The following is a 72,089-nucleotide window of genomic DNA, read 5'->3' as shown; positions in this document are numbered from 1 at the left end:
GCCACACGGCACATCCTCCACAGTGCTAGCGTCCGACAGTGCGCCCCTTTTGGGCACTGTCGCATTGCGGCTGGGTCAGTCGCCGTGCTGTTGCAGCACTAGTTGGCGTCCGCTGTAGCGATGCCGCACACACGGTAGGTCTAGACGGACATCGCCCTCAGCCTTGGGTCAGTCCTGTGACCACATACCGTGCGTGTTCTTCGCTGAGTCCTGTGAGTTCAATAGGCTCGGTATTTATGTTCATGCCTTAAGGCGACTCTGTGAATCAACAGAGTACGCGCAGCAAACATCGGGTGACGTTTAACCCGCGTGTGCTATACCGCCATATAGAGTGTCTGCGATTGTCTAGCAGCGCTTTTTACACCTACTGCACGGTGGACCCCGAGCGGCGAACGCACTTCCTATTATTTAATAGTTAGTGCGTTCCGCCGTCCCTAACACTTGGGAGTCCCTGGGAGTAGGGACGGACGTCCTGAATAGCACACGGACGGGCCACGTGTGTTTTTGTGTTGTGTTTTTTTTCTCTCCCTCTCAAGTCAGCTTGTGGTGGCTCAGTGGGGTCACAAAGGTGACAAGCAGCTGGCTGTAACTCGGCGGGGTTACAAAGGTGACAAGCGGCTGGCTGTAACTCGGCGGGGTTACGAAGGTTGCTGTGGATTGGTGGGTCCACGAATACAGTGCAGCAGGAGCTGCAGTGATGCCAGCAGCTGTTTGTGAGCTGCAGCCGGAGGTGCCGGTGCTTTGCGGCTACAGCAGGAGCTGTGGCAGTGCCAGCAGGAGCTGGTGGGGTATTTTAAGAGGACATCAGAGAATTTGTCTTCTTAAAGGGCCAGTATTAAGCCCAAAAGACAAACGGTATCGTGTGAACTCTGGTCTAAGAAGGCCTGTAGAGGGGACATGGGGAAATGCCGAAAGGGGGCGGTGGCCCAAATCGGGGTGGTGACCGAAAAGGGGGTGGAGCCCCAAAGGGAGGCAGTGGCCCAAATCGGGGTGGAGCCCCAAGAAGGGGTGGAGTCCCAAAAGGGGACAGTGGCCCAAAAGGGGAGGAGCATCCCGACGTAAAAGGGGTGGTGTAGATGAACTGTTGCAAATGTACTATAGGTGTCCAGTATGCCTGGTGAACTACCCACCTGGCAAGAGGCTACGGGGGTGTGCCCTGCAGGTGAACGAGGAGGAAATGTATGTATTGGTCGATTAGGGGACCCCGGTGACTCTAGTGAGGGTGGCGCCCCAGGGATTTGTAATACCCAATAAGAAGGTCGGGGTCACTTGCGTTCATGGGAGCACTAGGGACTATCCAGTGGCCAGGGTGATCCTTGAGACCATCTGGGACAGTACCGGACAGGATGTCGCTATAGTCCCGAATTTATGTTGTCCGGTAGTCATAGGCTAGGACTCTGGGCTGTTCTCTAACTTGTGGGAGAGGGGAGCGGATCTACAGCAGGAGGATGGAAGGCTCTTGGCTGCTGGGGATGCATACATAAAGGCAGTAACATCTTTCAACCGTGATGGGTCAGACATTGGGGTGACCAGAGGAAAGGATACCTTTGCCCCACTTATGGACATGATGACACCTGACGGGTACCACAGTGTGAATGGTAATGACAGAGCTCCACAAGGTGAAGGCAGGTTGACGCTGGTAGGCAAAACAAGAATGTGTGACTGTTGATGGCAACATCATTAGAAAGGGGGACTGCTGCGTACTGGATTACCAATCAGGTGGTGGTGACTCCCGTTCAGACGCTGACGACAGTGACAAGGAGTGAAGTAAGACTGACTAAGTGGCCAGACTTCCTCCCGTCACAAGTGGTGTAAAAGCCAGAAAGGGGCTGAACAAACAGCATTCTCGGAGAAGTTGGAGCAAGAGGAGAAGATCTCCAATTTGGCCGCCGTCACCCGACGACTAGAGGGTCAAGTTCACAAACTGACCCAGGAAATGGACACTTTGGAAGAGCGAGTTGACAGTTTTCGCCAGGTAGAGGCGCACTGCTATGAATGGGTCACGGAGGAGGAAAACAAGACCACATCAAGTCACAGAAAACCAGAGAGGTTGGTAACTACGCAGATTGCAGACCCCTGATCCTAACCACACAACTAACAGCAGCCGTGGAGCGTACTTACGATGATTCTAGACGCCTCGTCACAGCCGGAGGACTAAATAAGCCTAAAGCAAGAAGGGGAAATCTAAAACTGCCCCAGAGCAGACCCCAAAGGAATAGACAGCCCCCACAAATGTATTGATGGTGAGACAAGATGAAAACACGAACACAGGTAGGAAAATAGGCTGAGCAAACGATGGGGCCCACACTAGCTAGAAAGGACAGGAAAGGAAAGATACTGTCTGCAATCGCGCCAAAAAACCCTGCTAAAATGTCCAACACTTCTGATAGCAAAAAACACCCTGAAGTCACTAGACTTCTCCCACTATATCAGCACTCTGGCATATTCTGAGAACAGAGCAAAAAGAGGCCAACCTAATAAGGGACAAAAAGCAAACGGGCACATACAGTGACATAAGAGTGGAAATTCAGCACAGCCCCAGCTGCGGCTGGCTGACCACACAAAAAACTGAATAGACCAAACAAAATCAAATGTGAACATTAACAAAGACAAATTAGCTTGAGAAGGCAGGAACTGAGCTGGAAACTAAGACCTCAGAAGGCAGGAAAAAAATCACCAGCATGGGAATAGGGAGTCGGCTGTCTTAAATCCAGTCTGAGACTCCAGATGTCCAATCCACTTCCTCATTATCAGGTGGCAGGTCTCTGTTAATTAGATCAGCTTCACTACCTCCTGCCACCACCAGAGGGAGCCCGGAAAGAGAACCCACAACACCTCTGTCAGCACAACCAGCTACCTCACCAGAAACCAGAGGCAGACCAGAAAATGAGCTCACAACAGAGCACCTACGAAACTTGGGCTGCCCATGACAGGGATTTGATGTGGGGGGTCTCTTAATTTTTGCCTGAGCTGTATAAATTTATGTTTATATTTGGCGGAGTCATATCTCCCTACTCTGCAGATCACATATTGCCGTTGTACTTGGCAGGCCCGGACCAGATGGTATGGAGATGAATGAGGGAGGCCAAAAGTTCAAAAATAAACTTTCCTTTACTTAACAAGAACTTGATGAGAAGTACATACATCAGATAGCAGCACATCACTGTATGAATGCGTCTTCTGCATTATGCAGAGTCAGGAACTTTCCGGTTTCATGTGGCGGTACATAACTTTTGTTATAAGCCACAATAGTCCAGTAAACCTCAGCTAAGAACCTAGCCCTGCTTTTTGTTTCCTCTAATCTCTCTGTCTGCAATCCAGATTCTCACTGCCATTATATCTTTGCTTTCCTTCAGAACATACCATCTGATGTTTCTTTTCTGGTACACAACACCATATCAATTCAGGACTGCAACCAGATAGACCAAAGGTCTGTATTTCTCACTTATTTATCCCTTTCTGACTCATCAGAAGGAATTTGTTCTCCTGTGTGCCCATGTAGCACAAAATGAGGGCTCCCATACAGTATGATGGCCCTCACAGCACCTCACACAGTATTATGGCCACCACAACCTGCTACACAAAATATTGACCCGCAGTCAGCATGGAGGCAATTACAGTCCACCACAACCCCTTACTCAGTATAATGGCCCCTACCAGCCATACACTCAGTAAGAGAGTCCCGACAACCCTTCTCTTAATATTAAGCCCCCACAATTCCTAATATTTTAAAAAAAAGCACACACACTACTCACCCAACCCTGTTCCAGAGGTGCACTGCTCCAGTCTGTGCCGTGTGAGTACTGAGGCTCCGTACTACAGGTGTGATGTGGTGACGTCATTGTACCTGCAGTGCACGGAGTCTCAGACTCACAGGTGAAGGCTGAATGGTGGATCAGGAGCTTCCGATTCCCTGATTCACTAGTCTATTCAATGGTATCACCGTCATGGGAATGTGGATATCACTGAAATTGTGACAATGGGAAGCAGCAGGTGACTAATACCAAACCCCACAAGCCCTCTCAATTCATGGGCATCATAGCAATCAAGTGGGCTGCCTTTAAGGATGCTACTCCCCTGCCTATTCAACTATTGTATGGTAAATATCTCATAGATCCTGGGTTCATTAGTATCTGCACCAAGAATGGGGCAAAGTGAGTATTTCTTGATTAGCTGTGTACTGCGGGAACATTATACTGTGTGTGATGGGGATGTCAGTCCCGTGGAAACAGCGTGTATGGCAAGCTGCTATTGTGGGAACATTATATTATGTAGGGGGATGGTGGTACTGTGGGAACATTACACTGTGTGTAGTGAGATGGTGGTACTATGGAAACATTATACTGTGTGTTGAGGGAACTTCGGTACTGTGAGAAGTTTATACTATGTGTGGGGGTATGGCGATACTGTGGAAATATCTTGTGTGTGAGAGATGCCAGGACTGTGGAAACTTTACACCATGTGGGGGGCATCATATCTACTGAAAAGTGTGTGTGAAAACAACAAATCCTCAGGGCTGTGTGGCATTTGTACAAAAATACTGCAATCTACCGTCCAGATGGGACCCTACGGAATCAATGGGAAGAGGGAGAGTTTCAGGAAGGAAACATCTAGATGGTACACCAGGTCAGGTGACCTTGATGACGCAATTTTCCATTATTATAAAGGCCATGGCTCCAAAGCCAGAACAGATTAGGCGCCAAGCAAAAAAACGGGGTGCCAGTGAAGAATCTGAGGTACCAGGCCATGGTAAAGTGCCCAAAGCTGGTTTTGGTGGCAGAAACCAGGCGGCACTAGATGAGTCCCAGAGTTCAGCCAAGCTGTCAGTGGAGAATAGTCTTCCAATTAGAAATCGTCCAGACCTGAATAAGTAAGATCTTTCTTTATTTGGTCATGCCGGCACAGAGAGAGAATGACAGCCACACCAGGTGTGGGCAGTCCTCTGTCTGATCAATACATATTCTTAAGAGTTTAAATAATACAAGAGGAGGGCGTTGAAACATACTATGTTTGCAAAAATAGTACATGCATTGAAATAGGCTTAGCTGTTAGCAATCCTTATCTACGTTACCAGAGAAGTAAAGGTAAGACTTTTATTTCGTACGTTAGATAAGGTTTGCAAACCAAGCACTACACCCATGTCTTCATATTACATCAGCTGAAAAGAGTGACTAGGCATAATAATGGCATATATACAATCATGTATATACTGTATATATATATATATATATACTCACACACATACACATATGCATATATATATATATATATATACACATGCACCTAAAAGAAATAACTTTATTACAATTATTATAACACAAGCCCTGAGAACCAGATTTGCGCCAGTCAATACCCAGAGTCCTGATTATGCCTATCAAGGCCCGATAACCTGACCTACACGGTCAAGACTCAGAGTCCAGACTATGACAGGCAAGAGCCGAGTCCCAGCTCTTATTACTTCTGGTACAAGAGCTATACACCTTTGATCAAGCACCAAAGATATGTGAGGAGATTCTGCTCAGCAGTATACACCTGCAATGAAGAGCAGGAGGCGCGAGTGACTCGGGCCATTGCTTCCAGCACTGATGTCAGTACAGGTGTTGGTGCAGGGTAGTACAACAGACAGGGTGAAAGCTGGTTGAAGTGAAGGATAGACTTTGTTAGGAGGACTTATGGCCTAATGGGAAAAGGTGGAGACCCCCACTATGGCCTGTGTTCACAAAAAAGACAGTGTATAGTGTCGACTATATGTGTCAGGAAAATCAACCTTGTCAGTAGCTAAAGTAAAATGTGGTTAGAGGCTGCTATTACAGTGAGAGTGAGAATTTAATGTACTCGTATGATATTGTATATTTCACCTCGTAATCACCCTGTTTTGTATTATTCACTGTTGCCATAGTGATCACAATTCCAGCTATTATCAGGGAAATAAATAACGATATTTGTTACTCCCGGTTTGTCTGTGTGTTGTTTCCGGTCACCTGCTTACAGGGGCATTATACTTTGTGGGGGGCATCATATATACTGCATAAGGGGCATAATGGGGGCATTATACTGTGTGGGGGGCATCATATATACTGCATAAGGGGCATAATGGGGGCATTATACTGTGTGGGGGGCATCATATATACTGCATAAGGGGCATAATGGGGGCATTATACTGTGTGGGGGCATCATATATACTGCATAAGGGGCATAATGGGGGAATTATACTGTGTGGGCGCATCATATATACTGAATAAGGGGCATAATATACTGCATAAGGGGCATAATGGGGGCATTATACTGTGTGGGCGCATCATATATACTGCATAAGGGGCATAATGGGGGCATTATACTGTGTGGGGGGCATCATATATACTGCATAAGGGGCATAATGGGGGCATTATACTGTGTGGGGGCATCATATATACTGCATAAGGGGCATAATGGGGGAATTATACTGTGTGGGCGCATCATATATACTGCAGAAGGGGCATAATGGGGGCATTATACTGTGTGGGGGGCATCATATATACTGCATAAGGGGCATAATGGGGGCATTATACTGTGTGGGGGCATCATATATACTGCATAAGGGGCATAATGGGGGAATTATACTGTGTGGGCGCATCATATATACTGAATAAGGGGCATAATGGGGGCATTATACTGTGTGGGCGCATCATATATACTGCATAAGGGGCATAATGGGGGCATTATACTGTGTGGGCGCATCATATATACTGCATAAGGGGCATAATGGGGGCATTATACTGTGTGGGGGGCATCATATATACTGCATAAGGGGCATAATGGGGGCATTATACTGTGTGGGGGGCATCATATATACTGCATAAGGGGCATAATGGGGGAATTATACTGTGTGGGCGCATCATATATACTGCAGAAGGGGCATAATGGGGGCATTATACTGTGTGGGGGGCATCATATATACTGCATAAGGGGCATAATGGGGGCATTATACTGTGTGGGCGCATCATATACTGCATAAGGGGCATAATGGGGGCATTATACTTTGTGTGGGGCATCATATATACTGCATAAGGGGCATAATGGGGGCATTATACTGTGTGGGCGCATCATATATACTACATAAGGGGCATAATGGGGGCATTATACTGTGTGGGGGGCATCATATATACTGCATAAGGGGCATAATGGGGGCATTATACTGTGTGGGCGCATCATATATACTGCATAAGGGGCATAATGGGGGGAATTATACTGTGTGGGGGGCATCATATATACTGCATAAGGGGCATAATGGGGGCATTATACTGTGTGGGGGCATCATATATACTGCATAAGGGGCATAATGGGGGAATTATACTGTGTGGGCGCATCATATATACTGCAGAAGGGGCATAATGGGGGCATTATACTGTGTGGGGGGCATCATATATACTGCATAAGGGGCATAATGGGGGCATTATACTGTGTGGGGGCATCATATATACTGCATAAGGGGCATAATGGGGGAATTATACTGTGTGGGCGCATCATATATACTGAATAAGGGGCATAATGGGGGCATTATACTGTGTGGGCGCATCATATATACTGCATAAGGGGCATAATGGGGGCATTATACTGTGTGGGCGCATCATATATACTGCATAAGGGGCATAATGGGGGCATTATACTGTGTGGGGGGCATCATATATACTGCATAAGGGGCATAATGGGGGCATTATACTGTGTGGGGGGCATCATATATACTGCATAAGGGGCATAATGGGGGAATTATACTGTGTGGGCGCATCATATATACTGCAGAAGGGGCATAATGGGGGCATTATACTGTGTGGGGGGCATCATATATACTGCATAAGGGGCATAATGGGGGCATTATACTGTGTGGGCGCATCATATACTGCATAAGGGGCATAATGGGGGCATTATACTTTGTGTGGGGCATCATATATACTGCATAAGGGGCATAATGGGGGCATTATACTGTGTGGGCGCATCATATATACTACATAAGGGGCATAATGGGGGCATAATACTGTGTGGGGGGCATCATATATACTGCATAAGGGGCATAATGGGGGCATTATACTGTGTGGGCGCATCATATATACTACATAAGGGGCATAATGGGGGCATAATACTGTGTGGGGGGCATCATATATACTGCATAAGGGGCATAATGGGGGCATTATACTGTGTGGGGGGCATCATATATACTGCATAAGGGGCATAATGGGGGCATTATACTGTGTGGGGGGCATCATATATACTGCATAAGGGGCATAATGGGGGCATTATACTGTGTGGGGGCATCATATATACTGCATAAGGGGCATAATGGGGGAATTATACTGTGTGGGCGCATCATATATACTGAATAAGGGGCATAATATACTGCATAAGGGGCATAATGGGGGCATTATACTGTGTGGGCGCATCATATATACTGCATAAGGGGCATAATGGGGGCATTATACTGTGTGGGGGGCATCATATATACTGCATAAGGGGCATAATGGGGGCATTATACTGTGTGGGGGCATCATATATACTGCATAAGGGGCATAATGGGGGAATTATACTGTGTGGGCGCATCATATATACTGCAGAAGGGGCATAATGGGGGCATTATACTGTGTGGGGGGCATCATATATACTGCATAAGGGGCATAATGGGGGCATTATACTGTGTGGGGGCATCATATATACTGCATAAGGGGCATAATGGGGGAATTATACTGTGTGGGCGCATCATATATACTGAATAAGGGGCATAATGGGGGCATTATACTGTGTGGGCGCATCATATATACTGCATAAGGGGCATAATGGGGGAATTATACTGTGTGGACGCATCATATATACTGCATAAGGGGCATAATGGGGGCATTATACTGTGTGGGGGCATCATATATACTGCATAAGGGGCATAATGGGGGCATTATACTGTGTGGGGGCATCATATATACTGCATAAGGGGCATAATGGGGGAATTATACTGTGTGGGCGCATCATATATACTGCAGAAGGGGCATAATGGGGGCATTATACTGTGTGGGGGGCATCATATATACTGCATAAGGGGCATAATGGGGGCATTATACTGTGTGGGCGCATCATATACTGCATAAGGGGCATAATGGGGGCATTATACTTTGTGTGGGGCATCATATATACTGCATAAGGGGCATAATGGGGGCATTATACTGTGTGGGGGCATCATATATACTGCATAAGGGGCATAATGGGGGCATTATACTGTGTGGGGGGCATCATATATACTGCATAAGGGGCATAATGGGGGAATTATACTGTGTGGGGGCATCATATATACTGCATAAGGGGCATAATGGGGGAATTATACTGTGTGGGCGCATCATATATACTGCAGAAGGGGCATAATGGGGGCATTATACTGTGTGGGGGGCATCATATATACTGCATAAGGGGCATAATGGGGGCATTATACTGTGTGGGGGCATCATATATACTGCATAAGGGGCATAATGGGGGAATTATACTGTGTGGGCGCATCATATATACTGAATAAGGGGCATAATGGGGGCATTATACTGTGTGGGGGGCATCATATATACTGCATAAGGGGCATAATGGGGGAATTATACTGTGTGGGGGGCATCATAAATACTGCATAAGGGGCATAATGGGGGCATTATACTGTGTGGGCGCATCATATATACTGCATAAGGGGCATAATGGGGGCATTACACTGTGTGGGGGGCATCATATATACTGCATATGTGTGGGGCCAAGAATGGGTCCCTGTACTATGAGAACAATCCATTTGCTTATCTTTTTGTCTGGCGCAATCCCCATTAGGATGTGGTCCACTATTGCCAATGCCATCCAGTGCACATCTTGCCGCATGTATGAAATCCTTGAACAGCCGGTCGAGGGTGCATACTGCTGTGCGAGATGTGAGCACGTTGTGCATTTGGAAGCCCAGACACGGGATCTAAATGTGCAGCTGGCAACACTGAGATCCATAGACAATATGGAAATGAGTCTTCTGCTCACTGAGCAGACGCTCAATGGGATAGATGGAGGGGGGATGCTAGGTTGGAGCTGCAGGACAATGAAGCAGCTAGCTGGGTGACAGTTAGAAGGCGGGGTAGAGGGAAGAGCACCAGGGAGGCTAGTCCTGATCTGGCACACCCCAATAAGTTTGCTAAGTTGGCAGATGAGGGGAGTGTTAGTGCAGGAGTAGCACTGTTGCAGCAAGGCATGTCCTCTGAAAGCCGGAGGAGTGTCTGCTCCAGTAAGGGGGAAATAGGAGAGCGGGGCCGGCCAGACAGGTTCTGGTAGTGGGGGACTCAATTATTAGAGGAACAGATAGGGCAATCTGTCACAAAGACAGGGATCGTCAAACAGTGTGCTGCCTACCTGGCGCTCGAGTCCGACACATCGCTGATCGGGTTGACAGGTTATTTGGAGGGGCTGGTGAGGATCGAGCGGTCATGGTGCACATTGGCACAAATGACAGTTAGAGGTAGGTGGAAGGTCCTTAAAGATGATTTCAGGGAATTAGGCTGTAAGCTTAAAGCAAGGACCTCCAAGGTGGTATTTTCGGAAATACTTCCTGTACCACGTGCCACGCCAGAGAGGCAACGGGAGATTAGGGAGGTTAATAAGTGGCTCAGGAATTGGTGTAGGAAGGAGGGGTTTGGGTTCCTGCAGAACTGGGCCGACTTCTCAGTTGGCTACAGGTTCTATGCTAGGGACGGGCTGCACCTCAATGGGGAGGGTGCAGCTGTGCTGGGGAGAAAATGGCTAGAAGTTTGAAGGAGTGTTTAAACTAGGGACGGGGGGAAGGGTATTCATTTTATAGGCGGGGAAGATAGTGTAGACAGAGACCTGGGCACAAATAATGAAATTGGGGGTGGGGGTGGCATGGGGGGTGGGGTTAGAACAGTTAATAATTTTAGAAAGAATAGAGGTACAGAGAGATACATAAAGTGCATGTATACTAATGCCAGAAGCCTCGCCAACAAGATGGAGGAATTGGAGTTAATGTTGTTGGAACATAATTATGACATGGTGGGGATATCTGAGACATGGCTGGATGAGAGCCATGACTGGGCGGATAATTTACAGGGCTATAGTCTGTTCAGAAATGACTGTACAAATAAGCGAGGGGGAGGCGTGTGTTTATATGTAAAATCATCCTTAAAACCCATCCTTCGTGATAATATATATGAATCTAATGAAAATGTAGAGTCCCTGTGGGTAGAGATAAGGGGAGGGGGAAAAATAATAAATTACTGATAGGGGTTTGTTATAAGTCTCCAAAAATAATGGAAGCAACAGAGAATATCCTCATAAAGCAAATAGATGAAGCAGCGACTCAATGAGAAGTCATTATTATGGGGGACTTCAACTACCCTGAAATACATTGGGGAACAGAAACCTGCAGTTCCAGCAAAGGTAATAGGTTTTTGACAACTATGAGAGACAATTACCTTTCACAACTGGTTCAGGGCCCAACAAGAGGGGGGCACTGCTAGACCTAATATTAACCAACAGGCCAGACCGCATATCAAATGTAAGGGTTGAGGGTCACTTGGGTAATAGTGATCACAAAATAATAAGTTTTCATGTATCCTTTAATAAGATGTGTAGTAGAGGGGTTACAAGGACACTGAACTTCAGGAAAGCAAATTTCCAACGGATGAGAGATGATCTTGGTGCAATTAACTGGGACGATATCCTGAGACATAAAAATACACAAAGAAAATGGGAGACGTTTATTATCCTCCTGAGTAGGACCTGTGCACAATATATACCGTATGGGAATAAACATGCTAGAAATAGGAGGAAACCACTATGGCTAAATAGAGCTGTAAGGGGTGCAATAAGAGATAAAAATAAAGCATATAGAGAAATAAAGCAAGTAGGTAGTGATGAGGCATTAAATAAATACAGAAAATTAAATAAATTCTGTAAAAAGCAAATCAAAACAGCAAAGATTGAGACAGAGAGACTCATTGCCAGAGAAAGTAAAAATAATCCCAAAATATTCTTTAACTACATTAATAGTAAGAAACTATAAAATGATAGTGTTGCCCCCCCTAAAAATAGTCTGGGTTTAATGGTGGATGAGGATGAGGAAAAAGCCAATATGCTAAATGACTTTTTTCAACAGTATTTACACAAGAAAATCCCATGACGGATAACATGATCAGGGATAAAAATTCTCCATGAAATGTCACCTGCTTAACCCAGCAGGAAGTACGGCGGCGTCTACAAATCACTAAAATTGACAAATCCCCGGGCCCGGATGGGATACACCCCCGAGTACTGCAGGAATTAAGCACAGTCATAGATAGACCACTATTTTTAATCTTTAAAGATTCCATAATAACAGGGTCTGTACCACAGGACTGGCGTATAGCAAATGTGGGGCCAATATTCAAAAAGGGGACAAAAACTGAACTTGGAAATTATAGGCCAGTGAGTTTAACTTCAACTGTGGGTAAAATCCTGGAGGGTTTTCTAAGAGATACTATACTGGAGTATCTGGAGAATAACCTCATGACCCAATATCAACATGGGTTTACAAGGGACCGTTCCTGTCAGACTAATCTGATAAGTTTTTATGAAGAGGTAAGTTCAGGACTGGACCAAGGGAATGCAGTGGACGTGGTGTACATGGACTTTTCAAAAGCTTTTGATAGGGTGCCACACAAAAGGTTGATACCTAAAATGTGAACAATGGGGATAGGGGAAAATATGTGTAGGTGGGTTAAGAGCTGGCTCAGGGATAGGAAACAAAGGGTGGTTATTAATGGAGCACACTCGGACTGGGTCACGGTTAGCAGTGGGGTACCACAAGGGTCAGTTTTGGGCCCGCTTCTTTTTAACATATTTATTAATGACCTTGTAGGGGGCATAGAGAGCAGGATTTCAATATTTGCAGATGACACTAAACTCTGCAGGGTAATCAATACAGAGGAGGACAATTTTATATTGCAGGAGGATTTATGTAAACTAGAAGCTTGGGCTGATAAATGGCAAATGAGCTTTAATGGGGATAAATGTAAGGTCATGCACTTGGGTAGAACAAACAAGATGTATAATTATGTGCTTAATTGTAAAACACTGGGCAAAACTGTCACAGAAAAAGACCTGGGTGTATGGGTGGACGACAAACTCACATTTAGTGGCCAGTGTCAAGCAGCTGCAGCAAAGGCAAATAAAATAATGGGATGCATTAAAAGAGGCATAGATGCTCATGAGGAGAACATAATTTTACCTCTATATAAGTCACTAGTGCGACCACACTTAGAATACTGTGTACAGTTCTGGTCTCCGGTGTATAAGAAAGACATAGCTGAACTGGAGCGGGGGCAGAGAAGAGCGACCAAGGTTATTAGGGAACTGTGGGGGGTCTGCAATACCAAGACAGGTTATTACACTTGGGGTTATTTAGTTTGGAGAATCGAAGGATTAGGGGTGATCTTATTACAATGTATAAATATATGCAGGGACAGTACAAAGACCTTTCTAATGATCTTTTTACTCTTAGACCTGTGACGGGGACAAGGGGGCATCCTCTACGTCTGAAGGAAAGAAGGTTTAAGCATAATCACAGACGCGGATTCTTTACTGTAAGAGCAGTGAGACTATGGAACTCTCTGCCATATGATGTTGTAATGAGTGATTCTCTACTAACATTTAAGAAGGGACTGGATGCCTTTCTTGAAAAGTATAATATTACCGGGTATATACACTAGTTTCCTTAATATTGCGTTGATCCAGGGAGCTAGTCTGATTGCCGTATATGTAGAGTCGGGAAGGAACCTTTTTCCCCAATGTGAAGCTTACTGTTTGCCATGTGGGTTTTTTTTGCCTTCCTCTGGATCAACATGTTAGGGCAAGTTAGGATAGGATATGGGTTGAACTAGATGGACTTAAAGTCTCCCTTCAACCTTAATAACTATGTTACTATGTTTCCTCCCTTCCTGTCTCCCATAGTTGGGTCGTATGTATCTATTACAGGAAACAGAACAGAAACGTTATGATTCTTATAAAGTGGCAACAAAATCCCCAAAAGAGTCTCCTCAGTGCTGAACGGGTTAATGTCCCCCGCGCCCAGTAATGGGGAGTCTCCAGCACCTACCTCCACCCGCAGAGCCGCACTCCACATATATGGCTGCTCTGTGCGCACAGGACCTGTGATGAGGTCACAGGAGGGGAGGAGTCAGGGGTCACATGATCTCCGGAGTGCAGACGCTACATGGAGACTTCTCCTCAGTCAGTGACATTCCCGCCATTATTCCCCCTCACTATTATTTAATACTAGCTGAAGAGCCCGGCGTTGTCTGGGCATAGTAACCAACTGTGGTTAGTTATAACAAATTATAATAATTATATTGCACATAAAAACATTTCACATCATATATTCAACACGACAGATTTGCAACACAAAGTAACTAAACGATTACCCAAGTATTGATAGTACGGTATTTTATTTTCAACTCATTCAAGAGCCTTTTGATAAACAACATTTTTGTTTTTTCCTTTTGGTGCAAAGATGAACAGATTTTTGGCAATTCCAACTCTTGAACAGATCACGTAAAGTTGACCATGAGAAAATAATAATAATAATAATCTTTATATAGCGCCAACATATTCCGCAGCGCTTTACAGTTTAACAGTTTCAAAACACAACAGTCATAAGTAACAACGTTAACAATACAGTAATTAAAGCAAAATAAGCCGCCCCTGCTCATGAGAGCTTACAATCTACAATGAGGTTGGGAAGATACAAAGTACAGGTGTGTATTTACAATAGTGTATTTACAGTGATGGTCCAGCCATCTTGAGGGAGTGAGGGATAGATGGAGATAGTGAATGGGCTACACACGCACACTTACACATAGAATGACTTTGATTAGTGAACGTGATAGGCTGCTCTGAACAAATGTGTTTTGAGGGAGCGCCTGAAAGTATGCAAATTGTGGATAATCCTAATTTCTTGGGGTAGAGCATTCCAGAGGATAGGAGCAGCACGGGAGAAGTCTTGGAGTCAGGAGTGGGAGGTACGGTATAGTGCAGAGGTTAGTCGAAAGTCGTTTGCAGAGCGCAGCGGTTGGTTATGCCGATGGACAGAAAGTTTACAGGGTGGATGTAGCAGAGCCGTGTGTGTACGAGGTGTACGGAGCAGCCTGTGTACGAGGTGTACGGAGCTGAGCCGTGTGTGTACGAGGTGTACGGAGCGGAGCCGTGTGTGTACGAGGTGTACGGAGAGGAGCTGTGTGTGTACGAGGTGTACGGAGCAGAGCCGCGTGTGAACGAGGTGTACGGAGCGGAGCCGTGTGTGTACGAGGTGTACAGAGCGGAGCCGTGTGTGTACGAGGTGTACAGAGCAGAGCCACATGTGTACGAGGTGTACGGAGCGGAGCCGTGTGTGTACGAGGTGTACGGAGCGGAGCCGTGTGTGTACAAGGTGTACAGAGCGGAGCCGTGTGTGTACGAGGTATATGGAGTGGAGCCACATGTGTACAAACTGTACGGAGCGGAGCCGTGTGTGTACGAGTTGTACGGAGCGGAGCCGCGTGTGTACGAGGTGTACGGAGCGGAGCCACATGGGTACAAGGTGTGTAGCCACGTGTGTACAAAGTGTATGGAGCGGAGCCACGTGTGTACGAGGTGTACGGAGTGGAGACATGTGTGTACGAGGTGTACGGAGCGGAGCCGTGTGTGTACGAGGTGTACGGAGCGGAGCCGCGTGTGTAGGAGGTGTACGAAGCAGAGCTGCGTGTGTATGAGGTGTACGGAGCGGAGCCGTGTGTGTATGAGGTGTATGGAGCAGGGCCATGTGTGTACGAGGTGTACGGAGCGGAGCCACATGTGTAGGAGGTGTACGAAGCAGAGCTGCGTGTGTACGAGGTGTACGGAGCTTAGCCGTGTGTGTACGACGTGGACGGAACCGCGTGTGTAGGAGGTGTACGGAGGGGACCCGAGGGTGTATGAGGTGTATGGAGTGGAGTCACGTGTGTACGAGATGTAGGGAGTGGAACCATGTGTGTACAGAGTGGAGGCACATGTGTAGGTGTACGGAGCGGAGCCCCGTGTGTAGGAGGTGTACGGAGCGGAGCCGTGTGTGTATGTACAGAGCAATGTGTGTACGGGGTGTATGGATCGAAGCTGTGTGTGTATGGAGCCGTGTGTGTGTACGGAGCGTAGCCATGTGTATAGTGCAGAGCCGTATGTGTTTGGAGCGGAGCCGTGTGTGCGTAAGGAGCAGAGCAGTGTGTACGGACCCCTCAGATATCTTATCCATATTCATTAAGTACATACTATAGAGGAAAATATCTGCCTAATCTCCAAAGCGCAGGAGGATGATATATCCCTGTACATACACAGTATAATGCTCCCTGAACTGTCCGTAGATCCTAGTTTTCTCTTCACTCCCTGAACTGTCCGTAGATCCTAGTTTGCTCTTCGCTCCCTGAACTGTCCGTAGATCCTAGTTTGCTCTTCATTCCTTGAACTGTCCGTAGATCCTAGTTTGCGCTTCGCTCCCTGAACTGTTTGTAGATCCTAGTTTGCTCTTCGCTCCCTGAACTGTCCGTAGATCCTAGTTTGCGCTTCGCTCCTTGAACTCTCTGTAGATCCTAGTTTGCGCTTCGCTCCCTGAACTGTTTGTAGATCCTAGTTTGCTCTTCGCTCCCTGAACTGTCCATAGATCCTAGTTTGCTCTTCGCTCCCTGAAATGTCCATAGATCCTAGTTTGCTCTTCGCTCCCTGAACTGTCCGTAGATCCTAGTTTGCTCTTTGCTTCCTGAACTGTCCGTAGATCTTAGTTTGCTCTTCGACCGGTCATCAACAGTAGAGGAGTTGGAAGAGGCAGTGAGTAAACTCCAGAATGAAGAAGTCCCAGGGTCCGATGGTTTCTCAGGAGAATCCTATAAAGAATATGGGTGATCTTGTTACCAGAATTATTGGGGTCTTTGAGGAGCTGCATCAGTAGGAAGATCGCCCACATCTATGAATGAAGCAATTATTGTCCAGGAAAAACCCTTGAACCCCCAGACTCGTTTCGTTCAATATCCCGACTCCCTGCAGATAATGAAATATTGGCCAAAGTCCTCACCAATAGGGAAATAAAATGATAGCGGAAGTGATCCATGAGGACAAACAGGATTTCTGCCGAACAGCTCTACGGCACCAACATCAGACGGTGATATCTTACTATACAGATGAGTAATAACGAGGCTGGAAATAGAGCAATAATGTCTGTGACGCTATGAAAGCTTCTGACAGCATCCAGTGGAATTATTTATGGGCGGCACGGTGGCTCAGTGGTTCTGGGTTCAAATCCCACCAAGGACAACATCTGCAAGGAGTTTGTATGTTCTCCCCGTGTTTGCGTGGGTTTCCTCCGGGTACTCCGGTTTCCTCCCACATTCCAAAGACATACTGATAGGGAATTTAGATTGTGAGCCCCATTGGGGACAGTGATGATAATGTGTGCAAACTGTAAAGCACTGTGGAATATGTTAGCGCTATATAAAAATAAAGATTATTATTAATTATTTATGGACGTATTGGGCAAAATTTGGTCACAAGTTTATAAATTGGGTCAATATTCTCTATGGGTCACCGTCCACTAGATTAAGAGCAAATGGTCAATTGTCAGGGCCATCTGAGTTGGGCAGGGGTACACGACAGGGGCGCCCACTCTCACCTCTCCTAGTTTCATTAGCAAAGAGCCGCTGGCATGTAAACTGAGAGATTCCAAGGACTTCATTGGTTTTACGTGTAATAACATCATAGAGGAGTTGAGTCTGTGTGCCGATGACGCTACTGTATCTGTGGCCCAATAATGACAGATATAAAGGAGTTTGGTCTGAGATGAGGCCTAAACAGCAATTGGGATAAGTCATCTATATTACCACGGACCCTTTCCCACATATGGAAACAATTGCACCAGCTCAGACACAAGAGGTGGAACGGATTAAAATCTCGGTGTTGTGGTCAGTTCTAATATTACAGACTATATAGCGTTAAACATTAACCCCTTACTGGAGAGATATTTACATACAAAATAAATGTGTGGTGTAAATTTCCTCTGTCTGTAATGGGTTGGGGGAATCTCATTAAAGTGATTTTGATGCTACAATTTTTGTATTTTCTCTCCCAATTCCCCATGTTGGATCCCTCCTCCCATATTCCAAAAGGTGCAGTCATTGTTCAGAGAACTGATATGGTGCAAGCGAAATGCAAGGATAAAACTGGCGTCACTTCAAAGGGACAAAACTGAGGGAGGTTTGGAGATTCCAGATCCATGGATCTATTTTATAGCTTCACAGATGCAACATTTTTATGGGTGCGGAAAAAAGAGAGAGTCTGGGCAAGAATGGTAGTCGTGTCCTTCAAGACAAAAAATGTGTGTCACCCATATAATAACTGGAGGTGGGCACTAGGTACACAGATAGAGGCCGACCTTAACAATGATGTACAAGGTGTGGGATGGGGGAAGAGACTGTTCGGGAATTGGAAATATTCTAATTTTACCCCATCATGGCAAAATCAACGACTGGTGGAGGTTGGGTATCAAAGGGAATTCAGACTTTAGATCAGTTAGTAGGAAATGGAACACTTAAAAACTTTAACAAACTACAAGAGTTTGGATTTCCTCACGGCCTCTTCTTTCAATACCTACAACTTAGGCATGCATATCTGACTGAGGTTAGCGCTGCAGCGCCGGATATACGGAATAAATATTTACTAGTCGCTCTCATATACACCTTATACATAGAGTCTATAGAATGCTGAGCTTTCTTTGTAGAATTGGGGTAGGTCCAAATACAGATTATCCAAGATTTGGAACTGGAGAAGTGCATTTGTTACACATGTTCTGGAGAGCAGGAGATTGGGCTCCTACATGAAAAACACATTATCTTTAATAAAAAGGTTATTTGGTGTGCAAATCCAAGCAGACCCCAAAATCTGCATATTGGGACATTTGGGAGAATCGGTCGACTTTGAATCCCCGATGGCTGTAGGTCTTCACAAACTTTGTATCAAGCTCACAAACTCATCTGGAGTACTCCTGAGAGATAACATATGGCAATTTCTAGCTTCAGGAACACTTGTGGTATAAGTCCAGGTTAAATGATATAAGGGACCAGTATACATGCAAACTAATTATTATATCTGAATGGCAGATATTCTAATGTATACACATCATAAAAAATAATATGAGTACAGATTTCTCTGGAGTGTGGTGAGGGGGTATCATTAGGTTGCATCAATGAAAAAAATTGAATCCTTTGAAGAAGATGACAACTTTATTGTATTTTATGAATAACAATAATGTATAATGATACCATGCACAATATCTTTGTTCTACTGATGTCTCTTTGGAAAAATTTTGTGTAAATTTTCTTGATAAAATTGATCAAAGTAAAAAAAAGTGTGTCTTATAGTCCAAGAAATACAGTAAGTTCTAAAGTAATTTCCCTTTCTCATTTAATTATACGACTGTCTGATATATGTTTTGTACAATTTGGCAATAACATATATTGTTTCTCTGCGTGTGAGTTTTTTTCATGGTCAACAAAATACGATTTTCCAGTCATTCTTTTTTCACATTGTAGGTATGGTAATGACTTCTCTTCTCTGTGTGAGCTTTTTGATGTTTAAAGGGGTTGTCCACTACTTGGACAACCCCTTCTCATTCCTAATGTATGGTCCTGTTAAAATAAAAACGCTTATATTAACCTTCCATGCCGGCACAGTTTCAGCACTTTTGTTTTGGGGACTCATCTAAGGTTGTTATGTCATGTGAGTCCTGCGTCCAATTAGTGCTGGCATCGCTGTTCTCATGTTCGGACAAGTTGAACAATAAGAGGAAATCATAGAGAAGTCGCATCCCTGGCTTCCTGTTGATGTTCAATATGTCCGAAGGCGGAGACAGTGAAGCCAGACCTGATTGTGTGATGTAAAAACCTCATATGAGACCCGGGAACGCGAGTGCAGACACTACAGGAACAGCATCGGCACGGAAGGCCAGTATAAGTTTTCTTTATTTTAAAAAAGCCAAACATGAGAAATGACAAGGGGTTGCCATAGTAGTGCACAACCCCTTTAAGAATATAAAATTTTCGGTTAAAACATTTTCAACAATTCTCTGATGTTTTTTAAGAGTTGATTTTCATTTAAAACATTTCCCACATTAAGAACATGAAAAAGGCTTCTCCCCTGTGTGAGTTATCTGATGTGTGATAAGCTTTGATTTATCTGTAAAACATTTCCCACATTCTGAACATGAAAAAGGCTTCTCCCCTGTGTGAGTTCTCTGATGCTTAACCAAATGTGATTTTTGTTTAAAACATTTCCCACATTCTGAACATGAAAAAGGCTTCTCCTCTGTGTGATTTCTCTGGTGACTAACCAAAACTGATTTTCGGTTAAAACATTTCCCACATTCTGCACATGAAAAAGGCTTCTCCCCTGTGTGGGTTCTCTGGTGATTAACCAAAGCTGATTTCTGGTAAAAACATTTCCCACATTCCGAACATGAAAAAGGCTTCTCCCCTGTGTGAGTTCTCTGGTGACTAACCAAATCTGATTTTCGGTTAAAACATTTCCCACATTTTGCACATGAAAATGGCTTCTCCCCTGTGTGGGTTCTCTGGTGATTAACCAAAGCTGATTTTCGGTTAAAACATTTCCCACATTCTGCACATGAAAAAGGCTTCTCCCCTGTGTGGGTTCTCTGGTGATTAATCAAATCTGATTTCTGGTTAAAACATTTCCCACATTCTGAACATGAAAAAGGCTTCTCCCCTGTGTGGATTCTATGGTGCTTAACCAAATCTGATTTTTGTTTAAAACATTTCCCACAATGTGAGCATGAAAAAGGCTTCTCCCCTGTGTGAGTTATCTGATGTGTGACAAGATTTGATTTATCTGTAAAACATTTCCCACATTCTGAACAGGAAAAAGAATTCTCCCCTGTGTGATTTCTCCGGTGCTTAACCAAATTTAATTTTTGTTTAAAACATTTCCCACATTCTGAACATGAAAAAGGTTTCTCCCCTGTGTGGGATCTCTGGTGCTTGAACAAACCTGATTTCTGGTTAAAATATTTCCCACATTCTGAACATGTAAAAGGCTTCTCCCCTGTGTGAATTCTCTGGTGCTTAACCAAATCTGATTTTTGGATAAAACAATTCCCACATTCTGAACAGGAAAACGGCTTCTCTCCTGTGTGAGTTCTTTGGTGTGTAACAAGATTCCCTATCTGTTTAAAACAGTTCCCACATTCTGAACAGGAAAAAGGCTTCTCCCCTGTGTGAGTTCTCCAGTGCTTAACCAAATCTGATATCTGGTTAAAACATTTTCCACATTCTGGACAGGAAAAAGGTTTCTCCCCTGTGTGAATTCTCTGGTGCTTAACCAAATCTGATTTCTGGTTAAAATATTTCCCACATTCTGAACATGAAAATGGCTTCTCCCCTGTGTGATTTCTCTGGTGACAAACCAAAGCTAACTTCTGGTAAAAACATTTCCCACATTCTGAACATGAAAAAGGCTTCTCCCCTGTATGATTTCTCTGGTGCCTAACCAAAGCTGATTTTCGGTTAAAACATTTCCCACATTCTGAACAAGAAAAAGGCTTCTCCCCTGTGTGGGTTCTCTGGTGCTTAACCAAATCTGATTTCTGGATAAAACATTTCCCACATTCTGAACAGGAAAACGGCTTCTCCCCTGTGTGAGTTCTTTGGTGTGTAACAAGATTCCCTTTCTGTTTAAAACAATTCCCACATTCTGAACAGGAAAAAGGCCTCTCCACTGTGTGATTTCTCTGGTGCTTAACCAAATCTGATTTCTGGTTAAAATATTTCCCACATTCGGAACATGAAAATGGCTTCTTCCTTGTGTGAATTATCTCGTGCTCAACCAAATCTGATTTTTGGTTAAAACATTTCTCACACTTGGAACAAGAAAATCTATTATCTGCTGTGTGAATTTGTTGATCTTTAAGAAAAGACTTTTCAAGGGGAAAACTATTTCCATATTCTAAATGTGATAATGGCTTCTTTGATTTAGGAGTAGTTAGTTTTTTAATGCTTATTTTGCAACTATGATTTTCCTTAGTAGTCGGTATTGAATCAGAAGACAGGACCTGTTTCAAAGGATCAGATGACAGATCTTTGCTGTGAAGAGATGATAGTATATCTGGAGTAATGGCAGGCACTTCAGTTGTATCCTGTGGGATCTTTAGATCATCTGATTTAAAAACTGAAGATGTCAGCTGTCCCTCTGATCTCCTGGTACAGTCATCTGCTAAGAATAAAACCAATTATTATTTTAGATTAAAATATCCTTGAATTTTATATTTTTTAATATTTCTGCTTAAACTGTCAGTAAAAATGGCAAGTTATGTAAAAAATTTGAATTGTTCACCAAGACAATAACAGTTCACAGTCTTAGAAAACCTCATAGCATGAACAAGAGGAACATGGTGTTCAACTATTGTTCATTCTGCCTCACAAATATGGAATAAGAAGCCACCAATGTTATGTAGGCAAAAATAATACCAAAAAAGTTCCACTCATCTTACAAAAAACAAATTCCCACTCAGGTCCACCACCTGTCAATGGAAAAACAGAGGTTTACACATTATTTGGTTCAAAGGCTCTTGAAAAGTAACATGGCTTCCATAAACCAATCCTCCAATATCTGCTCTCCAAAAGTAAAATTTCCCTCTTGCTTCTAAGCCTTGCAGTGTGCCCAAACTACACTCACTGGCCACTTTATTAGGTACACCATGCTAGTAAGGGGTTGGACCCCCTTTTGCCTTCAGAACTGCCTCAATTCTTCGTGGCAGAGATTCAACAAGGTGCTGGAAGCATTCCTCAGAGATTTTGGACCATATTGACATGATGGCATCACACAGTTGGCGCAGATTTGTCGGCTGCACATCCCTGATGCGAATCTCCCGTTCCACCACATCCCAAAGATGCTCTATTGGATTGAGATCTGGTGACTGAGGAGGCCATTTGAGTACAGTAAACTCATTGTCATGTTCAAGAAACCAATCTGAGATGATTCGAGCTTTATGACATGGCGCATTATCCTGCTGAAAGTAGCCATCAGATGTTGGGTACATTGTGGTCATAAAGGGATGGACATGGTCAGCAACAATACTCAGGTAGGCTGTGGCGTTGCAACGATGCTCAATTGGTACCAAGGGGCCCAAAGAGTGCCCAGAAAAAATTCCCCACACCATGACACCACCACCACCAGCCTGAACCGTTGATACAAGGCAGGATGGATCCATGCTTTCATGTTGTTTATGCCAAATTCTGACCCTACCATCCGAATGTCGCAGCAGAAATCGAGACTCATCAGACCAGGCAACGTTTTTCCAATCTTCTACTGTCCAATTTCGATGAGCTTGTGCAAATTGTAGCCTCAGTTTCCTGTTCTTAGCTGAGAGGAGTGGTACCCAGTGTGGTCTTCTGCTGCTGTAGCCCATCTGCCTCAAAGTTCGACGCACTGTGCGTTCAGAGATGCTCTTCTGCCTACCTTGGTTGTAACGGGTGGCAATTTGAGTCACTGTTGCCTTTCTATCAGCTCGAACCAGTCTGCCCATTCTCCTCTGACCTCTGGCATCAACATGGCATTTCCGGCCACAGAACTGCCGCTCACTGGATTTTTTTTCTTTTTCGGACCATTCTCTGTAAACCCTAGAGATGGTTGTGCGTGAAAATCCCAGTAGATCAGCAGTTTCTGAAATTCTCAGACCAGCCCTTCTGGCACCAACAATCATGCCACGTTCAAAGGCACTCAAATCACCTTTCTTCCCCATACTGATGCTCGGTTTGAACTGCAGGAGATTGTCTTGACCATGTCTACATGCCTAAATGCACTGAGTTGCCGCCATGTGATTGGCTGATTAGAAATTAAGTCTTAACACACAGTTGGACAGGTGTACCTAATAAAGTGGCCAGTGAGTGTACATTTAGCATCCATGTATTTGGCATTGCTGTAATAAGAAGAACCCACCTAGTTTGCTGTGTGTCTCCTGCAGCACAATCTGGGCACTATGTGCTGGGTAATAAAATGGCATATTTGCAATTTTTACTCTCCAACATCCACTGCGTGTTAATTACCGGGAAGTGCCACGGGTCTCCGATCCAAAGTCACAGGGGCTGCCAGCCCCTCTGCCGGCTCCGGAATGCTGCGATCATGTTTGATCGCAGTGCTCTGGGGGTTAAGGTGCCAGGATGGTCCAAGACCGCTCCTGGCACTTAGTACCTGGTGTCGGCTGTGAGAATCAGTTGACACCCGTCCGTGATCAGCCACGATCTCCCATTGAGTGCGGTTGATCGCCTGTGACGTACTATTCCATCCATGGGAATTAAATCCAAGGGAACATGGGTGGAATAGTACGTCCACTGGCAGAAAGAGGTTATAGTATCCAATTTTAAATTAACCAATAATATCACATACAAGGAACAAATACCGCCACACCATGACCATTTCACATATTACCACCACATAGTGATCAAATACTACAATACTGATCATAATAAAAAAAACACAATACTAATATTACCATAAGTGACAATGTACACGGGAGATCTGTACTTCGTGTAACTTGTCTGTGAACAGGTAATACATTATAACCAAGGAGCTCTGTATATAGAGTATAGTGTACAGGTAATAGTGATCACCGGTGACATTATATACAGGAGCTCTGTATATAGTATATAGTGTAAGAAACCAGAGAACTGTGGGAGTTTACATAATAGTAATAAATACTCTTTATTGATACATACAAAACAAATAAAAATTTGCATAGCAAATACAGACAATGTGTAAAAGTGACACCAAAAATCAACCCGGGTGTGCGGTGCCGGCAAAATACAGTCAATAGCTCAAAAATAGTGCCCCAAGTATAATCCTCCTCCTTACATTCTTTGGTGGAGTGGTTTTGTGCACTTAAAGGGTGGGCATACACCCGGTGCAAAATACTATGAGTCTGGTGGATGTGATGTTAATAGTATATAGTGTGCAGGTAATGCAGGGATCACCAGTGATATTATACACAGGAGCTCTGCATAAAGTATATAGTGTACAGGTAATAAAGTGATCACCAGTGACATTATACATAGGAGCTCTGCATATAGTGTATAGTGTACAGGTAATACAGGGATCACCAGTGACATTATACACAAGAGATCTGTATATAGTGTCATTGTGAAGGTAACACAGTGATCACCAGTGACACCATACCCAGAAGCTCTTTATATAGTTTCAGTGTACAGGTAATACAGTGATCACCAGTGCAATTATACACAGGAGCTCTGTATACAGTGTCAGTGTACAGGTAATATGGGGATCACCAATGACATTATACACAGGAGCTATTTATACAGTGTCAGTATACAGGTCATACAGTGATCACTGGTGACATTGTACACAGGAGCTCTGTATATAATACACAATGTATACTGTGCATGTATATGTAATACAATGACATCTCTAGGTAAAGTCCTCCATCTTCGCTTTTCATCTTCATCCAGCACAGATCACCATCACTTCTTCCAGACAGGACTTGTGTCTGCAGAAAATAACACCATTAAATAAAGCACCTCTGGCAGAGCACATTACTTAATTTTGTTCCCAACTTCTACACTACAGCAGATGAACAAAAAAAGGCGTAATAGTGTCGCTTTGTACAGTAACAGGACCACCCACTGAAAACAGTATCCTCCAAAAATAAAATACATCACTGCATGAGATCCCATCCTGCCCACATATGAGCTCCCATCCTTCCCCCATACGAGCTCCCATCCTGCCCCCATGAGCTCCCACCTGCCCCTATATGAGCACCCATCCTGCAACAATTTGAACTCCCATCCTGCCCACATATGAGCTACCATTCTGCCCTCATATGAGATCCCATCCTGGCACCATATGAGCTTCCATCCTCCCCCATATGAGCTCCCATCCTGCCCCCATATGAGCTCCCATCCTGACCCCATATGAGCTCCCATCCTGACACCATATGATCTCCAATCCTGACCCCATATGAGCTCCCATCCTGCTTCCATATGAGCTCCCATCCTGCCCTCATATGAGCTTCCATCCTGTTCCATATGAGCTCCCATCCTGCCTCCATATGAGCTCCCATCCTTCCCTCATGAGCTCCCATCCTGCTCCCATGAGCTCCCATCCTGACCCCATATGAGCTATCATCCTGCCCCATATGAGCTCCCATCCTGCCCCATATGAGCACCCATCTTGCCCCATATTTGAGCTCCCATCCTGACCCCATATGAGCTCCCATCCTGACCCCATATGAGCTCCCATCCTGACCCCATATGAGCACCCATCCTGCCCCATATGAGCTCCCATCCTGCCCACATATGAGCTCCCATCCTGCCCCATATGATCTTCCATCCTGCCCACATATGAGCACCCATCCTGCCCACATATGAGCTCCCATCCTGACCCCATATGAGCTCCCATCCTGACCCCATATGAGCTCCCATCCTGTTCCATATGAGCTCCCATCCTGCCTCCATATGAACTCCCATCCTGCCCTCATGAGCTCCCATCCTGCTCCCATGAGCTCCCATCCTGCCCCATATGAGCTTCCATCCTGCCCCATGATTCCATCCTTCCCCATATGAGCTCCCATCCTGCCCCATGAGCACCCATCCTGCCCACATATGAGCTCCCATCCAGCCCCATGAGCTCCCATTCTGCCCCATATTTGAGCTCCCATCCTGACCCCATATGAGCTCCCATCCTGACCCCATATGAGCACCCATCCTGCCCCATATGAGCTCCCATCCTGACCCCATATGAGCTCCCATCCTGACACCATACGAGCTCCCATCCTGACCCCATATGAGCTCCCATCCTGACCCCATATGAGCACCCATCCTGCCCCATATGAGCACCCATCCTGCCCCATATGAGCTCCCATCCTGACCCCATATGAGCTCCCATTCTGCCCCATATTTGAGCTCCCATCCTGACCCCATATGAGCACCCATCCTGCCCCATATGAGCACCCATCCTGCCCCATATGAGCTCCCATCCAGCCCCATGAGCTCCCATTCTGCCCCATATTTGAGCTCCCATCCTGACCCCATATGAGCTCCCATCCTGACCCCATATGAGCACCCATCCTGCCCCATATGAGCACCCATCCTGCCCCATATGAGCTCCCATCCTGACCCCATATGAGCTCCCATCCTGACACCATACGAGCTCCCATCCTGACCCCATATGAGCTCCCATCCTGACCCCATAAGAGCTCCCATCTTGCCCACATTTGAGCTCCCATCCTGACCCCATATGAGCTCCCATCCTGACCCCATATGAGCTCCCATCCTGCCCACATTTGAGCTTCCATCCTCCCCCATATGAGCTCCCATCCTGCCCCCATATGAGCTCCCATCCTGACCCCATATGAGCTCCCATCCTGACACCATATGATCTCCAATCCTGACCCCATATGAGCTCCCATCCTGCTTCCATATGAGCTCCCATCCTGCCCTCATATGAGCTTCCATCCTGTTCCATATGAGCTCCCATCCTGCCTCCATATGAGCTCCCATCCTTCCCTCATGAGCTCCCATCCTGCTCCCATGAGCTCCCATCCTGACCCCATATGAGCTCTCATCCTGCCCCATATGAGCTCCCATCCTGCCCCATATGAGCACCCATCTTGCCCCATATTTGAGCTCCCATCCTGACCCCATATGAGCTCCCATCCTGACCCCATATGAGCTCCCATCCTGACCCCATATGAGCACCCATCCTGCCCCATATGAGCTCCCATCCTTCCCACATATGAGCTCCCATCCTGCCCCATATGATCTTCCATCCTGCCCACATATGAGCACCCATCCTGCCCACATATGAGCTCCCATCCTGACCCCATATGAGCTCCCATCCTGACCCCATATGAGCTCCCATCCTGTTCCATATGAGCTCCCATCCTGCCTCCATATGAACTCCCATCCTGCCCTCATGAGCTCCCATCCTGCTCCCATGAGCTCCCATCCTGCCCCATATGAGCTTCCATCCTGCCCCATGATTCCATCCTTCCCCATATGAGCTCCCATCCTGCCCCATGAGCACCCATCCTGCCCACATATGAGCTCCCATCCAGCCCCATGAGCTCCCATTCTGCCCCATATTTGAGCTCCCATCCTGACCCCATATGAGCTCCCATCCTGACCCCATATGAGCACCCATCCTGCCCCATATGAGCTCCCATCCTGACCCCATATGAGCTCCCATCCTGACACCATACGAGCTCCCATCCTGACCCCATATGAGCTCCCATCCTGACCCCATATGAGCTCCCATCCTGACACCATACGAGCTCCCATCCTGACCCCATATGAGCTCCCATCCTGACCCCATAAGAGCTCCCATCTTGCCCACATTTGAGCTCCCATCCTGACCCCATATGAGCTCCCATCCTGACCCCATATGAGCTCCCATCCTGCCCACATTTGAGCTCCCATCCTGACTCCATATGAGCTCCTATCCTGACCCCATATGAGCTACCATCCTGACCCCATATGAGCTCCCATCCTGACCCCATATGAGCTCCCATCCTGACACCATAAGAGCTCCCGTCTTGCCCTCATATGAGCTCCCATCCTGCCCCCATATGAGCTCAAATCCTGCCCTATATGAGCTCCCATCCTGCCCACATTTGAGCTCCCACTCTGACCCCATATGAGCTCCCATCCTGCCCATATATGAGCTCCCATCCTGTTTCTTTCAGTACTATGAGAAAGTAAAAAAAAAAACTCCTATCCTGGCCACGGCCCAGCATTGCCCTCTCCCTCATTTATCTGAGGTGCGGATGCACTTATACGTCACAGTGACGTCATAAGCCGGCGATGTGGACGCTGATGTCAACTGCTGGCCTGTGACTGTCTGGTAGCTGGTAATTATTGCTGTGCAGAAAGCCGGTGGCTTTCTGTACCGCAATATATTGCAACTGAATGTGCGTCTTCAGATGCACATCAAGTTGAAAATTGCAGGCCAGGAAGCTGGATTGCGGTACCGCTTCATGATGCCTGCTATTTTTAACAAGCAGTGTCACTGAACTGGTGAGAGAACCCTGAATACCACCACTGCAGCCAGTGTCTTATATTTAACCTTCTCACCTGTATCTTGCTTCTCTGTTGTTTTATGTCTCTCTTCTTACTTCTTCCATCTTTTCTCTCTCCCTCTCTTTTATATTTCCTTCTGCCTCATTCTGTCTGGTTGTCTGTGGCTCCACCCCCACCATTTAGCCATGCTCCTCCATGGCTTTTCACTATCTGAGAGCTGTGTCGCTGCTGGAGTGGCGCAATCAGATGCTCAGCTCCTGGCTCTACTGCTGTGTGCAGGCGCAGGGGGGTGAATATTGTCACAGCTTGTGACTGTGCATCCTTCTACTGCAGCCGGCAACTCTGCACGGCTGAACGTACCACCTGCCCTCTGATCCACACTATGCAGAGTGTGAAGGAGCAGAGAATGAGTGCGCATGTCCGTGCTGATACCTGGCATTCCAGCATGCTGGCTTAGTACCAGGTGAGCAGAAGCAAAAAGTGAAGGGCCTGCTCCAGGCACCTCTTTGATCACCAGATCCCATATGCCAGTAAGGGCAGTAATGCCCTAATGGCGGCCCTGGGCATGACAATTAGAGGTCTCCAGCAGACCTCTATCGTTGTCAGTGCCGGATATCTATGCTATGGTGTCCTGTCGGCGCTCATAGCAAGTGAGCATTTCTGCTACACACAGGCGATCTGATCATCAGTGTGTAGCAGAGGCGATCAGACAACTGCAGCTTCTAGTCTACCTTGGAGACTATTGAAGCAAGTAAAAAGTAAAAAAAAAAATGTTTTTAAAATATACAAATAAAAGTTCAAATCACCCCCATTTTCCCCATTCATAATAAAACAACAATAATAACTAGATGTGTATTTCCTGAAGGAAGTACAGATACTGCTTTGAAATGGTGCCCCGGCTGCCCCTTTAAGAGAAACTTGCCTGCTGCCCCTGCAAGACTTTCAACTCAGGATCCGTTTTAACTGTGGGTGCCTCTCAGGGGTCACTTTGGCCTGTGGGGCCTTCAGGGTCCGATTTGGTGGGCGGGGTCCCTCAGGGTCCAATTTTGTGGGCGGGCCCCTCAGGGTCCGATTTGGTGGTCGGGGCCCCTCAGGGTCCGATTTGGTGGCTGGTGCCCCTCAGGGTCTGATTTGGTGGGCGGGGCCCCTCAGGGTCTGATTTGGTGGGCGGGGCCCCTCAGGGTCTGATTTGGTGGGCGGGGCCACTCTGGGTCTGATTTGGTGGGCGGGGCCACTCTGGGTTCGATTTGGTGGCCAGGGCCCCTCAGGGTCCGATTTTGTGGCCGGAGCCCCTCAGGGTCCGTTTTGGTGGGTGGGGCCCCTCAGGGTCCGATTTTGTGGCCGGGGCCCCTCAGGGTTCAATTTGGTGGCCGGGGCCCCTCAGGGTCTGATTTGATGGGTGGGTCCCCTCTGGGTCTGATTTGGTGGGCGGGGCCACTCTGGGTCCGATTTGGAGGGCGGGGCCCCTCAGGGTCCGATTTGGTGGGCGGGGCCCCTCATGGTCCGACTTGGTGGGCGGGGCCACTCTGGGTCTAATTTGGTGGCTGGGGCCCTTCAGGGTCCAATTTGGTGGGCAGGGCCACTCTGAGTCTGATCTGGTGGGCGGGGCCACTCTGGTCCAATTTGGTGGCCGGGGCCCCTCAGGGTCAGATTTGGTGGGAGGGGCCCCTCAGGGTCCGATTTGGTGGGCGGGGCCACTCTGGGTCCGATTTGGTGGGCGGGGCCACTCTGGGTCCGATTTGGAGGCCAGGGTGGCTCAGCCTCTGATTTGTAGGCCAGGGTCGATCAGCCTCCGATTTGGAGCTTGGGGTCACTCAGCTTTCGATTTGGCGCACCGGCCCTTTAAGACTCATTTTGGTGCGCGGTCCTTTAAGAATCACTTAGGTGCGTCGGCCGTTTAAGAGCCAGTTTGGCGCACTGGGCTTCTAAATCCACTTTGGCGCAGATTCTCTCTCAGGGGCATGCGTCATGTGATGAAGCTAGATTTGCATTTGTGCTCTGGGTTTCGCTTTAAGAGCTGATATTATCTGCCAGAAACTCTGTCCTGGAGGGGTCATGAAAAGTTTGCAGGTGTTGGCATAGTAACTGGGTGTGCCTGCGCATATCAATGAGCTTAACTTAACTGCCATTTGAATCGCCTCAGGGCATGTTTTGACTGTGGCAACATTTTCCCATTGAAATGCATTGAGGAAATTGTTTTTTCAAGCGCAAAGTGTGCAAAAACTACAAATCCGATCGACACGAAAATTACTTAGCACACCTCTCGTGGACGCTGGCTTCGAAACGACACCTCAACGGAGTCTGTGCGTGTAGCGGTTCGGGCTGCATTAATTGCGGAAAATCAACTGAATAATAATAATAAGTAGCAGAAGAAGAATAAGTTAGCAGCGTTCGGATTACAAGATAGTGCTTTTTTCAAGCACTATAATAAGAAGAACTAGATGTGTATTTCCTGAAGGAAGTACAGATAGTGCTTTGAAATGGTGCCCGGGCTGCCCCTTTAAGAGAGACTTGCCTGCTTTCCCTGCAAGACTTTCAACTCAGGATCCGTTTTAACTGTGGGTGCCTCTCAGGGGCCACTTTGGCCTCAGGGTCTGATTTGGCAGGTGGGGCCCCTCAGGATCCGATTCGGTGGCCTGGGCTTCTCAGGACTTGAATTGGTGGCCAGGATCCCTCAGAGTCCGATTTTGTGGGTGGGGCCTCTCAGGGTCTGATTTTGTGGGTGGGGCCCCTCAGGGTCCTATTTTGTGGCCGGGGCCCTTCAGGGTCCAATTTGGTGGGCGGGGCCCCTCAGGGTCCGATTTGGTGGGCGGGGCCCCTCAGGGTCTGATTTGGTGGGCAGGGCCCCTCATGGTCCAATTTGGTGGGCGGGGCCACTCTGGGTCCGATTTGGTGGGCGGGGCCCCTCAGGGTCTGATTTGGTGGGCGGGGCCCCTCATGGTCCGATTTGGTGGGCAGGGTCCCTCAGGGGTCGATTTGGTGGGCGGGGTCCCTCAGGGTTCGATTTAGTGGGGGGGCCCCTCAGGGTCCGATTTGGTGGGCGGGGCCACTCTGGGTCTAATTTGGTGGGCGGGGCCCTTCAGGGTCTGATTTGGTGGGCGGGGACACTCTGTGTCTGATTTGGTGGGCGGGGCCCCTCAGGGTCCAATTTGGTGGGCGGGGCCACTTTAGGTCCGATGTTGTGGGCGGGTCACTCTGGGTCCGATTTGGAGGCCGGAGTGGCTCAGCCTCCGATTTGAAGCCTGGGGTCACTCAGCTTTCGATTTGGCGCGCCGGCCCTTTAAGACTCATTTTGGTGTGCCGGCCCTTTAAGAATCGCTTAGGGGCGTCGGCCGTTTAAGAGCTAGTTTTGCTCACTGGGCTTCACTATCAATCCACTTTGGCGCACATTCTCTCTCAGGGGCATGCATCATGTGATGAAGCTAGATTTGCATTTGTGCTGTGGGTTTCGCTTTAAGGCTGTGTGCACACGATGCGGATATATAGCGGTTCCACAGCGGATTTTTCTGCGCAGAAACGCTGCATATCCACATTGTGATGTACAGTAGCCTTAAAATCAATGAAAAATAAACCGCTGTGCAGACGCTGCGGATTTTTCCGCGCAGCTTTCCTGCGGTACAAAATCCGTAGCATGTTACTTCTTTTGTGCGGTTTTCCACCTCCCCTGTGTCCAAATCCGCAGGGGTGAAACCGCACAAAAACCGCAAGAAAAATAGAAGAAATCCGCAGGAAAAATGCAGGTCATTTGACCTACGGATTTCTTCCATTCTGCGCGGAAAAATTCGCAGGGCTAAAAACTCTGTCTGCACTCAGCCTAAGAGCTGATATTATCTGCCAGAAACTCTGTCCTGGGGGGGTCATGTGACGTTCGTAGGCGTTGGCATAGTAACTGGCTGTGCCTGCGCATATCAATGAGCTTAACTGCCATTTGAATCGCCTCAGGGCATGTTTTCCCTGTGGCAAAATTTTCCCATTGAAATGCATTGAGACAGTGCATTCCAACGACGGGAAAAAAAATTTTCAAATGCAAATTGCGCAAAAACTACAAATCTGATTGACACGAAAAATACTTAGCACACCTCTCATGGACGCTGGCTTCGAAATGACACCTCAACGGAGTCTGTCCGTGTAGCTGTTCAGGCCGCATTAATTGCGGAAATCAACTGAATAATAATAAGTTAGCAGCGTTCGGATTACAATATAGTGGTTTTTTCAAAAGCACTACAAAAATACATGTATTTGGTATTCAGAATCGTCCGATCTATCAAGCTATAAAAAGAATTAATCCATTCGTTAAATGTTGTAGTGAAAAAAAAAGTAAAAAACACCAGTTTTGGTTTTTTTGGTTGCCGCAACATTGCAGTGAAATGCAATAACAGGCGATCAAAAGATCGTGTCCACGCCAAAATTGTATCATTAAAAATGTCAACTTGGCACGCAAAAAATAAGCCCTCACCCAACCCCACATCACCAAAGATTTCCCGTAAAATGAGGCAATGTTTTATTTTTTAACAAACTTTGGATTTTTTTCACCATTTAAATAAAAAACAACCTACACATGTTTAGTACCTACAAGCTCGTAATGACCTGGAGAATCATAATGGAAAGTCAATTTTAGCATTTGGTGAACATGGTAAAAACAAATCCAAAAAACGTTTGTGGAATTGCACTTTTTTTTTTGCAATTTCGCCGCACTTGGAATTTTTTCCCATTGGGAGTGCACGGTATAGTAAAACTAATGGTGTCGTTGAAAAGTAACACCCGTCCCGTAAAAAACAAGCAGTCACATGGCCATATTGACGGAAAAATAAAAAAGTTATGGCTCTGGAAATTAAGGAAGCGAAAAACAGAAACGCAAAAATGAAAAAGGACTTACAGACTCACATAGGCAGGCCAATCCCACCACAATCAAACTATCATACAGAATGAACCTGTACAAAAAGACAGTTTTTAATTCTATGTTACATCTCCAGCAACAAAATATGTATGAGGGGAGAACTTCAACAATAAACTGGAGTTACGCTGTGTACCCACGATGCGATTTTTAAGCGTTTTTGCTGCGATTTTTGGCGCTAAAACGCAGCGAAAACGTTTAAAAATCTTGTAAATGACGCCCCCATGCATTCCTATGGCATTCCGCACATGCTGTGCTAATGCTGCGCTTTTTCTGCGGCGGAATCGCATCGCGGAAAAAATCACAGCATGCTCATTCTTTTGTGCGGAATCGCAAAGAATTGCTGTGATTCCGCACCCATAGGAATGCATGAGAATCGCTTACTTCCCGCATGTGGCTATGCCCACCATGCGGGAAGCTAAGCGTCTCATGTGCGGTTGGTACCCACGGTGTGGAGGAGAGGAGACTGTCCTCCAGGCCCTGGGTACCATACCCCTGTAAAAAAAATAAATAAAAAAAATCGGGGTATATTTACCTTCCGACGTCCCGCGCTGCCTTCCCGGCCTCAGCGTTCCCAGTAATGCCTTGCGGCACGGTCCTGTGATGACGTAGTCTCGCGTGCAGAGGCGTATCTAGGCTTTCTGGCACCCGGGGCAAGAATTTGGTTCGGCGCCCCCCTCCCCCCCAAGTACATATGCGACTTGCACACTTAGTCATGTACCCACAAGCTGCTCTCCCTAATGCTCTCAATGTTCAGTAAAAAACTGAAAGCAGGAAGAGAAGCTCGTTGTCACAGGACCATAACTATGAAAATCGCATATGAGTGACGTGTCCATGTGATGACTACTGGAACCTGCAGAGCTGAATCCTGACATTGCAGCTTCTGAATTCTCACAACGAATGCACTGCACACTTTTAGGATTCTCCCTGGCCGATGTACAGTCATGTCAGCACAAGTATGTGATTTATATACTTCTGGCCACATTCCGACTAGACGTGCCCGGCCTCGCTCTGTTCATTTTCATTGAGTGAGGCCACGCATGTCTAGTCAGCATGTGACCGTATGTATGTAAATTACCGACATGAGAGAATCCTAACAGCGTTCAGTGAGCACTGTGAGAATTCAGAAGTCTGCAGTCACATAGAATGACTGCAGACTCCGTACAAACCTGGACAACCCCTTTAATGTTCCTAACAAATAAAAACATGAGAATTAGTCAGTATCACAAATATTTACATTCAGGTACCTTATAGATGACGTCGTCTCTGCAGTCGGTCTCCTTTTTTTCCTCTTGTCCCGACCCCATGATGAGTTTTCTCATCCACATCTCGTCTCTGCAGACTTCCATCTTCTCCGGTCTTCTGCAGCAAATCCCCACACAATGCCCTTAAAGATAGAAGTGTCATTATAATGCCCCTAAATACAAATATCTGCAATATACTGTCTCCTCACACTATTCCCCTCCCTCCTCATACTGTCTCCTCATATATTTACCCCCTCACTCTCTATACTGTCTGCTCACACATATCCCCGACTCCCCATACTGTGTCCACATGCATTCACCCGTTCGCACCCCTTACTGTCTGCACCCATCCCCCATACTGTTTCCTCATACATACTCTTCATTTTGTGTCCTCAAATCTCCCCACATACATTAAATACCATCCCCACTCCAAATCCCCCCCATCCCCAATCCCCCACACACATTAAGTACCCCCCATCCCCACTCAATAACCCCTCATCCCTACTCCCAAATCCCCCCACACATTATGTACCCCCACTCCAAATCCCCCCACACATTAACCCCCATCCCCACTCATTAACCCCTCCACACATTAACCCCCATTTCCACTCATTAATCCCCCATCTCCACTCATTAATCCCCCATCTCCACTCATTAACCCCAATCCCCACATTAATCCCCCACTCATTAACCCCCCCACATTAATCCCATCTCCACTCATTAACCCCCATCTCCACACATTAACCCCCCACTCATTAACCCCCATCTCCACACATTAACCCCCCACTCATTAACCCCCATCTCCACACATTAACCCCCATCCCCACATTAATCCCATCTCCACTCATTAACCCCCACACATTAACCCCCATCTCCACTCATTAACCCCCACACATTAACCCCCATCTCCACTCATTAACCCCCATCTCCACTCATTAACCCCCATTCCCACATTAAGCCCCATCTCCGCTCATTAACCCCCATCCCCATACATTAACCCCCATCTCCACTCATTAACCCCCACACATTAACCCCCATCTCCACTCATTAACCCCCATCTCCACTCATTAACCCCCATCTCCACTCATTAACCCCCATTCCCACATTAACCCCCATCTCCGCTCATTAACACCCCCCCCCCATCTCCCATCTTCGGTGGTTCTTCAGCTCCACAGAGGAGCACACTTACCACCAGCGTTCGCTCTGGGCGCCGGGAGTGACGTCAGCAGCGTGATCATATGACCTGATCACGCTGCTGACGTCGCTCTGACCCGGCGCTCTAGTCAGAGCTTCAATTGTACTGGCGTCTATATAGACGCCAGTACAATTGCTGCCTGGGAGCCAGTGCGGCCTCCTTCTCTGCGTCGGCTGTCAGCTGCCCCCCTGCTGCCTGCGCCCGGGGCAACTGCCCCGGCTGCCCCCCCTGGATACGCCACTGCTCGCGTGACTCTAGCGGTCTCGCGAGATCGCTATAGCAACGCGAGACCAACGTCATCACAGGTCTCGCAAGGCATCGCTGGGAACGGGAGCGTCGTTGAGGCTGCGCGGGACGTCGGAAGGTAAATATACCCCGATTTTTTTTTTTTTAATCATTTTTTACATTCTATCTTTTACTATTGACGCCGCATAGGCGGCCTCAATAGTAAAAAGCTGCTCACACTTGTCAAACACTATGTTTGACAAGTGTGACCAACCTGTCAATCACTTTCCAAGCGATGCTTCAAATCGCTTGGAAAGTGCTTGAATATCGCACACGGAAATTGCGGCAAAATCGCGGTAAAATCGCGCTGAAAAAAAACCGCACGATTTCTGGGAAGGAGTCCGGTTTTCAGTGTCCAGATTTAAACGCTACGTGGGCACATAGCCTTACACTCATTTATGGTGGACCATTGGAGCTATTATGAGTCCTGACCAGAAGAGTAGAGAAAGTATTAGCGCCCCCATTTCAGGAGAGATTGTGCAGTAATCTGAATTCCTTATGATAGAAAATATAATGGAATTTATGATGTGGAGTGAATCCATGAAACCAGGGCTGGAGCCATGCCAACACATCTCCTGCAGGCGTGAATAAATGTATATGACAGCCATCAGTCACGCACAGGTTAGAGATATATCATGGGACAGGTGTAATGTTCTATTTGTAGTTTATCACAATCCTGTATGAAGTTAGTCGGTTTTAAAAGAAATGGAAAATTCAGAATAAAGGGAAACTCTGTTGTTACTGTACAGAAGTTCACACTTGGCCTCACTGCACATTTAATGTTGTCGATTACAAAAGTGAAGTTTGGCCAGAAAGACTGGACCTGGTCTTGTAGGGACCATATGAGACATTCAGCAGCACAGAAGGGAGAGAAGGGAGATTCATCCAATAAGATATCAGGGTTCTAGGAAGCCAACAGCATCATTACCCTCCGGTTTCTCCTACAGGACCATCATATTTTTCTTCAAGTGATTTTCTAACTTGTCAGCACATTCTATGTACGCTGTCATTTGGCTTTGTAGTTTACAGATCTGGGCAGGTAACAGACAGCGTCTCCTAATCCCAGGAGGTAGGTGGATCCTCCAGGTTGTAAATTCTATAGAAAAGGGCTTTCAGTGGCCAAAGTCATTTGAGCAGTTTTGGATGGAGGAGAATATTGTGGTCTAGAGGCAAAATGGTGATCACATGATTGTGATACGTCCAGACTACACCACCGATAAAGCAGCCACATCCAGTGACTGAGAGGAATCTGTGACTTCAGCTAGAGTCACACTAGACGTATAAAAATGATGTCCGCTTTACTCAGACGAGAATCGCAGAAATGTTCCCTGAGCAGTGATCCATATGTCATCCGTGTGCAATGCGAGGACGCGATTTTCTCGCATCTAAGCATCCGTACGGCAAGATTTTCTCGCCGGCTTGCAAAATGGACATATAATGGATCCATGGCCTAAAATATTCGTGAAAACATATATACTGATATATATATACACTGTATATATATATATATATATATATATACTGTAAGATTTATGCATCTGTTAATAAATCCTGCTCTTGTGTGAAGTTTGAAGGCTCTAACTTATTTGCATCTTATCAAACCTGCTAAATATGCAGGGGGTTGAATACTACTTGTAGGCACTGTATATGTATATACTGTATATACAGTTTGTCAGTGACATATATATATTTAAATTTCATACAGAGGTAGCTAGCAGAATTTTCGGCTTCTGTAAAATCATTACAGAACCCGACAGGATATGAGACATGGTTTACATACAGTAAATCGTTGCATATCTGTTAGATTTATATATGTCCCTCACTAATAATGTTAGTAGTCTGTGTGTGTGTGTAAAGTTTTGGAGCTGTAGGTGTTAAATTAATGGACTGATAAAATGGAAAACGGTCTTAGGAGCGCAGGAAAGAGACTCAGACGAGAGATGGGGTTAAACTACTACGCGTTTCGGTGGAGGAGCTGTAGAAACGCGTAGTGGTTTAACCCTATCTCTCGTCTGAGTCTCTTTTCTGTGCTCCTAAGACCATTTTCCATATTCTCATTACTCCTATCCTCCATCAGAGGTTTTCGGGTGGAGCTGCGGTGGAGACCTGACATTCTAATCTACCCCTGGATTGCTTCCTGAGCACTCCTCTGTGACCGCTCATTACTCACTCTAAATAAATTAATGGACGTCGCTTAGGCGGCGCTGATTCCCGCCTGACCCGCGGTGAACTGACAGCATGGGAAAATGTTCAGAAACTTTCCCATGCTAATCAGTTCATGTCCGGTCAGGCGGGGAGGCTGCGCAGGCAGATTTTCCTTCATTCCTCCATGGTTTACAGCAGGGCCGGTTGCATTAGCACCGCTCCTGGTTGTAAACTATTTAACCCCTTGAGATGGATTGCAGCGTGGGACAGGTATGGGATATTGTTGCTTTTTTATTTTGGCTTTTTTTTTACAGGAGAACGATGGTTTCAATTGAATTGGAAGTTAAATAAAAATGAAAAAAATGTGTTTATTTTCTTAAAAGTCTTTATTCTTAATGTCTCTGTGTTTTTTGAACCCTTTCAGACTAGTGGATTAATAATGGATAGGTGTCTTATTGACACCTCTCCATTATTAACCAGGCTTAATGTCACCTTACAATAGCAAGGTGACATTAACCCCTTATTACCCCACATGCCACCTGCTACAGGGCAATGGGAAGAGAGAGGGTAAGTGCCAGAATTGTGTGTAAGATGCACCTTTTCTGGGGTGGCCAATAACAATGGTCCCTCTCTAGGCTATTAATATCTGCCCTCAGTCACTGGCTTGCCCTTTCTGGTGGAAAAAAATTGCGCGGAAGCCCACACAACTTTTTTCAATGAATTAATCCTTTAATTTAACACCTACAGCTCCATAATTTTACACACACACTACTAACATTATTAGTGAGGGACATATATAAATCTAATGGATATGCAATGGTTTACTGTATGTAAACCATTTCTCATATCCTGTCGGGTTCTGTAATGATTTTACAGATGCTGACAATTGAATTTTCACCTATTCTGCTATCTATATCACTATGAAATATAAATATATATATATATATGTGCGTCAATGATATATATATATATATATACCTATACTATGTGTATACATGTATTCTATCTATTCTATTTTAACATGTCAGTGTGATTTTACAGTATAGGGTACTGAATTGACGGCTTTTCTAAAAGGACACCGGTGTGTATTTCTCGGACCTCGTTTGACACGCATGGTCCGTGTGTAATCCGTTTTTTTCTCGCACCCATAGACTTGCATTGGCAAGTCTTGGCCGTAATACAGTGCAAATCACAGCATGCTGCGATTCATCCCGCTCGTATAATACGGGCGAGAAAAAACGGATGATGGGAGCTGCCCCATAGGTCCGAGTGCTATGCAAGAAAAAATCCGTATTTCTCTCTAGTGTGATTCCGGCCTTCTCTGCATTTAGTGGTCACTACTCACCTGGGCAGTCATATGTAGGAATCTCCTCTTTACATCGCTCATCACCCCTCACATATGTCTCTGTAGTATTAATATGGGTCAGATCTTCACCCTGAAACAAACATTGTAAAAGTCACAGACAGATAGAGAAGTCACATCTATGATCAGCTCTAATCCTGCCATCTCCACCGTTCTCATTACACAAGTATAAAACATATAATACTCGTTGATAAAACAAGAGTGAGCAGGGTAAATCGATGTCAAGTGATCCCAAAATGTCTTCAGATTTATTTTTTCTTTGTATTTTTTTTAAGTGCTGCTTTAGTGAATTACAAAAAAAGGTTTTACATTTTTGTCTTTATTAGTTAGTTTTTTATATCTTTCTGAAGTTTTGAAAAAGTCTGAATTTTGGGCACTGTGATGTTACATTTGTTATCATATCTCGGGTTAAAAATAAGATAAAGAGATGGGGGAGGCACGGTTTTGTTTAGAACTGTACTGGCTTTAAATTGATATGTCACAAGATTATGTTTGTTGATATTTTGCTTTTGAGGATTCAAGCTCAAAATTTTGATGGGCAATACTTTACGTTCTATAGCAGAGGAACCCAACCTGTGACTCGGGAGTCTATTGTGGCTCACGGGCCCATGATGTGTGGTTTGCGGCTGTCTACCAGCTTGGTGCATTAGCACCAGGTCTAGCAATCAGCTATGAAGAATAGGTCTCCAGATGGTGACTTTAGTGAGTAGCCCCTCATAGTAGTGCAGATTGGAGAGGCGGTAAGGTAGGAACCCCTGGATCTTGGTATACTGCCTCAGTGTGATTTGTGTGGGCAGGCTTTGGCTGTCATTATACCAGTAATGGGGCCTCTGGGTGTCACTACTGAGAGTGTGGCGAGAGCTGGATGTGGCTTGCAAGCCTCGCACAGAGTTGAATGTGGCTCTCAAGGTCAGAAGGGTTGGAGATCACTGCTCTATAGTAGCACAGTAATAAAAATGGAGTTGTTCAGTACTCTACACTGTGGATTTACAGTTTTACCTGAAGTCAGTATTAATACAAAAAGAAAACCATTAAACTATTAATAGGAATGCACTGAAAGTGAACACACCAGCCCGGATGTAGTACATGGACTCCCTGGAAGCCTTTGTAGAGACTACTGTTGGTTTAACTCAGCCAGAGTGCACAGGCCCAGGCGCGTCAGGTCATGGGTTCTCCTTTGCCTCTCTTGCTTTTACAATAATACTTTACTTCTCTCAGTATTGACCCCTTAATTTTCCCCTTTGGGTATTTATTCATTTGTCCTTTTTTATGTTAATTAATGCTATATTCCACACCTCTTGTGGGGTGCACTTGCGGCAGTCACCTTTCTATATCTGCTCAGGTTGTCTCCGTTACTGGGCAGATCGGGGAGATGTGACTGGATTGGTGGAGAACAGTCTGAGTGGGAAGATTTGAGTGTTTATAAAGCTCATCTCACGGTCCAGGCAGCTGTTCATCGTGTGAAGAAGCAGCCGAAGCTTCCCTCCCAATAACTAAAAAAACATGAGTTTTTTATTTGAAAAACTTAGACCCTACACTATTTGACTATAGACCGAACAGATCTGAATTCAAGATTTTCGAATTGACACTGTTTATATAGAGGTTTTCTTTGTTTTTTCTTTTATTTTTATTTAAGTATAATCAAATTGACAGCCAAACTTGAATTTTGGTACAGATGTGGCTAGGAGCATATGAAGCACATGGGAATGTTTTGCAAATTTTAATTCATATTGATTTTTCAGAAATGCGTTTTGAAACTTTGGGTTTGATTTCGCATGGGTAAAATAAAAAACATAGATACTCTAGTAACATATCTGTTGAAAGCCTGTTCTGTTCTAAGTTGAAGGGTGTTTTCCCAGAAATTCACATTTTTTACACAACTTTTAAAATTAATTAAAAAAAATAAAATTTATAGAACTTTTCTTCTTCATATTTTGCATCCTCTAACACAGTATTACCAAAGAACAAATTCTCAAAAGAATTAAAAATCTAGTGGTAATATTCATTAGTTCACTTGACATGGAAAGAAACAGCTCAAGAACTTCACAGCGGTCTACACATCATAGGGGAGATCTCCTGACACCTTCTCTCCATCTACCTGATGATCCTGAGGAACATTGGGATCTTCTTGTTTACAGTCCTGTGGAAGAAGAGGACGGGGACATCTCTCTGGTGTTGTCCTCTTACTGGACAGATCTGGAGGAAATACATACAGGGACTGAATTCATTCTTTACATACAGATAATTATAGGCCGTGTATATTTAATCCTATCTATTACCTGGTGATGTGAGTGGCTGAGGAACCTCTATCATGATGTCCTTGTACACATCTTTGTGTCCTTCTAAATACTCCCACTCCTCCATGGAGAAATAGACAGCGACATCCTGACACCTTATAGGAACCTGACACATACAATGATACCGTCATCCCCCCGATCCCTTCATAGCATTACTGTATAATGTCCCAGCATTCCCAGCAGTGTCACCTCTCCAGTCAGCAGCTCAATCATCTTGTAGGTGAGTTCTAGGATCTTCTGGTCATTGATGTCCTCATGTATCAGGGGTTGAGGTGGAGGCCCCGTGATTGGGCTCAGGGGTCTTCCCCATCCCTCAGACACAGGGTCCTGACAGCGCTCACTAGTGGTCTTCTTCACTACTGTGTAATCCTGGTTATGGAGAGACACATTAATAAATCTCACTACAGACATTTCCAGAGTCCTCACCTCTCCAGTTCTGTCCATCTGTTATTCCCATAGATAAGAATGATGGAATGTGACAACATCAGAATCTCTCACCTCTCCAGTAAGCCGGAAGAGGATCTCTAGGGTGAGGTGTAATATCCTCTCTGCCATCTTGTCTCTGTCCATATCCATCCTTGATGGGTAAATCAGAAAAATTCTCTTAACATAGAAGATCTTCCGATATTGTAGAGACCTGAATGAGAAGATGAGCCGATGTAACATCATAAAAATCCTGTGTAATAATACAATTACTGGAGATAATAAGGGAAACATATGAGAAGATAGAAATTGTAGATGTATTTTCTAGTCTTCTATGAACTGGAACATAAGTTGAATTACTGACTAACACATCTTCTCCATGCTCCCAATCACTGAATATGTTCCTCACTGCTTCGGCAACTGATTTGCTATAGGAAACACAAGTTTATTTGGATTGACCAGGAAATACAGAGACCAGCTGGGACCCAAGAAGCAATGGTATTTTTTATTATTTAACAGTATTTAGTTTTCTTCTTTAACCCCTTCCTGACATGAGACGTACTATCCCGTCCACGGTACCCGGGCCCGTATGACCGGGGACGGGATAGTACGTCTACCGCGATCAGCGGCGCCCACGTGGTGAGCGCCGCTGATCGCGGCCGGGTGTCAGCTGATTATCACAGCTGACACCCGGCACAATGTGTCAGGGGCGGTCACGGACCGCCCCCGACACGTTAACCCCTTGCACACCGCGATCAAACATGATCGCAGTGTACCGGGGGTTAAAGGGAAGCATCGGCAGGGAGGGGGCTCCCTCCGTGCTTCCCTGAGCCCCCCACGGCAGCGCAATGTGCAGCGCTGCTGCGGGGGGCTCCTTTCCTCCAGGCCCCCGAATCCAAGATGGCGACGGGGGCCTTCGGGGGCCTGGGGAAGCTGGCTTCCTCAGTGCCTGCAAAGCGCAGGCATGAGGAAGCCTTGTGCACTGCCTGTGACAGATTGCTGATCTGTCACAGTGATCTGTGATGTGACAGATCAGCGATCTGTCACAGGACAGTGATGTCCCACCTGGGACTATGTAATAAAGTAAAAAAAAAATTAAAAAAAAGTGTAAAAATAAATTTAAAAAAATCGCCAAATAAATTAGTAAAAAAAAAAAAAAATATTCCCCAATAAATTCATTTTTTGAAAATTATTAAAAAAAAAACAATAAAAGTACACATATTAGGTATCGCCGCGTCCGTAACGACCTGCCCTATAAAACTGTCCCAATAGTTAACCCCTTTAGCGAACCCCTTAAAAAACAAAAATAAAAAACGAAGCAAAAAATAATGATTTATTATCATACCGCCAAACAAAAAGTGCAATAACGCGCGATCAAAAAGACGCATATAAATATCCATGGTACCGCTGAAAACGTCATCTTGTCCCGCAAAAAACAAGCCGCCATACAGCATCATCAGTGAAAAAATAAAAAAGTTATAACTCGCAGAATAAAGCGATGCAAAAATAATTATTTTTTATATAAAATAGTTTTCATTGCATAAAACCGACAAAAACATAAAAAAACGACCTAAATGAGGTATCGCTGTAACCGTACTGACCCGAAGAATAAAACCGCTTTATCAATTTTACCGCACGCGGAACGGTGTAAACGCACCCCCCCAAAAGAAATTCATGAAACGCTGGTTTTTGTTCATTCTGCGTCACAAAAATCGGAATAAAAAGCGATCAAAAAATTTCACGTGCCCGAAAATGGTACCAATAAAAACGTCAACTCGTCCCGCAAAAAATAAAACCTCACATGACTCGGTGGGTCAAAATACGGAAAAATTATAGCTCTCAATATGTGGTGATGCAAAAACTATTTTTACAATAAAAAGCGTCTTTTAGCGTGCGACAGCCGCCAAACATTTTCCATTTTTCCATTAGGGTTAGGGCTAGGGTTAGGGCTAGGGGTGTGTTGGGGTAGGGTTAGGGTTAGGGCTAGGGCTAGGGCTAGGGTTAGGGCTAGGGTTAGGGCTAGGGTTAGGGCTAGGGTTAGGGGCGTGTTGGGGTTCGGGTTGGAGTTAGAATTGGGGGTTTCCACTGTTTGGGCACATCAGGGGCTCTCCAAATGCAACATGGCGTCTGATCTCAATTCCAGCCAATTCTGAGTTGAAAAAGTCAAATGGTGCTCCTTCCCTTCCAAGCTCTGCTATGCGCCCAAACAGTGTTTTACCCCCACATGTAGGGTATCAGCCTACTCAGGACAAATTGCAAAACAATTTTTGGGGTCCAATTTCTCCTGTTACCCTTAGGAAAATAAAAAATTGGGGGCAAAAATATCATTTTTGTGGAAAAAAATGATTTTTTTATTTTCACGTCCGAGCGTTATAAACTTCTGTGAAGCACTTGGGGGTTCAAAGTGCTCACCACACATCTAGAAAAGTTCCGTGGGGGGTCTAGTGTCCAAAATGGGGTCACTTGTGGGGAGTTTCAATAGTTTAAGTACATCAGGGGCTCTCCAAACGCACATGACACCCGCAGACCATTCCATCAAAGTCTGCATTCCAAAACGTCACTGCTTCCCTTCCGAGCCCCGACGTGTGTCCATACAGTAGTTTTCTCCCACATATGGGAAATCAGCGTACTCAGGACAAATTGGACAACAACTTTTGGGGTCCAATTTCTCCTGGTACCCTTGGGAAAATAAAAAAATGGTGACTAAAAGATCATGTTTGTGGAAAAAATACGAATTTTTTATTTTCACGCCCGGGCGTTGTAAACTTCTGTGAAGCACTGGGGGGGTCAAAGTGCTCACCACACATCTAGATAAGTTCCTTGGGGGGTCTAGTTTACAAAATGGTGTCATTTGTGGGGGGTTTCCACTGTTTAGGTACATTAGGGGCTCTCCAAAGGCAACATGACACCCGCAGACCATTCCATAAAAGTCTGCATTCCAAAACGTCACTACTTCCCTTCCGAGCCCCGACGTGTGCCCATACAGTAGTTTTCTCCCACATATGGGGTATCAGCATACTCAGGACAAATTGGACAACAACTTTTGGGGTCCAATTTCTCCTGGTACCCTTGGGAAAATAAAAAAATGGTGACTAAAAGATCATGTTTGTGGAAAAAATACGAATTTTTTATTTTCACGCCCGGGCGTTGTAAACTTCTGTGAAGCACTGGGGGGGTCAAAGTGTTCACCACACATCTGGATAAGTTCCTTGGGGGGTCTAGTTTACAAAATGGTGTCATTTGTGGGGGGTTTCCACTGTTTAGGTACATTAGGGGCTCTCCAAAGGCAACATGACACCCGAAGACCATTCCATCAAAGTCTGCATTCCAAAACGTCACTACTTCCCTTCCGAGCCCCGACGTGTGCCCATACAGTAGTTTTCTCCCACATATGGGGTATTGATACTCAGGACAAATTGGACAACAACTTTTGGGGTCCAATTTCTCCTGGTACCCTTGGGAAAATAAAAAAATGGTGACTAAAAGATCATGTTTGTGGAAAAAATACGAATTTTTTATTTTCACGCCCGGGCGTTGTAAACTTCTGTAAAGCACTGGGGGGGTCAAAGTGCTCACCACACATCTAGATAAGTTCCTTGGGGGGTCTAGTTTACAAAATGGTGTCATTTGTGGGGGGTTTCCACTGTTTAGGTACATTAGGGGCTCTCCAAAGGCAACATGACACCCGCAGACCATTCCATCAAAGTCTGCATTCCAAAACGTCACTACTTCCCTTCCGAGCCCCGACGTGTGCCCATACAGTAGTTTTCTCCCACATATGGGGTATCAGCATACTCAGGACAAATTGGACAACAACTTTTGGGGTCCAATTTCTCCTGGTACCCTTGGGAAAATAAAAAAATGGTGACTAAAAGATCATGTTTGTGGAAAAAATACGAATTTTTTATTTTCACGCCCGGGCGTTGCAAACTTCTGTGAAGCACTGGGGGGGTCAAAGTGCTCACCACACATCTAGATAAGTTCCTTAGGGGGTCTAGTTTCCAAAATGGTGTCATTTGTGGGGGGGTTTCCACTGTTTTGGTACATCAGGGGTTTTCCAAACGCGACATGGTGTCCGATCTCAATTCCAGCCAAAAACGTCAAGTGGCGCTGCTTCCCTTCCGAGCTCTGCCATGCGCCCAAATAGTGGTTTACCCCCACATGTGGGGTATCAGCGTACTCAGGACAAATTGCACAATAACTTTTAGGGTCCTGTTACCCTTGGGAAAATAAGAATTGAGGGTGAAAAGATCATTTTTGTGGAAAAAAATATGATTTTTTAATTGTATGGCTTTATGTTATAAACTTCTGTGAAGCCCATGGGGGTTCAAAGTTCTCACCACACATCTAGATAAGTTCCTTAGGGGGTCTATTTTCCAAAATGGTGTCATTTGTGGGGGGCTTCCACTGTTTTGGTACATCAGGGATTTTCCAAACGCGACATGGTGTCCGATCTCAATTCCAGCCAAAAACGTCAAGTGGCGCTGCTTCCCTTCCGAGCTCTGCCATGCGCCCAAATAGTGGTTTACCCCCACATGTGGGGTATCAGCGTACTCAGGACAAATTGCACAATAACTTTTAGGGTCCTGTTACCCTTGGGAAAATAAGAATTGAGGGTGAAAAGATAATTTTTGTGGAAAAAATATGATTTTTTAATTGTACCGCTGTACGTTATAAACTTCTGTAAAGCCCTTGTGGGTTCAAAGTTCTCACCACATATCTAGATAAGTTCCTTGGGGGGTCTAGTTTCCAAAATGGGGTCACTTGTAGGGGGTTTCCACTGTTTAGGTACATCAGGGACTCTCCAAACGTGACATGGCGTCCAATCTGAATTCCAGCCAATTTTGCATTGAAAAAGTCAAACTGCGCTCCTTCCATTCTGAGCTCTGCCATGCGCCGAAACAGTCGTTCCCCCCCACATATCAGGTATCTGCGTACTCAGGACAAATTGGACAATAACTTTTGCAGTTCAATTTCTCCTGTTACCCTTGGTAAAATAAAAAAAATTGAACCTGAAGTATTTTTTTTATGAAAAAAAGTTAGATGTTCATTTTTTTTTAAATATTCAAAAAATTTCATGTGACGCACCTAAAGGGTTAATAAACTTCTTGAATGTGGTTTTGAGCACCTTAAGGGGTGCAGTTTTTAGAATGGTGTCACTTTTGGGTATTTTCTATCATATAGACCCCTCAAAGTGGCTTCAAATGTGATGTGGTCCTAAAAATAAAATGGTGTTGTAAAAATGAGAAATCGCTGGTCAACTTTTAACCCTTATAACTTCCTAACAAAAAAAAATTTTGGTTCCAAAATTGTGCTGATGTAAAGTAATCATGTGGGAAATGTTAGTTATCAAGTTTTTTGTGTGCCGTATCTCTGTGATTTAAGGGCATAAAAATTCAAAGTTGGAAAATTGCGAAATTTTCAAAATTTTCGCCAAATTTCCGTTTTTCTCACAAATAAACGCAAGTTATTTGAATGAAATTTTACCACTAACATGAAGTACAATATGTCACGAGAAAACAATGTCAGAATCACCGGGATCCATGGAAGCGTTCGAGAGTTATGACCTCATAAAGGTACAGTGGTCAGAATTGTAAAAATTGGCCCGGTCATGAACGTGCAAACCACCCTTGGGGGTGAAGGGGTTAAACCTACTAATAAAACCTATATACTTTAGGCCACAGACAACAAGCCATTTCTTCCTCGGAGACGGCAGCTGAATACATTTCTCATAGACTCACCTTCCATAACACTAATTCTTGTTTCATTTACCGACACCAGAGAGGCAACGGGAGATTAGGGAGGTTAATAAGTGGCTCAGGAATTGGCGTAGGAAGGAGGGGTTTGGGTTCCTGCAGAACTGGGCCGACTTCTCAGTTGGCTACAGGTTCTACTCTAGGGACGGGCTGCATCTCAATGAGAAGGGTGCAGCTGTCCTGGGGGAGAAAATGGCTAGAAGGTTGGAGGAGTGTTTAAACTAGAGACTGGGGAGAGGGTATTCCTTTTATAGGAGGGGAAGCAGTGCAGATAGAGACCTGGGCACAAATAATGACATTGGGGGTGGGGGTGGCATGGGGGGTGGGGTTACAACAGTTAATAATTGCAGAAAGAATAGAGGTACAGAGAATTACATAAAGTGCATATATACTAATGCCAGAAGCCTCGCCAACAAAATGGAGGAATTGGAATTAATGTTGTTGGAACATAATTATGACATGGTGGGGATATCTGAGACATGGCTGGACTAGAGCCACGACTGTGTGGTTGATTTACAGGGCTATAGTCTGTTCAGAAATGACCGTACAAATAAGCGAGGGGGAGGCATGTGTTTATATGTAAAATCATCCTTAAAACCCATCCTTCGTGATAATATATGTGAATCTAATGAAAATGTAGAGTCCCTGTGGGTGGAGATAAGGGGAATGGAAGCAACTGAGAATATCCTTGTAAAGCAAATAGATGAAGCTGCGACTCAAGGAGAAGTCATTATTATGGGGGACTTCAACTACCCTGAAATACATTGGGGAACCGAAACCTGCAGTTCCAGCAAAGGTAATAGGTTTTTGACAACTATGAGAGACAATTACCTTTTCACAACTGGTTCAGGGCCCAACAAGAGGGGGGGCACTGCTAGACCTAATATTAACCAACAGGCCAGACCGCATATCAAATGTAAGGGTTGGGGATCACTTGGGTAATAGTGATCACAAAATAATAAGTTTTCATGTATCCTTTAATAAGATGTGTAGTAGAGGGGTTACAAGGACACTGAACTTCAGGAAGGCAAATTTCCAACGGATGAGAGATGATCTTGGTGCAATTAACTGGGACGATATCCTGAGACATAAAAATACACAAAGAAAACGGGAGACGTTTATTAGCATCCTGAATAGGACCTGTGCACAATATATACCGTATGGGAATAAACATGCTAGAAATAGGAGGAAACCACTATGGCTAAATAGAGCTGTAAGGGGTGCAATAAGTGACAAAAATAAAGCATTTAGAGAATTAAAGCAAGTAGGTAGTGATGAGACATTAACTAAAAACAGAAGATTAAATAAATTCTGTAAAAAGCAAACCAAGACAGCAAAGATTGAGACAGAGAGACTCATTGCCAGAGAAAGTAAAAATAATCCCAAAATATTCTTTAACTACATAAATAGTAAGAAGCTAAAAAATGATAATGTTGGCCCCCTTAAAAATAGTGTGGGTGAAATGGTGGATGAGGATGAGGAAAAAGCCAATATGCTAAATGACTTTTTTCCAACAGTATTTACACAAGAAAATCCCATGACGGATAACATGATCAGGGATAACAAAAATTCTCCATTAAATGTCACCTGCTTAACCCAGCAGGAAGTACGGCAGCATCTAAAAATCACTAAAATTGACAAATCCCCGAGCCCGGATGGGATACACCCCCGAGTACTGCAGGAATTAAGTACAGTCATAGATAGACCATTATTTTTTATAGATAAATGAATTACTACTGCGCTTAGAGTCACTGGTATCTATTGTCTTACTCAAATGGATTTGAAGAGAAAAAAAAAAAATCAAAGTCCAGAGCACAATAAAAGAACCAGAGACAGAGAACAACAATGAGTAACACTAAAAAAGTCATATGTATCCCTTTGGATGCTTAATGCCAATTGTAGTGCAAGAAACCAAGATTACCTTGTAAAGCAGTAGGGGTTAACAGTCACAGAGGGGGAGGGCGGGCTCAGTCTCACAAGTGAAGGCTGATTCTGTGTTTGGAGATCCCAAAAGTCCTTCTGTAAGTAATAACACTCCTCCGGTGGGTTGCTGATTAAATGCTTCTTGCTTAAGAACTGCAGTAATCCTGTTAGCGATGCTACCCCGGCCGGTGGCAGCAGTCGCTCTAATGGCAGGCTGGGTGGGAAAACACACTGAACCTGAACTAGGTGCCTGAACTTCACACTATGCTCGTCAGCACAGGACCTGTGTGAAGTCAGAGACACGTGATGCACTGGGCTGCAGCCTAGAGATTGCAATGAGGACCAAAAAGCTACCGGCCAGGGTAGCATCTAGATTGGAAAATCGAAGGTTTAGGGGTGATCTTATTACAATGTATAAAGATATGCGGGGACAGTACAAAGACCTTTCTAATGATCTTTTTACTCTTAGACCTGTGACGGGGACAAGGGGGCATCCTCTACGTCTGGAGGAAAGAAGGTTTAAGCATACTCACAGACGCGGATTCTTTACTGTAAGAGCAGTGAGACTATGGAACTCTCTGCCATATGATGTTGTAATGAGTGATTCCCTACTAACATTTAAGAAGGGACTGGATGCCTTTCTTGAAAAGTAGAAAATGTTACAGGTTATATACAATAGATTCCTTCATAGGGCATTGATCCAGGGAGCTATTCTGATTGCCGTATGTGGAGTCGGGAAGGAATTTTTTCCCCCCGATGTGAAGCTTACTGTTTGCCACATGGGTTTTTTTTTTGCTGTCCTCTGGATCAACATGTTAGGGCAGGTTAGGATAGGATATGGGTTGAACTAGATGGACTTAAAGTATTCCTTCAACCTTAATAACTATGTTACTATGACACTGGAATCGGCATTAGCAATACTGCAGGAGATATTCATTACACGGGACAGGAGAAATAACTACTTCATGGTGAGGACGACATCTTCATCTTCTACTACGGCTCTAGAAACATATTTGGCCAGAGTCCGTCACTGACTCCATCCCCACCGGCCGTCTATATGAAGGTTTCCCGTCTTCCCCGCACTGTAATCTTCTATCACGTTAGATCTCAGGTCTGAGTCACACAAAGAAGTTTAAGGCTTTTATAAAAGCTTCTTTGGAAGAATATCAAGACAGGAATTATTTGATGCCAATGTCTCCATGTACAGTGTTTCTTTATCTCAGGATATGATGTTTTTTTTTCTTTTTACATTTTCCTGTTAACTTCCATATATTACATGAAAAACACCCCAAAAAACCCAGTTGATAAAATGTTCCAAAATAAAATTGGGAACATTATACTGTATGTGGGGGATGGTAGTACTGTGGGAAGATTGTACAACCGTGCGTGTACGAGGTGTACTGAGTGGTGCCATGCATGTACGAGGATCACAGAGCCGTGCATGTACAAGGTGTATGGAGCAGAGCCATGTGTGTATGAGATGTACGGAGTGGAGAGATTCTGATGACGTCACATTACATCATTCTTATCTATGGGAATAACAGATGGACAGAACTGGAGAGGTGAGGACTCTGGAAATGTCTGTAGGGAGATTTATTAATGTGTCTCTCCATAACCAGGATTACACAGTAGCGAAGAAGACCTCTAGTGAGCGCTGTCAGGGCCCTGTGTCTGAGGGATGGGGAAGACCCCTGAGCCCAATCACGGGGCCTCCACCTCACTGCCTGATACATGAGGACATCAATGACCAGAAGATCCTAGAACTCAACTACAAGATGATTGAGCTGCTGACTGGAGAGGTGACACTGCTGGGAATGCTGGGACATTTTACAGTAATGCTGTGAAGGGATCGGGGAGTATTACGGTATCATTGTATGTGTCAGGTTCCAATAAGGTGTCAGGATGTCGCCGCCTATTTCTACATGGAGGAGTGGGAGTATTTAGAAGAACACAAAGATCTGTAAAATGATGTCATGATGGAGGTTCCCCAGCCCCTCACATCAACTTAAAAGATGCTGGAAGAGTGCCTGACGACATCTGTCAAGCATGGTGGAGGTAATGTGATGGTCTGGGGTTGCTTTGGTGCTGGTAAAGTGGGAGATTTGTACAAGGTAAAAGGGATTTTGAATAAGGAAGGCTATCCATTTTGCAACGCCATGCCATACCCTGTGGACAGCGCTTGATTGGAGCCAATTTCATCCTACAACAGGACAATGACCAAAAGCATACCTCCAAATTATGCAAGAACTATTTAGGGAAGAAGTAGGCAGCTGGTATTCTATCTGTAATGGAGTGGCCAGCGCAGTCACCAGATCTCAACCCCATTGAGCTGTTGTGGGAGCAGCTTGACCGTATGGTACACAAAAAATGCCCATCAAGCCAAACCAACTTGTGGTAGGGACTTCTGAAAGCATAGGGTGAAATTTTTCCAGATTACCTCAGCAAATTAACTGCTATAATGCCAAAGGTCTGCAATGCTGGAATTGCTCCAAAGAGTGCATTCTTTGACAAAAGCAAAGTTTGAAGGAGAAAATTATTATTTCAAATAAAAATCTTTTTTCGAACCTTGTCAATGTCTGGACTAGATTTTAAATTAATTTGGCAACTCATTTGATTAATAAAAGTTTGAGTTTTCCTGGAAAACACAAAATTGTCTGGGTGACCCCAAACTTTTGAACGGTAGTGTAGGTGAGTAGTAGCCACTAAATGCAGAGAAGTCACAAATTGTTCTCAGTCACCGGCTGTGGCTGCTTTATCGGTTGTGTAGTCCGGTCGTATCACAATTCTATGATCACCATGTTGCCTCTAGACCACAACATTCTCCTCCACCCAAAAACTGTTCAAATGACTTTGGGTATTGAAAGCCCTTTTCATACAATCTGGAAGATCCACCTACCCTTTGGGATTAAGAGACACTGACCCTTACCTGTCCAGATCTGTAAACTACAATGCCAAATGACAGCGTACATAGAATGTGCTGAAAAGATAGAAAATCACTTTAAGTAATTTAGCATGATGGGCCTGTAAGTGAAAGTGGAGGCTAATGATGCTATTGGCGCCCTAGAACCCTGATATCTGCTCATATGGTCCCTACAATACGAGTTCCCATCTGTCACGGGTTTACAGCGACATAGAGGAGCCAGAAGACTGCAGTGTCCGATTTCTCCTACTCCTGCACTGATTGGAAGCACTTCATCTTCATATCAAATGGTGTGAATTTCTTTCGGCAGTGAAGGGGTTAATCTGCTCAGTTGAGGGCTCCTGGAGCTAAGGCTCTCAGCTGTGCACTGTTAGCCACTCCCATCTCATATATAATCTGGGTCTTGTCTAGCACTCATGGTCTGAGTTAGCTTTTGCTGCATAGCTGGAGGTTGTTGGTTATTAGAGTAGGAGGTTGGTGGATTTATCTGAGAATGTTGCTAGATTTTGAGTGTGTGATCATTCTCTTTCTTCTCATACTTTGGTTTAACCCCATACTCCACTCTCTGCTGCATCCCTCTGTTATGCCTCCCCTGTTTCCCCTGGCTTCCCCTGTCTTCTTCCTGGGGGACTACAGTGTTGAAATCACCACCCACCATTTTACACACTTCCCCACCAAGTAATAACCTGATTGTTGTTTTCAAAAAATTTTTTTTGTTCCGTGTTGGGAGCGTAAACTTTGTGGATGCTAAAAGTGCCCTGAGTGCCTATGATTTTGATATGTAGGTATCTTCCTTCCTCATCTGATTCTTGTGACTCCTCCGTGCGTGCCAAGCTCTTATTGATCAGAGTGAGCACTCCTGCCTTCCTACCGCGTGATGCCGACCCATACACCTTTCCCACCCACATCTTGTTCATATGGAAGAAATCCTCTTTCCGCAAGTGTGTCTCCTGCAATAAAGCAATATCAGTTTTAAGATTCTTAAGATGACGTAAAATCATATTTCGTTTGTGTGGAGATCTGAGTCCCTTAACATTCCACGTTACTATCCTAACCATAATCCCTTAAAACGATTGCTCTTTTTCCCGGCCGTGTCGCATGCACTAGAAAAACTACTTTCCAAATCCCCCCTCCCCCCTCAACTGATTGCTTGAAACCACCCTCGTTTTCAACTGTACATAAACATTTTTCCACTTCCATTTTTTCTGAGATGTTTAATTTATCTCCCAAGCTTCTGCCATAAGTCGAACCGTCTAGATTGACACCCCTTTCCTGATGTCTTCCTCCTCCCCTCTCATAATCTCCCACCAATTCCATCCCCTTCCATCATTTTTTGCAGATTTGCCAAGATATGACACTTCTAGTTAGAAGACATAGAGAAGCACAAGACATAACGATACGCTTATCACCGTATTCCTCCTCCCAACGTTCCAAAAATTACAATTTCTGCTTCCTCATCTCAAATCACCAGAGACTGCTTCTTTCTCCTTTCTTCTCAGTTGACGTGGCCATGTGTCCTTTTTCTTTTGGACGTTCCGCCCTGGTGCCCGCTTGGCTCCACTCTGATTCTGGATCCGGTCTGTCTGAAGATGGTCTGTTAGAAACGGAGCCTCCTCCATCCGATTCTGTGACAGTCCCCTCTTTTGGGTTCTTGTCCTGTTGCAGTGAACTCCCCTCCTGGGTTAGCATCCGCTCTGCTTCCAACGGGTCCCGAAAAGTGTTAGTCACTCCATCTGGCCCTCTTACCCTCAATATTGCAGGGTAGAGGAGCTGGAATTTGATGTGTTTGTGGTAAAGAGTTGTGCACACCTGACTAAAAGCTTTTCTTTTCCGGGTGACTTCCGCAGAGTAGTCCCCAAATATTAAGATCTTATGTCCTTGGATACACAGAGGTTGCTTTCTGCTCCTGAAGGCCCTCAGGATTTCTTCCTTGTCTTTTTATTCTAGATATTTGACTATGACCTGACGTGCTCTGGACCTTTCATCTTGCCTGGATGTATCGTCTGTAGTGGTCCTTCTCTCCTCCTGCCTCATCATCGGTCCCACTCTGTGAGCTCTTTCCACCCGACTGCTGTGTGTTAGGCCCAGGGCCTGTGGAAGTTCTTTCTCACAGATTGCATCCAGCTGGCTTGGCATCACTGACTCCAGCAGTCCCACCACTCTCAGATTGTTCCTCCTTGACCTGTTTTCCAGGTCATCCATTTTTTCTTTCATCAACTGGGTGCTTGTGTCTAATTCTTTAAATCTGCTCTCCAGCCGTGCCAGTGTATCTTCAGCGTCGGACACCCTCTGTTCTGCCTCAGTCAGCCGGACATTCTGATGTTCTATGTCCTCCTGCAATCCTGCTAAAGCCTCCTTCACGGTATCCTTCAGAGCCTCTCTGACCTCTGCAGCCAGGTGATCTGCTACTTCTCTGGCCAGTCTGGAATAGTTGATCTCTCCCCACTCAGCCTCTGTGATTCATTATCAGGTACAGTGTTAATGCTCCTCTGTCTGTCAGCGTTCTCTCCCTGGAGCTGCTGCTTCTCCCCCTCAGCTCCCTCCTCTTTCCTCTCTACCGGTGCCATCTTGAGACCGCTCACTGCCCCCACTCTGGACGCTGTCTCAGCTCTGCCCGGCGTACCCCCACTCCTGAGGAGATAACGCTCCATGCACTGACCCTCGGTGAGGTTATCAGCTGTTTTCACGCCTTTCCTAGGGTGTCTCCTTGACGTTTTTTGTGAGATTTAGTGCAGTGGCCAGCCGGAGCTTCTCACCTCCCTCACCTCACATCACAGCACCGGAACCGGAAGTGCCCTCTGTTATTTATGTGAGTATATTTGTATGTTTGGTATTTTTCTTCATCCCTGTTCGTTTCACCTTGTTAGTCTGGTTGGTGTATTATGGTACATTACTACTCCCCTATTCCCTGGGTGAGGAAAAGGTACAGACTGAGGGCAGATTCAGAAGTAAAGGCAAGGTATGTGGCCATGGTGTCTTCACCATCAGAAGTAATGGGGAACAGGGCAAGCTAGGGCACCCTCTTGCGTTAGGGACAGGGAAGGAGCTCCTGGTCCCGGGACACCCGATAAGTTGTGACATTAGCTCTAACCGAAACCGTCTGATGGCCAAGAAAGGGGCCCTGTACTATGAAAACAATGCATATCCTCCCTTCCTGTCTCCCATAGTTGGGTCGCATGTATCTATTACAGGAAACAGAACAGAAACGTTATGATTCTTATAAAGTGGCAACAAAGACCCCAAAAGAGTCTCAGTGCTGAAGGGGTTAATGTCCCCCCCGCGCCCAGTAATGGGGAATCTCCACCACATACCTCCATCTGCAGAGCGGCACTGCAAATATATGGCTGTTCTGTGCACACAGGACCTGTGATGAGATCACAGGAGGGGAGGAGTCAGGGGTCACATGATCAGGGCCCTCAGTGAATGATATCCAGAGTGGTGAGACCCTACATGGAAACTTCTCCCAGAGAGTGATCCCTCCTCCAGCTCCAGGAAGCTCCCTGCTCTGTCTCACGCTTGCTCTTTATAGCTCCTGATGCTGGAAAAGAAGGTAGTAAAACACTATACCACACATCAAATACAAATATAATAGTAATATTATTAATAAAAACTGAAATTGCACAGTAGACAGACACAGCTCATATGTGTGTATGAGAGAGAGTGTTTCTGTGTGTGGTTCATGCCCCTCACCTGTCTTTGTCATAAGATTAGCCTCCTGTAGAGGATCAGCCTCCTGTAGCCTAGAAGATCGGTCTTGCTAAAATCTTTACCACTGGCTCCTGTTCTGTTCTCAAAATGGTGGATGCTGAACTGCTTCTCCGCTCCCTCATACACAATTGTGGCGCCCCTGAGGCTTCAGTTGCCACAGAGGTACTGCACCTTCTCCTAAGGTGTAGTGCCCCACCATCCAGGTAAGGTGGCAACTCCTGACCACTCTCCACACCTGCATTCCACACACAGGATAGTTCAGTGGGGCCACCTAACAGCTTCAGGCTGGGGGTTAGCAGAGCACCCCTCGTGGAACCCTGCTTCGTAACACGAGATGTGCTGGGAGGCGGGTGGAATGAGATGATATAAAAGAGTGGGAAGAGTGAAAGTTGGGGGGGAGTAGTAGTAGTTGGAGAGAGAGAGAGAGAAGAGAGAAGATGGGTGTCTGAGGGACGTGCTGCAGCAGGTCCCAGTGATCTGGGCTGCTGGCACGAGAAAGACCAGAGAAAGAGACTGATAAGATTGATAACCTAACCTTCCATAAGCGAGATAGAACAGATCGGAATGAAGGAGAATAGAAGAACGGTGGGAAGCAGGTTGAAGAAAGATAGAGAATCCTTCCAGTCCAGAGAGCACAAAGGCCGGGGCCCGGTCCCCGAGGTTGATTGGATCTTTATGTCCAGCAACAGACAACTGGAGGAGTAGTGAGCCGCTAACGCCTTGCTCCCATCATAGACTTGGGACACAACAACAACTGAATAGAGAGTCGGGACGCAGAGTGGAGTCCCTGAAGCAGGCTACAGCTGTCTGTCATACAAGTAAAGACTAGGAACACCTAGAGAGAGGCATTCCAGAGTAACTAAGTACTGGAGTGCTTCGCACCTAAAGGCGCATTGGAGGAGTCGTTCAGTAAGGTACATATTGGCGGAGTGTGGAAGGGAGAATCCTATCCTGCCTGGAGGTTGGCTGGAGCCCTGACCTGGAGAACACAGTGCGGAGGCAGGCAGTTGTGTGAACTGCAAACAGTGAGTAAAGCTTTGGAACCGCATACTCTGGTGTCCTCCAGTTATTCCCGCACCACTACACCTGGGTACCAGCCTCCATACCATTCTGTGCCTCTCCTCATCCATTGCACCTACACTGCCCTGGGACTACATCTCCACCTGTGGGGAGCTATACCATCTCTGCTGCACCACACCATCAGTCCCAGCGGATCTGCATGCAGAGTTGGCTCAACACCTTACTTGCCAAACACCACGGGTGGCGTCAAGAACTATCCAAATAAACTATTATACCATTAACATCACCGCCATTGATATTGGGCGCCCAGGGCCACGGACCGGGTCACCGCTGCTGTGACACATTCCCACCTGACACCGGCCCGGTACCGAGTACCCCGCTGCCCTGAGTGTGCGAGGGCGCCCCACAATCATTATGAGTCAGTACTCTACACTACCACAGGTGGCGCTGCTGGGTTCAGTGAGATGCATCAGATTGAACTAGGCTGTCCTGATTCATTCTCAATAGAACATTTAGTTCAGCAGTTCATAGAGTTCACAGGTCACATGATGCATTTCCTATCAGCTCCTCACAGGATAGGGAGGAGAATTATCAGGCTGTCTTATAGGAAGATTTTCTTTGTCCCATAGCAACCAATCACAGGTCAGCTTTCTGATATTGCTCTGGCAAGTGAAATCTGAGCTGTGATTGGTTGCTGTGGGCAAAACTAGACTTTTTCTGTCTAAGACAGATAGATAAATCTATACGTGTATACTGTACCTGTGGGCAGATTGATGCGCTCTGAGAGCAAATGATAACATTTAGGATCTCAGCGCTCACCACTCAGACATAAATATAGTTAAAGAGGGTAATATTGTGTAGAGGGTAACAATATAGGGATTTGCAGGTACCCAGTAAAGTTACAGGGGTTGTTTGAGATTTAAATGTTATCTATGTAGGTGGGAGGGGGTTAAAAGCAAAAAATATATTGCACTTACCATGGTCCCTGCAGCACTCAATCTGGCAACTTGCTGTTCCAAAGGCCGGTTTCACACTTGCGTTTAGGGCCGCAGCATCGGCCTGCGCACGGCCGCCGCTAAGCCCCGCCCCCTTCTGCGCCTCTTCCGGTAGCTCCGCCTCCGGGCGCATGACGCTGCATGCATCATGCACCCCCTATCTTTATCACTGAGGACGCAGGCCGTGCGCAGTATGCGTTTGGCGGCGCCTGTGTCCTTATGACGGTGCGCCGAGCGCAACCAAATTGCAACAGGTTGCGTTTGGCGCTGGTCGGCGCACCGTCAAAAGGACGCAGGCGCCGCCAAAACGCATACTGCGCACGGCCTGCGTCCTCAGTGATAAAGATAGGGGACGCATGACGCATGCAGCGTCATGCGCCCGGAGGCGGAGCTACCGGAGGAGGCGCGGCAGGGGGCGGGGCTTAGCGGCGCCCGTGTGCAGGCCGGCGCTGCGGCCTTTAACGCAAGTGTGAAACCAGCCTAACATCTAGCTTTATCTGGGACAACACATCAAAGCAGGGCCTTGCCAAAAGGTTAGACTCAGTGGCCATTGTTTTGCTGAATAGGCAGGTCTTTCTGAGACAGGTTGTCCTGGATGTAGCTAGAGGAGCTATGGGGGACTGGGGTCAGCAAGTTCAGTTTATTTTTTTACCCACACCTACATTCATAACATTTTAAATCCAGGCTGGCCCCTTTAAAAGGGGGATGTGAAATCTGCATATTAATGGCCTACACCCAATAGGCCACCAATATCTGTTCGGAGGGTGCCAATAGGCCGAAAGAAAATGTTTTCAAATCAACTGGAGAATGATGAAAGTTATACATTTAAAAAAAAAAAGTAAGCTTTCCCGTACTTATCAGCTACTGTATGCCGGAAGCCATGTGATCTTCCCAGTCTGACACCAAGCTCCTTGCCACCTGAAATTCTGTGGGACATACAGCAGCTGAGAAGGACTGGGAGGCTTGAAGATTTAAAAAAGAAAAAAAAAAAGGAAATTACTAACTTGAAGAAATAACTTTTGAATTTTTTTCTCGAGACTGAGTACCCCTTTAACAAGAGTTTGTTATATAATGATCAGATGTATTAACTATTTCTGATCATTTTAACAAAACTATAACTGATCCTCGGAGCCCCAGCTTCTGTGTACCGAACTAGAATTCATCAATCTCCGCAGAATCCAGAGAAATACTGAACTAAAGGAACTAATGCTTTGAACTAATTACCAAAATGAACTAGATTTCCCATCACTAGAATCATAGAATCATAGAATCGTAGAGTTGGAAGGGACCTCCTGGGCCATCTGGTCCAACCCCCTGCTCAAAGCAGGATTTGCTAAATCATCCCAGTCAGATGTCTGTCCAGCCTCTGTTTGAAGACTTCCATTGAAGGAGAACTCACCACTTCTCGTGGCAGCTTGTTCCACTCATTGATCACTCTGTCAAAAAGTTTTTTCTAATATCTAATCTGTGTCTCCTCCCATTCAGTTTCATCCCATTGCTTCTAGTCTTTCCTTGTGCAAATGAGAATAAAGTTGATCCTTCTGCAATGTGACAGCCCTTTAGATATTTGTAGACAGCTATTAAGTCTCCTCTCAGTCTTCTCTTTTGCAAACTAAACAATCCCAAATCCTGCAACCTTTCCTCATAAGACAGGGTTTGCAGACCGGTCACCATTCTGGTTGCTCTTTTCTGAACTTGCTCCAGTTTGTTGATGTCTTTTTTAAAATGTGGTGCCCAAAACTGGACACAATATTCCAGATGAGGTCTGACCAAAGAGGAGTAGAGGGAAATAATGACTTCACGTGATCTAGACTGTATGCTTCTGTTAATACATCCTAGAATTGCATTTGCCTTTTTTGCTGCTGCATCACACTGTTGACTCATATTCAGTCTGTGATCTATTAGTATACCCAAGTCTTTTTCACATGTGCTGTTGCTTAGGCCTATTCCTCCCATTCTGTATATGCTTTTTTCATTTTTATTGCCCAGATGTAGTACTTTGCATTTTTCCCTGTTAAAAACCATTCTGTTAGTTGCTGCCCACTTCTCCAGTTTATTTATATCTTTTTGAATCCTCTCTCTTCTCTAGTATTAGCTATCCCTCCTAGCTTTGTGTCATCAGCAAATTTAATCAGTTTACCCTCAATTCCTTCATCTAAATCGTTGATAAAGATGTTGAACAATACAGGGCCCAGGACAGAGCCCTGTGGTACCCCACTTGAGACTTTCTTCCAACTGGATGTGCAGCCATTTACGACCACTCTCTGGGTCCGATCACTAAGCCAGTTATGAATCCACCTAACAGTTGCCTTGTCCATTCCATACTTAGTCATTTTTTCAATAAGGATTGTATGAGATACTTTGTCAAATGCTTTGCTGAAGTCAAGATATACTATATCTACAGCATTTCCTTGATCCACCCAATCAGTGATTCCGTCATAGAAGGAAATTAAGTTAGTCTGACATGACTTATTAGTTACAAACCCATGCTGACTCTGTTTAATCACTTCATTCTTATCCAGGTACTGACATGCATGTTGTTTAATAATTTGTTCAAAGATCTTTCCTGGTATAGAAGTCAGACTCACCGGCCTATAGTTGCCTGGGTCCACCTTCTTCCCCTTTTTGAAGATAGGAACAACATTTGCTCTTCTCCAGTCTTCTGGGACTTCTCCTGTTCTCCAAGAATTTTCAAAGATTATGGAGAGGGGTTCAAAAATTTCTTCTGCTATCTCCTTCAGGACTCTGGGGTGTAATTCATCTGGACCTGGAGACTTGAATTAATTTAGGTTAGCTAAGTGTTTCCTAACTATCTGTCTGTTTATAGATATCCTGGATTCTTCTATTCCCTTAATAGGACAGTGAAGAACAGTTGGTGTTACATTTCCTTTCTGAGAGAAAACAGATGCAAAATAGGAATTTAAAAGTTCGGCCTTCTCAACATCCTGTCTTACCATTTCATCATTTTCATCCTGTAAAAATCCTATAGCATCTTTGACTTTTCTTTTACTTTTGACATATCCCCAAAATCCTTTATTATTGCTTTTGACATCTCTTGCAAGCCTCAATTCATTGTCAGCTTTAGATAATCTGATTTGTGCCCTGCAGGTTCTGCAGACAGCATTATATTCTTCTTTAGATATGCCTCCCTCTTTCCATTTTATAAACATTTTTTTCTTCCTTTTTAGCATGTGCTTAAGTTCTGTGTTCATCCATCCTGGCTTCCTTAAATGCTTCCTATTCTTCCCTCTTTTCGGAATTGTTAACAACTGTGCTTTGAGAATTTCACTTTTCAAGATTTCCCATCCTTCCTGGACATTTTTGTCTTTAAGGATATTCAGCCATTGGATCCCTCCAATTCTCTTTCTGAATCCCTTAAAATCTGCCTTTCTGAAATCTAACCTTGACGTCTGAGTCTTCACAGGTCTTCCTCCTCTAGTTATCCAAAATTCTAAAATAGCATGGTCGCTACCTCCTAGGGTCCCAGCCACTTTTACCTCCTCAACCATTTCCTCCCTGTTTATAAGGATTAGATCCAAGGTAGCAGTTCCCCTTGTTTTCTCCTTTACCTTTTGGAAGATAAAGTTGTCAGCAAGAGAAGATAAGAATTTCCTTGACCTGTTAGTTTTGCCTGAGAGAGATTCCCAACAAATGTCTGGATAGTTGAAATCTCCCATGACAACTATGTCATATTTTTTGGAGAACTTGGCCATTTGATGCATAAAGAGTTCATCCATATCTTCAGCTTGCACAGGCGGCCTGTAGTAAATGCCTACAATGGTGTCCTTTCCATTGTTCTGTCCTTGTATTCTTACCCAAACAGTTTCCACAGAACTCCCAGTCTCTGAAGCTTCAATCTCTGTGCAGATATACGCTTTTCTAACATACAATGTGACACCCCCTCCTCGTTTATCAAGTCTGTTTCTTGCAAATAAGTTGTATCCTTCTAGTCTTGTATTCCAATCATGTGTATTGTCCCACCAAGTTTCAGTGATTCCAATGACATCATATTTCTTTTCCTGCGTTAGTAGTTCCAATTCTCCTTGTTTGTTGCCCATGCTTTGTTCATTAGTATAGAAACATTTTAGTTTGTGATTGGCATCTCTTTCTCCAACATTTTTATTAATTAGATTCTTTTGTCTTTGTTCTTCCTTTCCACTTCTAATAGCAGAGTTCTCAATAGCATTTGTCAGGTGTATGGCTTTTTCTGGTCTTTTGCTTCCCTTCCCATGTTGTTCTAGTTTAAGGCTCTCCTTACAAGTGTAGCAAGGCGACTTCCAAATACATGTTTTCCAGTCATCGTAAGGTGCACCCCATCTCTAGCAAGTAGTCCATCGTAAAGGTAATTCACTCCGTGATCCAGAAATCCAAATCGTTGCTGACGGCACCATCGACGTAGCCAGTTGTTCACCTGCAGAATCTTATTCCACCTCCTTGTTCCATGGCCATCCACTGGGAGGATGGAAGAGAAGACCACCTGCGCTCCCAGTTCTTTCACTTTCTTGCCTAAGTCTTCAAAGTCTCAAAGAGGTGAGCCCAATTTTTTCCCCCCCTGCTATTTGCTTCTTCCTGCCTGGCTGGGGGCCGGGAGGAGCTGGGAGGAGACGTAGAGCAGTGAGCACAAGTGGGGAGTGACTGGCAAGGCTTTGACTTGCGACTGGGCTCCTCCCACATGACAAATAGCTGTACTGTGATTGGCTGCTCAGTATAGTGAGTGCACACATGATCTGTGATAGATCACAATGTGCAGTCACACAGACTGTCACTGTCTGACATAACAGTGGATGTCCGGCAGTTGCAGGATGAGCACTGACAGCCATCTTATCCCTCTCATTATTTTCTGTAGTTCCTGCTGCTCTACAGTGGGAAAGTAATAATATAAATCTGAGGCAGAGAAACTCTGTGGACAGATCCGGGTATATGTATAATATAACGGGCTAAGCATCACTCTGTCCGAAGCCTTTATAGACTGCGCAAGTGCGACTCACCTGCGCAGTCTGGCTCCAGACAGAGTGACGCACCCCCCACAAGATCACGGTATGCGTAAACACTGAATGCATACCGCGATCTCCGGCACAGCACCTTTCCGATTCGGTGTTGCCGCGGGGTCTTGCGTCTGGCAGTGATGACAGGAGAGGGCGGGTTGTTGGGCCGGAATCGGCGCATGGTCAGTCCGCGCTTTCTGGCGCCATTTTGTGGAAGACACTGCAGTGTGTCTTCAAGAAAATGGCGCCAGAAAGAGAGGAATGTGCAGGCACTAATTCCGGGCCAACAACCCGCCCTCACATCACGGCACAAAAGATTACCGATCGGGTATTCACCGTGAAGTCAGAAGAGGGCGGGTTGTGGCGCCATGCATACCTGGATAGGGGGGTTAGAAGACCATGCATGCCAGGATTGGGGGGTGAGGGGACCATGCATACCAGGAAAGAGGGGTGAGAGGACCATGCATACCAGGATAGGGGGGGTGAGACAACCATGCATACCAGGATTGGGGGGTGAGGGGTAGCATGCATACCAGGATAGTGGGGTGAGAGGACCATGCATACCAGGATAGGGGGTGAGGAGACCATGCATACCAGGAAAGGGTGGTGAGGGGACCATGCATTCCAGGATAGGGGGGTGAGGGGACCATGCATACCAGGAAAGGGGGTGAGGGGACCATGCATACCAGGATAGGGGGGTGATAGGACCATGCATACCAGGATAGGGGGGTGATAGGACCATGCATACCAGGATTGGGAGGACCATGCATACCAGGATAGGGGGGTGAGAGGACCAGGCATACCAGGATAGGGGGTGAGGAGACCATGCATACCTGGATTAGGGGTGAGAGGACTATGCATACCAGAATTGGGGGGAGAGGAGGCAATGCATTCCAGGATGAGGAATGGGGTGCCATGCATACTAGGATTGGGGGGGTGAGGGGACCATGTATACCAGGATTGGGGGTGAGGGGACCAGGCATACCAGGATTGGGGGGTGAGGTGACCATGCATACCAGGATTGGGGGGTGAGGGGACTATGCATACCATGATAGGGGGGGGTGAGGGGACCATGCATACCAGGATTGGGGGTGAGGTGACCATGCATACCAGGATTGGGGGTGAGGTGACCACGCATACCAGGATTGGGGGCTGAGGGGACCATGCATACCAGGATTGGGGGCTGAGGGGACCATGCATACCAGGATTGGGGATGAGGGGACCATGCATACCAGGATTGGGGATGAGGGGACCATGCATACCAGGATTGGGGATGAGGGGACCATGCATACCAGAACTGGTAGGTAAGGGGTGCCATGTATGGTGCAGATATCAGAGTTAGGCTGGAGTCACACACAACGAATAAAAAATCGGTCCCATTTTAACGGTCCGAAATCGCACAAAGGTATCTTAACCAGTGATGCGTTTTTGATGCGATTTTTCTTCATTGATGCGATTTTAATCGCATGTAAGCATCCTTTTGACATCCGTCTGGCGAGATTTTCTCGCAGGATAGCAAAATGGACAAATAATGGAGCCCAATGACAGGTTTCCCCACACAAACGAATTAATAGATCTAGACACATTAAATACATATATATATATATTTTATACATGTCATAGAGACACATTTATATATATATTTCTAATTCATACAGTTCATCACAGCAGAATAGCCGCAGAAACATTTGCCGGCTTTTGGATATTTATTCTCCTGCCCGACATGAAATGACACATGGTTTACATATAGTTAACCATTTCATTTCATGTTTTTTTTGGTATGTCTATCACTATTAATTTGATGAGTGTTTGTGGGTAAAATTATGGAGTTGTAGGGGTTAATTTAAGGGGTTAATTTGTTGTATTAATTTGCAGGGACTCATGCTGACGTCACTGAGGCTGCAGGGAGTCCCCGTAATTTCATACAACGAATTAACCCCTTAAATTAACCCCTACAACTCCATAATTTTACCCACAAACACTCATCAAATTAATAGTGATAGACATATCAAAAAAAACATGAAATGAAATGGTTAACTATATGTTAACCATGTGTCATTTCATGTCGGGCAGGAGAATAAATATCCAAAAGCCGGCAAATGTTTCTGCGGCTATTCTGCTATGATGAACTGTATGAATTAGAAATATATGTATAAATGTGTCTCTATGACATGTATAAAATATATATATATATATACATATATATATATATTGTGTCTAGATATAATCATTTTTTCTTTATTTAACCGGTCTCTGTGATTTTACTGTATTGGAATAAAGAATTGCCGGCTTTTGCTAAAGGACATCGGGTCTGTTTTTAGTCCCATTTTTTCTCGCCCCCATAGACTTGTATTGTCGAATCCGATCCGAAAATCGGTGACAATCGCAGCATGCTGCGATTGTCTCGGTCAGAGGATCGGACGCGATAAAAAAATCGCATGATGTGAGCTGCCCCATAGAATAACATGGGTTCGAATGCAATGCGATTTTTTATCGCATTGCATTCGTCCGTTTTATTCGCCAGTGTGACCCCGGCATTACTCTGTAAGAACCTGGAACATGTCTCCAAGGATTTACATATAAGGGTATGTGCACATGTTGCGGATTGCTGTGTGGCATTTTCTGTGCAGAATCTGCATCTCTTGGCAGAATCCGCAGGTCTAAATCCATGCGGTTTTTATGCAGATTTATTGTGGATTTTGTGCGGATTTCACCTGCGTTTTTATACCTGCGGATTCCTATAATGGAATGGGTGTAAAAATGCTGCGGAATCCGCACAAATTATTGACATGCTGCGGAAAATAAACTGCTGCGTTTCCACTTGGATTTTTCCGCAGCATGTACACAGCGGTTTTTTTCCCCATAGAATAGCATTGTACTGTAAATCACTTGTGGATCCGCAACGTGTGCACATAGCCTTAGAATAATCAGAGCCGGCAGATGTCACAGCACTGACTAATGTAGAACACATGGACGAATATCAGATATTAGAGGATAACACAAAACAGCAATACTGACAGGAGGGAGGGCCTGATCCCAGAAGCTTACACTCTGAGAAAATGGCTAAAAAGCCTTCACTAGACCCCTGTACAGCTGTATAATGAGGCCCAGGCTTTATAGTGAAGGGACAGGAGTAAGGGCCTGATCCCAGGAGCTACAGTCTGAGGAAAGGGCCAAAAAGCCTTCACTAGACCCCTGTACAGCTGTATAATGAGGCCCAGGCTTTATAGTGAAGGGACAGGAGTGAGGGCCTGATCCCAGGAGCTACAGTATGAGGAAAGGGCTAAAAAGCCTTCACTAGACCCTGTACAGCTGTATAATGAGGCCAAGGCTTTATAGTGAAGGGACAGGAGTGAGGGCCTGATCCCAGGAGCTACAGTCTGAGGAAAGGGCTAAAAAGCCTTCACTAGACCCCTGTACAGCTGTATAATGAGGCCCAGGCTTTATAGTGAAGGGACTGGAGTGAGGGCCTGTTCCCAGGAGCTACAGTCCGAGGAAAGGGCTAAAAAGCCTTCACTAGACCCCTGTACAGCTGTATAATGAGGCCCAGGCTTTATAGTGAAGGGACAGGAGTGAGGGCCTGATCCCAGGAGCTACAGTCTGAGGAAAGGGCCAAAAAGCCTTCACTAGACCCCTGTACAGCTGTATAATGAGGCCCAGGCTTAATAGTGAAGGGACTGGAGTGAGGGCCTGTTCCCAGGAGCTACAGTCTGAGGATAGGGCTAAAAAGCCTTCACTAGACCCCTGTACAGCTGTATAATGAGGCCCAGGCATTATAGTGATGGGACAGGAGTGAGGGCCTGATCCCAGGAGCTACAGTCTGGGGAAAGGGCCAAAAAGCCTTCACTAGACCCCTGTACAGCTGTATAATGAGGTCCAGGCTTTATAGTGAAGGGACAGGAGTGAGGGCCTGATCCCAGGAGCTACAGTCTGAGGAAAGGGCCAAAAAGCCTTCACTAGACCCCTGTACAGCTGTATAATGAGGCCCAGGCTTTATAGTGAAGGGACAGGAGTGAGGGCCTGATCGCAGGAGCTACAGTCTGAGGAAAGGGCTAAAAAGCCTTCACTAGACCCCTGTACAGCTGTATAATGAGGCCCAGGCATTATAGTGATGGGACAGGAGTGAGGGCCTGATCCCAGGAGCTACAGTCTGAGGAAAGGGCCAAAAAGCCTTCACTAGACCCCTGTACAGCTGTATAATGAGGCCCAGGCTTTATAGTGAAGGGACAGGAGTGAGGGCCTGATCCCAGGAGCTACAGTCTGAGGAAAGGGACAAAAAGCCTTCACTAGACCCCTGTACAGCTGTATAATGAAGCACAGGCTTTATAGTGAAGAGACTGGAGTGAGGGCCTGATCCCAGGAGCTACAGTCTGAGGAAAGGGCTTAAAAGCCTTCACTAGACCCCTGTACAGCTGTATAATGAGGCCCAGACTTTATAGTGAAGGGACAGGAGTGAGGGCCTGATCCCAGGAGCTACAGTCTGAGGAAAGGGCCAAAAAGCCTTCACTAGACCCCTGTACAGCTGTATAATGAGGCCCAGGCTTTATAGTGAAGGGACAGGAGTGAGGGCCTGATCCCAGGAGCTACAATCTGAGGAAAGGGCCAAACAGCCTTCACTAGACCCCTGTATAGCTGTATAATGAGGCCCAGGCTTTATAGTGAAGGGACAGGAGTGAGGGCCTGATCCCAGGAGCTACAGTCTGAGGAAAGGGCCAAAAAGCCTTTACTAGACCCCTGTACAGCTGTATAATGAGGCCCAGGCTTTATAGTGAAGGGACTGGAGTGAGGGCCTGTTCCCAGGAGCTACAGTCTGAGGAAAGGGCTAAAAAGCCTTAACTAGACCCCTGTACAGCTGTATAATGAGGCCCAGGCATTATTGTGTCCAATTTTGGGCACCACATTTGAAAAAAGACATCAACAAACTGGAGCAAGTTCAGAAAAGAGCGACCAGAATGGTGACCGGTCTGCAAACCCTGTCTTATGAGGAAAGGTTGCAGGATTTGGGAATGTTTAGTTTGCAAAAGAGAAGACTGAGAGGAGACTTAATAGCTGTCTACAAATATCTAAAGGGCTGTCACATTGTAGAAGGATCAACTTTATTCTCATTTGCACAAGGAAAGACTAGAAGCAATGGGATGAAGCTGAATGGGAGGAGACACAGATTAGATATTAGAAAAAACTTTTTGACAGTTAGAGTGATCAATGAGTGGAACAGGCTGCCACGAGAAGTGGTGAGTTCTCCTTCAATGGAAGTCTTCAAACAGAGGCTGGACAGACATCTACCTGGGATGATTTAGCGAATCCTGCTTTGAGCAGGGGGTTGGACCAGATGGCCCAGGAGGTCCCTTCCAACTCTACGATTCTATGATTCTATAGTGATGGGACAGGAGTGAGGGCATGATCCCAGGAGCTACAGTCTGAGGAAAGGGCCAAAAAGCCTTCACTAGACCCCTGTACAGCTGTATAATGAGGCCCAGGCTTTATAGTGAAGGGACAGGAGTGAGGGCCTGATCCCAGGAGCTACAGTCTGAGGAAAGGGCCAAAAAGCCTTCACTAGACCCCTGTACAGCTGTATAATGAGGCCCAGGCTTTATAGTGAAGGGACAGGAGTGAGGGCCTGATCCCAGGAGCTACAGTCTGAGGAAAGGGCTAAAAAGCCTTCACTAGACTCCTGTACAGCTGTATAATGAGGCCCAGGCATTATAGTGATGGGACAGGAGTGAGGGCCTGATCCCAGGAGCTACAGTCTGAGGAAAGGGCCAAAAAGCCTTCACTAGACCCCTGTACAGCTGTATAATGAGGCCCAGGCTTTATAGTGAAGGGACAGGAGTGAGAGCCTGATCCCAGGAGCTACAGTCTGAGGAAAGGGACAAAAAGCCTTCACTAGACCCCTGTACATCTGTATAATGAAGCACAGGCTTTATAGTGAATAGACTGGAGTGAGGGCCTGATCCCAGGAGCTTCAGTCTGAGGAAAGGGCTAAAAAGCCTTCACTAGACCCCTGTACAGCTGTATAATGAGGCCCAGACTTTATAGTGAAGGGACAGGAGTGAGGGCCTGATCCCAGGAGCTACAGTCTGAGGAAAGGGCCAAAAAGCCTTCACTAGACCCCTGTACAGCTGTATAATGAGGCCCAGGCTTTATAGTGAAGGGACAGGAGTGAGGGCCTGATCCCAGGAGCTACAATCTGAGGAAAGGGCCAAACAGCCTTCACTAGACCCCTGTATAGCTGTATAATGAGGCCCAGGCTTTATAGTGAAGGGACAGGAGTGAGGGCCTGATCCCAGGAGCTACAGTCTGAGGAAAGGGCCAAAAAGCCTTTACTAGACCCCTGTACAGCTGTATAATGAGGCCCAGGCTTTATAGTGAAGGGACTGGAGTGAGGGCCTGTTCCCAGGAGCTACAGTCTGAGGAAAGGGCTAAAAAGCCTTAACTAGACCCCTGTACAGCTGTATAATGAGGCCCAGGCATTATAGTGATGGGACAGGAGTGAGGGCATGATCCCAGGAGCTACAGTCTGAGGAAAGGGCCAAAAAGCCTTCACTAGACCCCTGTACAGCTGTATAATGAGGCCCAGGCTTTATAGTGAAGGGACAAGAGTGAGGGCCTGATCCCAGGAGCTACAGTCTGAGGAAAGGGCCAAAAAGCCTTCACTAGACCCCTGTACAGCTGTATAATGAGGCCCAGGCTTTATAGTGAAGGGACAGGAGTGAGGGCCTGATCCCAGGAGCTACAGTCTGAGGAAAGGGCCAAAAAGCCTTCACTAGACCCCTGTACAGCTGTATAATGAGGCCCAGGCTTTATAGTGAAGGGACAGGAGTGAGGGCCTGATCCCAGGAGCTACAGTCTGAGGAAAGGGCTAAAAAGCCTTCACTAGACTCCTGTACAGCTGTATAATGAGGCCCAGGCATTATAGTGATGGGACAGGAGTGAGGGCCTGATCCCAGGAGCTACAGTCTGAGGAAAGGGCCAAAAAGCCTTCACTAGACCCCTGTACAGCTGTATAATGAGGCCCAGGCTTTATAGTGAAGGGACAGGAGTGAGAGCCTGATCCCAGGAGCTACAGTCTGAGGAAAGGGACAAAAAGCCTTCACTAGACCCCTGTACAGCTGTATAATGAAGCACAGGCTTTATAGTGAAGAGACTGGAGTGAGGGCCTGATCCCAGGAGCTTCAGTCTGAGGAAAGGGCTAAAAAGCCTTCACTAGACCCCTGTACAGCTGTATAATGAGTCCCAGACTTTATAGTGAAGGGACAGGAGTGAGGGCCTGATCCCAGGAGCTACAGTCTGAGGAAAGGGCCAAAAAGCCTTCACTAGACCCCTGTACAGCTGTATAATGTGGCCCAGGCTTTATAGTGAAGGGACAGGAGTGATGGCCTGATCCCAGGAGCTACAATCTGAGGAAAGGGCCAAACAGCCTTCACTAGACCCCTGTATAGCTGTATAATGAGGCGCAGGCTTTATAGTGAAGGGACAGGAGTGAGGGCCTGATCCCAGGAGCTACAGTCTGAGGAAAGGGCCAAAAAGCCTTTACTAGACCCCTGTACAGCTGTATAATGAGGCCCAGGCTTTATAGTGAAGGGACTGGAGTGAGGGCCTGTTCCCAGGAGCTACAGTCTGAGGAAAGGGCTAAAAAGCCTTAACTAGACCCCTGTACAGCTGTATAATGAGGCCCAGGCTTTATAGTGAAGGGACAGGAGTGAGAGCCTGATCCCAGGAGCTACAGTCTGAGGAAAGGGACAAAAAGCCTTCACTAGACCCCTGTACAGCTGTATAATGAAGCACAGGCTTTATAGTGAAGAGACTGGAGTGAGGGCCTGAT

At 45.7% G+C, this 72,089-nt stretch overlaps 1 protein-coding gene across 2 annotated transcripts; it reads right to left on the bottom strand.

Moving 5' to 3' along the window:
* Window positions 1–19,285: 19,285 nt before the first annotated feature.
* On the bottom strand, window positions 19,286–56,918 carry LOC141055896 (uncharacterized). 2 transcript variants are annotated; one of them, XM_073552604.1, is made up of 7 exons: window positions 56,871–56,918; window positions 43,036–43,174; window positions 42,727–42,906; window positions 42,520–42,643; window positions 42,339–42,436; window positions 40,223–40,313; window positions 19,286–22,299 (listed from the first exon to the last, which is right to left on the bottom strand). In XM_073552604.1, exons 2-7 carry the CDS (start codon window positions 43,111–43,113, stop codon window positions 20,183–20,185), a joined length of 2,688 nt encoding a protein of 895 aa, XP_073408705.1. In that variant the 5' UTR covers window positions 43,114–43,174; window positions 56,871–56,918; the 3' UTR covers window positions 19,286–20,182. The 2 variants fall into 2 exon arrangements, with proteins under 2 accessions (XP_073408705.1, XP_073408706.1); XM_073552605.1 differs by having other exon boundaries at window positions 19,286–22,296.
* Between the last annotated feature and the right edge of the window lie 15,171 nt (window positions 56,919–72,089).

Source organism: Dendrobates tinctorius, unplaced genomic scaffold (genome assembly GCF_039654945.1).
Source record: "Dendrobates tinctorius isolate UK_male_01 unplaced genomic scaffold, ASM3965494v1 ptg000192l, whole genome shotgun sequence".
NCBI classification, from domain to species: Eukaryota; Metazoa; Chordata; class Amphibia; order Anura; family Dendrobatidae; genus Dendrobates; species Dendrobates tinctorius.
This window is presented reverse-complemented; position numbering and strand designations above follow the sequence as displayed.

Bases quoted from the DNA above. Each gene is read 5' to 3' on its own strand.
- LOC141055896 (XM_073552604.1), bottom strand. From the start codon at position 43,113: ATGGATATGGACAGAGACAAGATGGCAGAGAGGATATTACACCTCACC. The intron at 42,907-43,035 runs GTGAGAGATTCT...CTCCATAACCAG, and splicing joins TCTTCCGGCTTACTGGAGAG to GATTACACAGTAGTGAAGAA. The intron at 22,300-40,222 runs GTGAGTAGTGAC...TTTTATTCTTAG, and splicing joins TCCTACATATGACTGCCCAG to CAGATGACTGTACCAGGAGA.